The sequence below is a fragment of the Mus caroli genome, unplaced genomic scaffold, assembly GCF_978045245.1.
Source record: "Mus caroli unplaced genomic scaffold, Mus_caroli_1 scaffold_17, whole genome shotgun sequence".
NCBI lineage: Eukaryota > Metazoa > Chordata > Mammalia > Rodentia > Muridae > Mus > Mus caroli.
In genome coordinates this window covers 6,888,747-6,960,835 of record NW_028227272.1, presented here as the reverse complement: position 1 = coordinate 6,960,835, position 72,089 = coordinate 6,888,747, and the positions used below count along the sequence as shown (strand labels likewise).

The 72,089-nt window shown below is 41.5% G+C and overlaps 1 protein-coding gene, 1 non-coding gene and 2 pseudogenes across 2 annotated transcripts; all 4 read right to left on the bottom strand.

Annotated features, from left to right (window-relative positions):
* Positions 1-12,974: 12,974 nt before the first annotated feature.
* Positions 12,975-67,055, bottom strand: Atf7ip2 (activating transcription factor 7 interacting protein 2). Its single transcript, XM_021185482.3, has 11 exons — positions 66,960-67,055; positions 58,525-58,679; positions 55,033-55,151; positions 52,599-52,733; positions 50,565-50,663; positions 48,845-49,005; positions 20,300-20,373; positions 18,742-18,803; positions 17,738-17,804; positions 14,326-14,411; positions 12,975-13,406 (listed from the first exon to the last, which is right to left on the bottom strand). Exons 2-11 carry the CDS (start codon positions 58,667-58,669, stop codon positions 12,996-12,998), a joined length of 1,359 nt encoding a protein of 452 aa, XP_021041141.1. The 5' UTR covers positions 58,670-58,679; positions 66,960-67,055; the 3' UTR covers positions 12,975-12,995.
* Positions 16,957-17,068, bottom strand: LOC115029695 (U6 spliceosomal RNA). Its single transcript, XR_003835242.1, has one exon. It is a non-coding gene; the product is annotated as a U6 spliceosomal RNA (small nuclear RNA).
* LOC110311900 (pre-rRNA-processing protein TSR2 homolog pseudogene) lies at positions 28,263-28,848 on the bottom strand (annotated as a pseudogene).
* LOC110311967 (E3 ubiquitin-protein ligase ZFP91 pseudogene) lies at positions 36,389-39,511 on the bottom strand (annotated as a pseudogene).
* Positions 67,056-72,089: the final 5,034 nt, after the last annotated feature.

Sequence of the window (72,089 nt, the reverse complement as noted above, 5' to 3'; positions counted from 1 at the left end):
AGCTCCTTTGTCAAAGATCAAGTGACCATAGGTGTGTGGGGTCATTTCTGGGTCTTCAATTCTATTCCATTGATCTACCTGTCTGTCGCTGTTCCAATACCATGCAGTTTTTATCACTATTGCTCTGTGGTACAGCTTGAGGCCAGGGATGCTGATTCCCCCCAGAAGTTCTTTTATTGTCGAGAATAGTTTTGGCTATCCTGGGCTTTTTGTTATTTCAGATGAATTTGAGAATTGCTCTAACTCTATGAAGAACTGAGTTGGAATTTTGATGGGGATTGCATTGAATCTGTATATTGCATGGAGGCACGACGGCATGGAGGCATGAGTGCATGGGAGAATAGGGTGATGGGGCCATGGAGGCATGAGGACATGGAGGAATGAGGGCATGAATGTATGGGGTCATAGTGCCATGATGACATGGAAGTATGAAGGCATGGGGGAATAAGGAAATGAAGCCATGTGGGCATGAGGGCATTAGGGCATGGGGGGGATGTGTCATGGAGGCATGTGGGCATGGGTGCATGAGGGCAAGAGGACATTAAACCTTGAGGACATGATTGTATGGGGTCATGGTGGCATGAGGGAATGGAGGCCTGGGGGCATGTGGGCATAAAGGCCCCTCAGGCTTGGGGGGAGGCATGGGGCCATGGAGGCATGAGGGCTTGGAAGAATGAGGGCATGTGCACGAGAGGCCATGGGGGCATGAGGGCATGGAGGCAAGAGTGCATGTAGTGCGATGGTGAAAGATCTGTTTTCTGGTCGAATTTGGTTTAAACCCCAGAGACCCAGCAGGTGTTCCTGCAAGGGATGGATGACCCATTTGCCATGCTCACAGACACAAGGCTCCCAACACGAGGCCCCACCAGTTACCTGGCAACAGCCTGGTATGTTCCTCCCCACAGTTGCCTGGCAACAGCCAGAGAGGCCTGGCCCACTATAAAAGGGGTTGTTTGTCCCCTCCTCCCTTTCTTACTTTCTTGCTTCCTACTTGCTTCTCTCTTGCCCTCTTGCTCCCCCCCTTGCATTCCCTTCCCTTCCCTCTCCATGTGGCCATGGTCAGCCTCTACTTCCCTACTCTCTTCCTCTCTATGCCTTTCTACAATAAACATCTTAAAACCATGGTCTGCCCGTCTCATCGGGATCCACTGTGCTGGAGCAATGGAGCAGGCCTCCCTCTAAAGAATGGAGCCACGTAGGCATGTGTGCATGAATGCATGAGGTCATTGAGGCAAGGGGGCATGTGTGCATGAGGGCATTGAGGCAAGGGGCCATGGAGCCATGGGGTCATGGAGGAATGGGGGCATGGAGGTGTGGAGTCAAGTCCTTACCCTGCAATTAGAGCCCAAATCCAAGAATGTATGCTTTTTAGCATAAGCACCTTCAAAGTGCCCATTTCAACTATCGTTGAGTTTGAAGTCATCACAGTTTTGAGGGGATTCAGATGCTAGTTCATCTGGCTTTGCAGGGTATTTAGCACAGTGATAAACTAGTACACAAGAGGGGGACAGGTGACAACGACAGATGCATATAAGTGAAAGAGTTAGCTGTTTAAACCTAAAAGCAGAAGCACTACTCTAGAACAGAATACAGTAAGAAACCCAAGTCAGCAGACGTGCACTTAGACAAATTCTCCTGGGAACCATCTTTGCTTTCAGATAGTGCTGAATGAAGTGCAAGTGACTTCATCTATTTTTTCTTACCTTTTTTTTTTTTCCTTGATTTTTTTTCTAGACAGGGTTTCTCTGTATGTCCTGGCTGTCCTGGAACTCACTTTGTAGACCAGGCTGGTCTTGAACTCAGAAATCTGCCTGTCTTTGCCTCCCAAGTGCTGGGATTAAAGGCATGTGCCACCACCGCCCGGGTTCATCTATTTTTTCTTGTTGTTGCTACCTTTGGACAGGGTCTCATAGTGTGTAGCCTAGGCTGTCCTCAAACTCATGATTCTCGAGTTTCAGCCTTCTGTGTACTGGAGTACTTCCCTTGTGATTGAACACCCTGGTTAATGGCCTTGTAATCTGGTCTAGATTGTCCCATCTGTGCTTTTCTGATCCTACATTGTAGGCTATGTTGGGAGGGAAGCAGTTGCCAAGGAGTAGTCAGTGCTAATAAACCTTTTGGGAAGGACAGGATTCGAGCAGGTAACTGATGTGAAAAGAATGATCCTTAGGCCTGGCTTCCCTGGGGCCCATTCTCACCATTCATTTTGTTTGCTGTGTAGGTGATGTCCTAGCATCTTAAAAATACTGTTCCCTAGCTGGGGAAACAGCTCAGCGGTTCAGTGCCTTTTCTGTTCCTGCAGAGGACCTGAGTTTGGTTCCAGCATACACATGGTGGCTCACAGCCATCTGTGACTGGAGTCCTATGAGATCTGTCCCCTCCTGCCCCACCTGTAGGCACCAGGTATGCATGCACACTTACACAAAGACTAAACATTCATACATATAAATACAAAATTTTAAATTCTGTTCAGATTACATTTTTTAGGAGGTGCAGTTCTGCAGAATGTCGGCAGACAACAGTCAGGAAGCTTTTCATAAAACACCACGAGAACAGATATTTAAAGAGATAGTTTGAAAAATGCCATTCAAGACAATTTTTCATGAATTTAATTGTAAAACAAGGATCAAAACTTTAGAGGACAAAGACTTCAGACAGTCAGGGCTAGTCTTGCAGAAACCTCAGCAACAGAAAAACCCATTTATTTTCATTGCATTCAGCACTTGAAGAAAGTGATTATGATTGACAGTGCTATGCTAGGTCTCCCAAGTTGTCCTCATTTTCTTCCCAGCCATACATTTACATTCTTGTTTCTGGTTAAAGGAAAACATAACTTGTCAATGACATTTTAATGTTCAAATTGCCAAGTGTAAGGACAGCACAAGCTGCCCAGATTTTATTCTTGATGTCAAGTGTTCCTTAGCTACACAATGAAATGTGCAATGAGTTGATGCCGGTAGACGGCAGCCAGATCTGAACTAGTTGAGCTATCGGGCTGGCTGATGGTGGGTTCCATCAGAATGGTACACAGGCCACAGAAACATCAAAATTTGTACTGGACAATTCACATGTTCAGAGTTATATGTGATGCAAAGTTTAGAAAAGAGAACTCTAATAGGGCATTTGTTTGCTGGGTATAGTAGCATATACCTGTAATCCCAGCACTGAAAAGCTGAGGCAAGAGGATCAGGAGCTCAAGGTTATCTTGAGTCCGCCGTGAGTTAAGGCTAATCTGGGTACACCAGGAACTATCTCAAACAACTAATCATTGAAAGAGCAGTTACTGATCGCTTTGCACATATGCAATTCAGATGCCTTTAGCTGTTCAACTTTTGTATAATATTTCAGTTTAGACACACAACTCTACCCATTTCTAGTCATAGCTATACAGGACATTCATTGTACTAGAATCACTGTAGCATATTTAATTATTAAGTAGTCTCCTTTTAAAGGCTTTGACATGGACATACATAATTAAACAACCCTGGTCAAGGTAAGATCTGCTTCTGACTCTGAAATGTGTTGATGAAACCTTTCTTTCCTGTTGTCACTGCTTGAGGGGCTTGGTCTAGTTCCTGTAAGATCTAACTTCTGAACCCTGCTGGAGCCTGCTTCTCCTCTTCTACGGGTGGTCTCTTTCTCTCTGAAGATTTTCTTTTTCTGGAATTCAAAGCAACTGTTTAGAACAACAATTTATCTCTCTGCTTTCAGTCAATATATAGGAGACAGACAGACAGACAAGATGAAGGCAGAGATGCCGTCCATGCTCCCCAAGGAGAAGTCAATACTTCTTAGCAAACACAGCTTCTGAGATCTGTTTTGACTGTTCTACCACTGAGAGAGAGGATCAACTTTCTCTACTCTGCCTTTGACTAGAGCTGGTGAGAGCCACTGGAGCTGCAGTCACTAATGTTCTCATATACATATGGAAATACATGTGCTGCTTTGAATGAAAATGTCCTTCCCAGGCTAATATATTTGCATGCTTAGTCACCTGGGAGTGGACTGTGAGAACATTTAGGAGGTGCAGTCTTATTGGCATAGGCTTAGCCTTTGTTAATGGAAATGTGTCCATTAACAAAAGACCAAGCCAGGCCCAGTGTCCCTCCCCTCTCTGCCTTCTGCCTGTAGATCAAGCACTCAGCTACAGTGCTGACTGTGCCTGACTTCTTTCTGTCATGATGATCGTGGACTAACCCTTTAAAACTGTAAGCAAGCCCCCAGTTACATGCTTTTTAAAATAAAAATTGTCTTGGTCATAGTGTCTCTCCACAGTGATAGAATAGTAACCAAGACAATCTTAATTAGCTTTTCCTTTTTTTTTTTTTTTTTTTTTTAAGGACAATATGGGTGCAAAACTCCCGATTAAAAAGACATGTATTTGGGGTAGAGGAATTGCCTTAAGGCACAGAAAGAGCCTTTTCTTGTTTGGAAGTATGATAGAGAGAAAATTCTTGGACTGTTGGAAACAATATTGGAATAAAACAATGTCACAGTTCCATAAAGCAGTGAGTTTGTGACTGGTGGAGGCATGAGTTAAAATTTGTGGGAGAGGTGAGGGGAGAGAATGGGCACCTAGTCTAGGCTGGCCTTGAATTTCTGACCTTCCTGCTCCCACCTCCAGTGTGCTGGAATTCCACACTCATTTTATGCAGTGCTGGTGAGAAAACCCTGGGTCTTGGGCATGCTGGGCAAGCACTCTTCCAAGTGAGCTGCCTCTTTAAGCCTGAGACTTGTTGAAGTGAGGGAGGGAACGTCATAATACTGAACCTGGTATTCAAGCTTGGAAGCTGCTAGCGTAATAAAGGAAATGTATTTGGGCCTTGGAAATTGCAAACAGACTAAGTCCTCCCCAAAGGCTTGGGTTGTATGGAACTTTTAAAACAAAGAAAGAGAAGACAGAGGAGACCGACCCTACCAGTTACAAGGAAAGGAAAGTGCCAGGTTCAGGAAAGCCACTTGACACCTGGCTACACCTGATGAACTGCTAAGAAGCCAGGTGCAAAGTTTGTTCTTAGCAGTTACAGGTGTTTGTGTTTGTTTTTTTTATTTTTTTGGTTTTTTGAGACAGGGATTCTCTGTGTAGCCCTGGCTGTCCTGGAACTCACTTTGTAGACCAGGCTGGCCTCAGAAATCCGCCTGCCTCTGCCTCCCGAGTGCTGGAATTAAAGGCGTGCGCCACCACGCCCAGTGCAGTTATAGTTTTAATAAAATGGCTTCATAAACTATGAAATACTTCATGCTGAGAAAAAAGGCTTCCTTGGAATACTTGCAGCTACATCCTCCATTGTTAAATTTGTGGCCTTTGCAAAGTCTCTGGCCAAACTTATCTCTACACCAAACCTCAAGACTTAACCCCCCCCCCCCCCCCGCCCCCCAGACACTGGTCAAGAAGTCACATGGTGACTCAGGCTGTGCATGATTCCTGAATCTTGTGCTTCCCGGATTCCACTCTGAAATGCTCTTAAAATGTTGTTTTTCAACACAATTTCTTTCTAGATGCATCTTTATCCCCAACAATTTAATTCTCCCTCAGAAGAAGATCTCCAGGGCCAACAAGATGGCTCAACAGAAAAAATGCAAGACAAACAGGCAGAGAGCAACCTTAAGAAAACTGACTCCTGACACCAAAGGCTATGCATGCAATGCATGTGGGTCAGCTTTGATCCAGGCCCTTCCTGTTACAGAAAGTCTTCTTGCATGAATTCTCTCCTTTGCTAAGGCCACATTTGGTTTTTGTCAGACATGAAGGATTTTATTATGTTCATCTTTTTCTTTTTGTATTTTCAATAACTCCATGACAAAAGTTAAATACAATTTGATATTTCAGGAAAGTCACTAAAATAAATAAACAAACAAAAATAAGAAAAAAGAAAGTACTGTTAGACCAGCAGAATTCCAGAAGGGAGGAGAAAAATAAGCAAGCAAACAAAAAAGAATAATGCCCAGAGAAAATACCAAATGACATGTTACAGATGAGTCCCTACACTTGATGAATCTATCAGAGTAGAGCAGCATCAGCCAGCTCAGATGCCTCAAAGATCCCAGAATGCTCGATTCTCCCTACACAGGCGCTTTGCAACTTTGGGGGATCTGAACTAAGAGACTTTGGAAGTCTCATTACTGAGGAAACACATTTAGAAAGGTAAAGTCACTTATTCTAGGGTGCATTTTGAATGAAACACAAAGGTCAAGAATAGAGGTGAGTGTTAGAATATTTACCAGGAATATGCAAAGCCCTAGGTTCAATAACCAATACTGCTAAATTCCATCAGCCAACTGATCAATCAATCACCCAATTACTAGGAATACCTAAAACGCCTTCCTACATCATCTAAGATACCGGATTTATTTATTTATTTATTTATTTCTTTTAACAGTACCAATATTAAGATTAGTCTAAGGATCTGGGTGTACTGACAGATTCCTTTAATCCCAGCACTTGGAAGGCAGAAGTAGGTGGATTTTCGAGTTCAAGGCCAGCCAACTATATAATGAGACCCTGTCTCCAGATTAATTAATTAAGTAATCAACAAACTAATAAGCCAATCTAGAGAGTAAATGCTAAAAGTTCTCAATCATATGTGGAAACTAAAACACGTGGATCTCATAGAAGCAGAGAGGATGGTAGAATAGGGAGAGCTGAGTTAAGGGGTAGGAAAACAGGAACAATGTGTTCTAGTGTTGTACACTGTAATAGGGTGAATGGAGTTTGTGACAATTTCTTGTATATTTTCATGAATGTGTAGGGAGATAGTGATGCTGACTAACTACTGTGCTTACTGATGTACACTGCTACCATATATCAAATTATCACACTGTATTACATAAAGACATGCAATTACATGTCAATTAAAATTATGAGGTGATTCAAGATTTCATCAGAATCATTCATCATCTCAGGAATGAGAGACCAGTACTGGGGACAGCATTTGCCATGCTCTGCTGGAGGTGTGGGATTCTATAGGAATAAATGCCATGAGATTCTGAACCTCATGAACTGCTAAAGCAATGTCACTTCCACAGACTGAGTGTGGAGTGGGTGTGTCTGCAGTTCCCACTTTAATCTCAGCACTCAGGAGGCAGAGGCTCTGGCCTACAGGGCAACTTCCAGGATAGCCAAAGCTACACAAAGAAACCGGGTCTTAAACAAACAAACAAACAAAGCTCTTGTGGCCTCCTTGTCCCAGTACACTGTTAATAGGAAACAAGGCATCCCTACCCCCTAAATTCCTGTACCCCGCCTTTGCTTCTAACTACCACTACTAGTAAGGGCTTGCTTCTCCTTGACAGATCACCCCACTGTCACTCTTCTCTAATCCACTCTTGAAGTCTCCCTGGAAAGACTATAAATTCCAGGCCTGGCCTGAAGAGGCCAAGGGGTGACAGTCATAGAACTTTGTGGTGTACCTTTCACAGGAAACTTCTTTCTCTTGGTGGAGGGCTTGGTCCCTATCTGTTGCACTCTGGATCTGGAATAGCCCCCAAAGGCCCCTGTGTTGAAGGCTTGGTCATCAGCTGATGGTGCTATTGGGATATGGTGCAATCTTGATGAGGTAGGGCCTGATAGAAAGAAGGGAAATTATTGGTGCATGCTCTTGAAGGGGATACTAGGACCCTGGTCTCCTTTTCTATCACATTTGATTACAGGTTAAAAAAGCAACCGTACAACGAACTACAGACTGAAACGTCCAAATCAACCCTTTTGAAGGACTGATCTAAGGTGTTGTTATGGCAACTGAAAGATGAACAACAGTGTCCAGATGTCCCTTTAACAGGAAACTTGAGTAGGTGGGCAGATACCCTTGTGGCTTTGTACCTCAACCAGTTTCTTACCAAGGCAGCCATGCTTTGATTAGAACAAATTTGATTCAACTGTGGACCAGAGGAGGCAGAACAGCAAAGTACATGAAACAAACATTTTATCATTCACAGGTCTGTGAGAAGGGGGGTAATCACAGGACTTGATGGGAAGTCAGGAGACAGCAGGGTGCTCAGTCAGTGGGTGGTAAGGGAATGTAAATTCAGAGGGACTAAAGCTTTCACTGGTGTCCAGGATATTACCTAAGCAGGTTCCCTGAAGGGGTTCTGCTAAGTGACTTTCAAGCTCTATAGGTTATACCGAGACTGTGACTGTCACAAGCATCTACACAGTTCATATAGGTGTGTAGGGCCCATCAATCCAGTTGTATCTTGTTATCTCATGTGAACAGAGGTCACAGGAGGCAGTCATATAGAACAGACAAATAGATCATACTGAGGCATATCCTCAATAAGGGTGACTATAGTCTGCTTCTGGTATGAGAAATTCAAACCAAATCTAAAATGGAGGCTGGGACAGCATTAAGTTAGAACTTACTACAGCAACTGTGTCTCCAGTCAATGTTCCAAGTCTCATTTGGTACAACTTGTTAATTTAAGAAAAGAGAAAGAGAGAAGACAAGACAGAAAGGAAGAAAGCTAGGCTCAAAACAAAACAGCACCCCCGGCCCCAACAAAACTCAACCAACCAACCAACCAACCAACTCCCTCCCCTTGCCAAAACAAACAAACAAACAACAAACAACCCAGCAGCAATGCCTTTGGTTTAACCAAGAAAAAGGAGACACAGAAAAGATGACTCAAGTTGTGCAAGCCCAAGATAAGTGTTTGACTGGCTTTAATTAATACTTTCCAAGGGCAGCCTGGCAACCCACTGTCCCAGTCAGTGCCCCATAGTAGTAGTCATCTTATCTTGAGATCCCCTCACTCGGCTGGAGAGATGGCGCAGTGTTAAAGGCTAGGCTCACAACCAAAAATATAAGAGATTCCCTCACTCAGCAGGAGGGAACTAAGGCTATAGAACTAATAAATAGGTTGAGACTCAGCCTTTATAGCCCAAGAACAGAATCCTCTTGTTGCATCTTCCCAAATACTATGATTACAGGAAAACTTACCAGGCACCATAGAACAAGGCTTTTGTACAGAGCTGGTGGAGACTGCACCAGACTCTCCATGGCTGTTGTGGTACCTAGTCTGTGCCATGTAAGGCAATCTAATAAATCCCTTCTGCCACCCACATTCAATTGGTTCTTCTAGAGCAGTGTGGTTCTCAACCTTTCTAATGCTGTGATCCTTTAATATAGTTCCTCATGATGTAGTGACCCTCAACCATAAAATTATTTTTGTTGTTACCTCATAACTATAATCTTGCTACTGTTATGAATCATAATTTAAATGTTCTCTGATGAGTCTTTTTTTATGTCATATTTTTATTTGGGAATTTTACACCACAAACCTTCACTTCCCAGTACTCCCAGGTACCCCTCAACCCTTGTGCAAGAAAACAATGAAGGGAGGAAGATGAAGAGGAGGAGGAGCCCAATTTGTGTTGCCCACATATTCACTGGAGCCTGGTGGGCAGCTCCTTAAAAATGAGTTCTTTCTCACCAACACACCTGCCAGAAGCCATTAATTGTGGAAAGCTATACTTCAGCATCCTTATCACAATTGTTAAGAGTTCTCTTTGATGACTTTCTGTTTAGGCTTTTAATTGTATTTTTTGCAGGGAGGGGGATAGGGGCTGTCACAGAAGCCTTCTATGTCCCTCTTTCTCAGCTGTGAGTCTGCAGACATTGAAACCAATGCAAACGTAGTTTCCTTGTCCTTTACAGCCAGCAGGTACATAGTTCATGGACTTCCACATGGTTTCTGGTGTCACTACATGCCGCAGGATGGTCTTCGATGGCACTACAGACAGACATCAACATGGCTTTCTGTTGCAGCATTGGCCATGAACATGGCCAATTACATGGTATCCAGTAAAAGTACCACCATCATGGCTCTTGGCAGCAGCTGAAACCAAGGACATCAACTTGGCACCTAGTAGCAGCATGGCCCACTGATATCAACATGGCTTTAGGCAGCAGGCAAAGGCCAGAGACATCAACACAGACCCTGGTTACTGTAGGACCATGGACATCCACATGAACCTTGGGCTTGGAGATGGCCTGGGGCCGTGGACAATGGATACCAACATGGCCTCTTGGGGCAGCAGTCCATGGAGGTCTTTCTAAGAGATCCAATCCAGAAAACGAATCATTCTTCATTTTGGACATTCTGTTGTTGCTCAGAACCAGGACAATTGTATGGCTGAGCAGTGTATTCAGGGGCTAAGTCCACACAAGCTCTAGGCTGCTGCACATCAATCTGGTGGCCCAACTCAGCAAGGAGTCCTCCTGTCTTTCTAGTTCTGCCTGTCTTCACTGTACACTTACTGCTCTGTCCCTCAATCTTTCTCACCTCTCTATTGCAGTCATTTGTTGTAGTGGGATTGGAAATTAGTGTGTCACACAGTATTTTTTTTTTTTTTTTTTTTTTTTGCCCAAACAGCTTTACATGCAAATATTCACTGCAAGTCGTTGCTCTGGTTCAAGGTTTCTGAAGCACCATAAATACTATACCATTGTCTCCCATATCCTGCTGTTGCCCAGAGTCAGGGTGATATTGCAGTTAGGGGCAGGTTCAGTGAGAGCTCCTGGCTGCCACACACCTCCCTGCTTCTAGACACTAGGAAGGTTATACATTTGTCATTCTCTGCCATGTTGCAGCTCTGTTCCATCCTCTTTCTGATTTCATGAGACTACTTTTTAAAAGCACCTTCCTCGAAGAGTAGCCTCACCCTGCTTGGCTATTCCAGCACTATCTTGGGCCTGTAGACTCATTTTTCACTTGCTGCATCACCCTTCAGAGATGCCATGGGTTTCTCAGACTCCTTGGAGCTCCATAGCAGGTGCCAGTGGTGGCTACCATCTTTATTTTTCCTCTCAATGGTCTTAGGTGACCCCTGTGAAAGGACTTTTGACCCCCTCCCCAATGGGGTTGCAACCCACAGGTTGAAATGTACTGTCCTACAGAACCCAGCATATACTAGACTTATATTGTTACTTCAGTTTCTGTAGCTGGGCTTTAACATGGAACCCTAAGGCAGGAAAGACGATTTAAATCTTGTTCCATTCATCCATCCCTACCAGTATGGCATACACACTGTGGACCTAGGAACCAAGCCCTTGGCATTGAATCTTGAATTTTTATGGGGTTAGTGACTATGACTTCTAGGAATTCTGGCATAATTTTCTCATCTAAAAAAGATGTGTCAAAACTTAATTTTTATAAACCACCACAAATCTAAAGCTATATAGGATGTTGCAATATGCCATTTTCTTCTATTGGCTATTGTACAGGCCTGGGTCTGGGATTCTGAGCAACCAGCTGCCATTACTCAACATTCTCAGTGTTGGCTTTTTGACAAGTTTGGAGGAAAAAGCATTTTCCTCTAATTTACAAGTTCAGGCCACTTTTATGGGGTATTAGTTTTCTGTGCTGTGTGGCAGAAATGTTCCTGTTCTTAAGTTGGCTCTATTCTGGTGTCACTGAAATATTAACATTTGGAAACTCCACTCTAGGTTCCTTCAAAGGACAAAAAGCAGAAATGTTTAGCTAAAAGGTCAGATGGTAGATCCTCTAGGTGTCCTGTGATCCTGTCAGCTTTCCAGATATACTGATATACACGCTGTTACCTTAAGTCTTGCTATCCACTACAAAATGCCTGAAAACAGGCAGGTGACCATATCTGGAAATAGTTTCCCCCCTTTAGTTCTTTGAGACAGGTACTTAATATGTGGCCTTGGCTGCCCTGGAACTTGCTATGTAGACCACCAGGCTAGCCTCAAACTCATAAAGACCTGGCTCTGCCTCCTGAGTTTTGGGATTAAAGGCATGCACCACCATGCTAATCCCAAACATGCTTCTTTCACAAGCTATACAGACCAGGCTGCCCTTGAATTCACAATCCTTCTGCATCAATCTCCCAAGAACTAAGATTTGTATATGCCACCACACCTGATTCACTCATGTTTCATAAGAGACAGTAAAACCTCAAAAAGTAACAGCTTTATTTGTGAAGATGGAGTCATCTCAAATACCAAGGGAAACTGTTTCTTGATCATATCTCAGAACTTCCACTGTATTCCAGAAGAGTACTCCACTTGAAAACTATGCTGCAGTTTCACTTTTTAACATCCCAGTAACTAGCTACCTAGTTTGTTTCTTTTGGGTAGTGACTTAGGCATCTCAAGTCTCTCCTGAACAGCTTGCACTTCACTTCAGTGCAAAGTATCCATAGGACTCCTCTATTAGAGCCTTTAGTGTTATGTTCTCATAGAAACCAGGAAATTGGCAAAGGGAGGTATTTAGAGAAATTAGGAATCAGCAAATTAAAGCCTCAAGTCTAAGAGATTAACTCCATGGCTAAAATAGCAGGTTGAATAATATTTTTTATATGAAACACTGGGCATTTTCATGTTCATAGTACACAAAGTCTAACAAAACCATTTTTTTAAAAAGTCTGTTATTATGTAGCTCTGGCTGGATTGGAACTTTTTCTGTAGACCAAGCTGGCATTAGAGGCACGTCCCACAATGCCTGATCTAACAAATTGTGCTGTTTAGGCAAAGCCTGCAAGCTATTTCTCTCAAATGATTGCCAGCCAAACAAAAACAAAGACAAAGGATACAAATCAATAGCCTGCTTTAGAATGAAAACAGCAGGAAAGAACTTCTGTATGCTAGATATGACAGAGATGCATCCGAGGTGACCTACCTTTAGCAAATGGTTGGTTTTGCTTATAGCTGATTGTCAAGAATGGGAAAAGTGGCTGCTTGTATCTGAGGGCTTCAGACACAGCAGCAATTCCATAGCCACCACAGGAACACACAGTGGCAACATGGGTCCATGGTAGGGTATATATAAAAATACAGATAACAGAAGTATATACTGAATGCAAATTAGAAACACAGAAAATTCCAAAACGAGTACAATACATGTAAGACTGTCCCCAAAGGGTTCACAAACTGCAACATGGGATATTACAATGTACAGTGTTAGAGAAACACTGTAAACAAAACATTCAAATATGAAAACATGACATGTATAAAACATAAAATTACTGAGGACTTTTAGGTAAGGTTTTCAGAAAACCTAGGAATAGATTTGATATTACAAAATGGTCCATATCTGCCAAAAATGTCTTTTGACTGGACAGCAAAATAATACTTGTTAGAAGCTAAAATCTGAGATAAGGTGCAAGCCATGGGGAGTGGTAAAGCTTTAATTTCTGCAATTTTCTTCCATGTCAAATGATCAGAGTTCTCATAGTACAGGAAGAGGTGGTAACTCTCCACAGGCGCACAGTTGGGGTTGACCTTGGGGATGTTCCATGTCAGGGCAATGCTTGTGGGCCTCAGCACCCACTTCACTTTCAGCTCAGGCTTTTGGGGAGGAAGTGTATCTTTGATTTTGTCTGCCATCTCAGGGAGTGGTGCTGGTGGCTCTGGGAGAGGTGGAAGGTGTTCAAATGAACCAAAACCCTACAAACACATTTGTAAGAAAGTTCATTGAAACCTTCAACAAAGCAATAAAGTTATTTTTAAAAAGTGAGGCTAGACTCAGGTGCTTCTGTGTGTGTGTGTGTGTGTGTGTGTGTGTGTGTGTGTGTATGTGTGTGTGCGTGTGCATGCTGGTTTATCTGTCAGTGTATCCACACATGTAGAGAAATTAGAGGGCAACCTCACATGCTATATTTATTCCTCAGGAGCCATTCGGATTGCTTTCATGAGACAGGAACTCTCACTGGGTTAAGCTAGAGCAAACTCTTGTGATCTGCCTTCCCAGCTCTGGGATTACAAGTGAGCACCACCTAGTTTGGCTTATCTAGTTTTTAAACATGGATTATAGGATCAAACTCAGGTCTTACTGTTTGCAGTGCTCCTTGACTGAGCCATTTCCTGGACTCTAGATCAAGTATTTTCAAAACAGAAGGTTCTTTTGTAGTTGATTTTGTTTTGAGTGATCCTAGGAACTGGACACAGTACCTTGCACATGCTAGGTCAATGTTCTACCTCTGAGCCACAGTCCAAGCTGCTAGAAGAACGATTTCTACACTGTGGAATATTACTAAACCATAATGAAGGATGTCCTAGGCATTCTGGAGAACAAACCATTTCATTGAACCTTGTGTTTCCGAATACTGCAATAATTTCTTCAATAGCCTCATCAACAGTGGTTATTATTCCTAAAATAAATGAAAAACTGTGTTTTCATTTTTGTAGCTTCTGAAAGTTGTAATTGAATTCTTTTTATTATATAAGTAGATTCACAAGAACACTTTATGAAAAGCCATTTTGGTGTTTCCTAAGCTGAAATGTGGCTCAGATGTTTTCCGAGTAAAACTCATAAACCCCACTCTGCTGGAGTGAACATCTGTCACCCAGCACTTCAAGTTAGTACCTCATTTCCATTTTCTGCCACTGGAATTATTTCTTTTGATCTTAAAACAGCTTTCGAAGTTGACTTCAGGGTGAAAGATGGGCTTTCTGTGAACAAGACAGTATAATTTAGAACTGGGGGTGTATCTCAGTGAGGAAGCACTTGTCTACCATTAGTGAGGAAGCCCCAGCACTACAAGAAAATGGAAATAAGTAAAATTTACCTGGAACAAAATCCACAGTAACAAAAATCCCTCTAAGAGTAAATCCTTCATCATGCAACTAGGAATTAGGTATTTACATGTGGGAAAGGGATCCACAGTAAGTGACAAAAGAGATAGACTGTTCTGTTAGATCAATAAGGTCTACAACACGAAGCTACTTACAAACACATATAAATATGTAACATACACAGCATAAGAATTCAAACAAAAATCCCCAAATGAAAATCCCACAAGCTGGGGCAACTCTCTCCTGAGGCATGTGTTTACATGGAGAGAATAAGATATAAGATGTTGATGTGGAAGGGAGGAGAGGAAAGGAAAAACAGATATAACAGGAAAGGAAGAAAAATAGAGGTGGGGAGGATGGAGAAGCTTTAGTGGAACAGAGGGGAAAGATGTAGCAAGGTTTGTTGATGGTTTTAAACAGCTAGATAGAGAACATATGGGGAGGATTAAAATGGGTAGATAACACTATAAAGTACAAGGAAGGGCTCCATCAGTAATCACCCTGTGAGGTCTGTCTAGCTTGATGACTGACCCCCACCCCGATTCCACAATGATTTGCTTGTACTTTACTTTTGATGTATAAAGATTATTAAGATTTTACATTTGTCAGTTATTTTTTTACAGGGGTTGGGGAGAGGGGGAGGGGGAGGAAAAGAGGGAGACAGGGGAGTGTGGGGGTTTTGGGGGGAGAAGGAGAATGTGTGTTGTATTTGAGACAAAGTCTCACTATGTATCTTTGGCTGCCTTAGAACTCAGAGATCCACCTGCTTCTGCCTCCTAAGTGTTGGGATTAAATATGCATGCCACCATGGCTATTTTATAGGTATTAAGAAACTGTCTTAGAAGAGGTAATGACTTTTTTATCTTAATTCTGAGAGTGTGTGTAGGTTTTTAAATGATGCTTTAATTAATCAAAGCTGGGCTTGCCAAGATCAAAGTTTTCAAATAAGTCATCATATAAAGTGATAAAACTGTTAATAGTTTAATAAAAAACCCCAAGAAACACAATTTCACAGGAGAAACACTACTTACTTCAAAATAATTAACAAGCCCCGGACAGAGCAACACAGGCCTGGACAAACTCAACTTTGTGGTGGTAAGAGACAAAGGATATCTGCCAACTAGCGGTATTGTTATCATTAGTGATGACAATGTCTTAAGAAATACTTTCCAGCTCATTTATTCATACACACACACACACATCTTTATTTCTGACAGTGAAGACCTACTGGTAACAAATTTTGCTTATCTGAAAAAGCTTTAATATTGCTTATATTTTTGTTTTTGAGACAGTGGTCTCACATTGCCCACATTGGCCTTAACTCGTAAAGCTCCTGTCTCCAACTCCCAATTGTTAGAATCAAAGGTGAGCATCGTTACTGATTCATTTTTGAAAAATATTAACTAGATAAGGAATTTGAGGTTGATACTTTTTTTTCTTGAAATTTCTATAGGTTACAGTCATATCTGTGACAGGGCACAGGTTCCTCCATTGTCCCAGTTGAAGCCATCTTTGATTTAACCTGAAACTATCCCCTTTCTTTGTCTACAGCCACCATGCAAAGTCCTGTGGGAAAGTGCCCAACCCTGTTCAAGAAACTCAGGACTGAAATACCCCAGTCTGCATGAACTACTGCAGGTTTTTAGCTTCTGTGAAACTGCTTATTTGCTTTACCTCTGCAACTGCCAACCAGGATGTAGTTTATCTATGCTCTTTGCCTCTAAGAGCTCCCTGTGAAATGTATGAGAGGCTGTTTCATGAGAAAAGTTTCTCTCCAGGCAGTCCTGGCTGGCTTAATATAGACTCTCAATTTGGATAGTTGTGCTCAGTGGTCTGTGTGTCTCTACTTGGCAACATTCTCCTGAGATACTGTGTCACCATGACTGATCAGTCACTGAAACATCTTTGCCTGTCTTGCTTTTGGCAGCACCAGTGTTGGCCTTTGTAGCCACAGCCCCTTCCATCCGCCTTTCATTCAGATCTTGTATTTCTTTGCTGTTTGTCTAGAGCCTTTTTGCCCTCATATAGGCCATGTCTTTAAAAATCTATATTTGGGTTTGTTTTTCTTTGCATAATCTAAAGAATCATAAACCATACTGAAGCCAATAGTCTTGTGGCCTCCAAAATGAGTTCTGAATAAAAATAAATACAAAGATAACATCTGGTGTGGCGTTGTACATTTTGGCTACTCTTCTGTTCTCATTCCTGTTGTCTTTCTATAGTAAAGGACATTTGTTTGCTCTGAAGTAGATGGTTGCCATGAACTCCCGGATCCAGATATTCTCATTCATGATGGAGGTGATGCCCCTCCTACTGCCTTTTAATGATACCATTCAATTTTCTATTGGCTTACATGGCTTTAGCTGTCAAATCTGTTCAGCCTTTGTTTCTACTTTGATTGCATTTTTTTTTTTTTCTTCTGAAAGTATGGAAACATCATGCATTTATTTGTATGCTATCCTTGTACAGAGGGCATGCTAATCATCTTTGTATTGATTCAATGCTAGTAGTTTTTTCACTGGTTTTTATGAAAATGAGCATGTGTGTTGATGTGGTATTCTCAGTTCTGATTCTGCTTGAAGTTGACTGAATTTCTTGGCTGTGTGGATTATTCTTCTCAGTACTCAGAATAAGACTTTATGATTGACTTCCCGTCTCAGAAAACTGTATCTTTTGGTTCAAATTGGAGGTACAGGAAACTGTTGTCACAATTCTTCATTTTCATATGATACATGAATAACATTCCTCTATTCCTGATTCTGGGCATATCCTCTCTGGCACTATTGTTGTGGTGGAAAAAAAAATGTGTGACATGGGGAGAAGAGACTCATAGGATTCCAACAACCTAGGTGCTCTTTAAAGGGTGAATAGATAAAAAGATTATTATATATCCATATCTGGGCTATTACTTGACCATAAAAAGGAACACATTATTAATATAGGACAACACAAATAACTTGCCAAAGAACCACAAAGAAGCCAGTCTCATGATAGGTATTGTATAATCATACTGAGATGATCTAATTATAGAGAAGAAAGCAGATCAATGGTCGCCAGCCCTCTGGCAATGGGGTAGATAGTATGTATGCCTTTAAAGAGGTAGCATGAGGTAGCCTTGCAATGACAGAACAACTCTGTAATTTCTGGTACAGTCACATAAACTCATATACATTTACTTAGAAAGATGTAAAAACATCCTTTACCTGTGCTGTAGTTGCACGGGCCTTCTCTTGTCAAGTCAATAATAAAATCAAATTTCTTCTCTACGGGCTGAAAAGATTTTTAAAAAGAATTAAGTTTAACAGCAGAAAATGCTTTTTAAAATATGAAAACATTTTTATTTTTCAGTGCTAAAACTGAACCTTGGCCTTGTTCACATTCATGCTTGTCACTACTGAGTTAACCCCAGCTCCACCTAATAGAATCTGCAGTCTCAAGGTTCTTGTTGGGGTTTATTGTGTGATGACGGGTCTCTGTATATTCAACTGCTAAATACTGACAAGAATCTGCTACTGTTATTTCTATGACCCATCACCAGTCTCTTATTTTGCAAATATTCATTCTTCCTCACCTGCCTAAGGCAATCTAGAAATGTATCTGATTTGCTCTAATAAAGGTCTGAAGGCCAATAGCTGGGGCAAGAAGTAGGTGGTGGAACTTCTGGGTAAAGAGAGGGACAGTAGAAAAGAAACAGTCTCAGGAGACTGAACTGACACAGAGGTGAACTGACAGAGTAGAGTTGGCCATGTGGTGGGACACAGTGCCAGTATTAGTTGGGTTAGAGTAGTTGGGAGAGTGCCCAGTAAAAGGCCTAAGCTTTAAAATATTAAAAAGCTTCTGTGTCATTATTTATATCATCGTCAGGTCCAAGCCAGTTCCACCATGAGAGGCACTAATAAAATACTGAAGTGTCTGAAAATATGGTTAAGAATCTCAATGAATTAGTAAATGTGTACATTTCTAAAATCTATGTAGCTGCTTGTTTTTCAGTGTGCAAGTTGGCCTAGAATCTGGATATGCCAACTACTCTCCTATATTAGTTTCCGTCACTGAAGGGGGACAGTGAAGGTCAACTCACTGGACACTTTCAGTACACCCAGATGAAAGGTGGATAACAAAACTCATTTTGTACAACATGCTGCAACACTACAGTTCCCCTAGCATGAACAATCAGCTGAAATACTCAGAGACAGCAACTCTTACTCACCCCAACTTTAATCACGCTATTAGGTGAGCTGCTCAAATTTCTTGATGTATTTTTTCTAATTTCTGGAAGAGAATAATAATAATAATAAAAAGATACATCCAATTAAATTTATTAAACTATTAAACATGGTCTTTGCAATACAAGATACTAAAACACAAATAATGATATGGATACCAATTCACTATATAATATCTAAATTTATTCCCTAAAACTGATAGTTTAAAAATTTGACATGTAATTAAAACCTATTTTCTTTCTGCAGGTTTACAACTACACCAATAGCTCTTATTTTTCAAAGGCTGCAACTATTTTAGCATTTGCAATTATGACACTCTGCTATTCATAGTATCTTTAAGTAGAGTGCTTGAGTAGCGCCTTCCTGGAATGTGCATTTCCCCATTCTTTTGGAGCTCTTAATTTACAAGCTGTTGAGATAAATAGTTTTATATGTGGGGTGGGGGAGCACTCTGATATTAAGATATAAACATTCCGGGCTGGAGAGATGACTCAGTGGTTAAGAGCACTGACTGCTCTTCCGAAGATCCTGAGTTCAAATCCCAACAACTACATGGTGGCTCACAACCATCTGTAATGAAATCTGATGCCCTCCTCTGGGGTGTCTGAAGACAGCTACTTATATATAATAAATAAATAAATCTTAAAAAAAAAGATATAAGCATTCCAATACAACAAAACATGACATGAATATAGGGAATTCTGAGTAAGAAATGGTGGGCAAACAATATGGCCATTTTAAAGTTAGGAAAGCTAAAAAGTTTTCTATAAAACGTGGTGTGATGGCACATGCTTGTAACCCCAGCACCTGGAAAGTGGAAGCAGGAAGACCAGAAATTCAGTGCCTCCTTACCTACAGAGTTTTTATATCTTGTGAATGAAATGTTACTTACACATACAACATGCGGACACATTTTAACACAGTAATGAAGCAAAAGGCCTTAAACTAATGAATACAAGAATAAAAAAAGGTCAATTTTATTCATGTGTCATTGATTTTTAATTAGGTATTAAAGTCTGTAATGACAGATATAAACTAAACAATTTTTGAGTTGACAATTTTATACCTTACTAAAAGATAATGGTCTAGAGAGATGACTCAGAGGTTAAGGGCACTTCTGCTCCTTCTAGGGGATCAGAGTTCAGTTCCTAGCACCCACATATGGTGGCTCATAACTGCCTACAACTCTAGCTCTAGAGGAATCAAAGTCCTCTCTGGCCTCTCAGGGCATCCACATACATGAGGTATACACTCAGATAAACACACATACACAGAAATGAAAATAAAAATCTTTGAAAAAGCCATTGTTCATTCTTTATTTTTATTTTATTTATTTATTTATTTATTTTTTTTTTCCGAGACAGGGTTTCTCTGTATAGCCCAGGCTGTCCTGGCTAGACCAGGCTAGCCTCGAACTCAGAAATCCGCCTGCCTCTGCCTCCTGAGTGCTGGGATTAAAGGCGTGTGCCACCAAGCCCGGCTTCATTCTTTATTTTTAAGCTTTCTAATTTGATAGGTCATATTCTAATTATATTAAGATACCTGTTTGATCTGATGTAATTGAAGTTGTCAAATTAGGATTTTTCACAGAAATCAACATAACGTCATCAGTGTTACTAAAATGGTTAAAAAGGAAAAAAAAAGCATGCATTATCAGGCTTAAATCTGTAGTTAATGGTCACAACTCCTCTAATTCCTGATTTAATAATGCTATTTGCCAAATGTATTAATTAATTTATCTTTGAGTTCAGGACAACATGTGAGAATCAATTCTCTCTGAGGAAATCATTTGGGTCTCAGGTGATTAGCCTTGGCAATAAGCCAGCCCTACCTGACTTACCTGAACAGGACATAACATTAAATATTTAACAAAGCCCATGTACTATCAATTATTTATATGATCCAAAAAACACAGGGAGAGCTGGCAAGATGGCTCTACAGGTTAAGGCACTTGATGTCAAACTTGATGGCCTGAATTTAGTCTCTGCAACCCATATAGTAGAAAGAGAACTCCCATGTGCTGTCCTCTGACACCCACAGTGACATTGCACACACCAATACCCATAAGTTTTATTGAAGTACAAGAAAATTCAGTAATAGATAAGTAAAACGTAGTAGGAATATAGTTACAATACTTACAATATAATATACTAATATACCAGACACAAAAGCATATGAAATATCACTTTAATGCATATAGCTCTGTTTAAAAAATACTTATAACTGAAAAAAAATGAAGACTCATAAAGACACAGACTCTCAAAGGACAGATGACTGAGGCTGGGCATCCCATATACCTGTGATCCCAGCATTCAGGAAGCCAGACTGGAATAAACAAAAATTACTAGAAGATAGCTGGCACTACTTTACCACTAGTTCTAAGCCTAAGGACCATATTTTTCTGCCATTTCAACCCATACTTTTATGACTTAGGCTTTTTATTAAGAACTTTGTTAAAATATAGAAACTATATTAAGTTTGTTAAAATGCTGGATTAATTTTCCATTATTCAAAAAAGCATTTTATGAGATGTCATATTTTTAATATTTATATTCAGGATTCACTTTGATTCAAATTTTATACATAAAGAGCCGTGGGCCGGACATGGTGGTGCAGGAGGCAGAGACAGTTGGATAGCTGAGGTCAAGGCCAGCATAGTCTACAGTTCCAGGACAGTCAGGGAGATACAGAAAAAAACCTTGTCTCAAACAAAACAAAACAACACAACAATAACAACAACAACAACAACAACAAAACCCAAAACCAAAATGAGCTGAAGTTTACCTTTTTATAAGTATTATTAATTTTACTCTTTTGAGCCAGCACCTTACATAATCAAACTGGTCTTATTATGTAGTTAAGAATGACACTTTTCTCTTCTAGTTATTCCAAGAAACATTAAAAAGAGAAAGAAAGAAAGAAAGAAAGAGAGAGAGAGAGAGAGAGAGAGAGAGAGAGAGAGAGAGAGAGAGAAAGAGAGAAAGAGAGAAAGAGAGAAAGAGAGAAAGAGAGAAAGAAAGAAAGAAAGAAAGAAAGAAAGAAAGAAAGAAAGAAAGAAAGAAAGAAAGAAAGAAAGAAAACATTCTCCTTATAAATCATGTATCTTCCTTACAAATTAAGGGACTCCATGGGTCATGGTTTTTTTTTGTTTGTTTGTTTTGTTTTTTGTTTTTCGAGACACGGTTTCTCTGTATAGCCCTGGCTGTCCTGGAACTCACTTTGTAGACCAGGCTGGCCTCAAACTCAGAAATCCGCCTGCCTCTGCCTCCCAAGTGCTGGGATTAAAGGTGTGTGCCACCACGCCCGGCTTATCCATGGGTCATGTTAAGTTGCACATGGATCTACATGTTTCTCCATGCAACCACTGTCTTTTGAAAGTATAGAGTAGAGTTCATTCAGGGCATGTGGAGGGGAGTTAAGAGGGTAGCAGAGGCAGAGAAAGGAAGAGAGAGGGAGAGAGTACAGAAGTAGAGGCCCGCCATGACATGGAGAGAGGGGGGAAGGGGAGAGTCCAAGAGGGCAAGAGAGAAGCAAGAGGGAAGCAAGAATAAGAGGCAACCACTGTCTTAATTACTACTGCTCCAGTAGGTTCTGAATGAAGTGAGTCTACAAACCTTGCTTCTATTTTAGAGCATTATCATTTATGTCTTTTTATTTCCATGAGTTTTAATCAGTTTGCTACATTCTACAAAATATCTGCCATGGCTTCTTGAGATTACATTAAACATATATAGCAATTAGTGTAAAGCAACATCTTAACAATAATTAGCTTTCTAAATCACAAATGTGACATATTCCATCATTTATTTAGGTCTCCTATAATTTGGCAATACTTTGTGGTCTAATTAGGGTTTACATATATTTTGGTTCACTGATAGTACTGCAAATTGTACTGTTTCAAATTCCAATAGGCTTTTTCAGGCCAGACATGGTGGTGCAGTAGATAACTTCTGAGGCCAGCATGATATATATAACAAGTTCCAGCCCAATCAGCTATATGGTGGAACCTTGTCTAAAAAAAGTTTCCAATGTGCATTAGATATAAAACCAAAGAAATACTTTATATTTACCCACACTAGTCTAACTCTGTAAGTCTTATTCTTCATATATCCAAAAATTTTCTCAAACATACAACCAACCCACATTACTGTGGACTAAATATATTTATCATGGTCTATTGATACAAAGACATAATACAGCAACAATGGATAAAACCACTGCAGTTAAGCAACATCCTCCATGGATTTTGCATCACAATGTTGAGTAAAAGAATCAAGAGAGGGGTGGAGAGATGGCTCAGCAGTTAAGAGCACAGACTGCTCTTCCAGAGATCCTGAGTTCAATTCCCAGCAAACACAATGGGATCTGATGCCCTCTTCTGGTGTGTTTGAAGAGAGCAATGGTATACTCATATACATAAAATGAATACATCTTTAAAACATTATAAAAAAAATCAAGAGATAAATTATTCATGAGTATGATCCCACGTGTATGAATTCAAGAAACAAGCAAATGCAATTCATGGTGCTGGAATACTACCAGTGGTTAGGTAACAGTGGCAATAGTCAGATTAGTGACTGGTAAACAAGGCATAAGGTAGGTAAGATACCAATGATGTTTCCATCTCTGACAGATGAAGTAGCCTGGGCTGGCTTGGGACTTCCTATGTAGCTGTGATTCCCCTTTTCTGCCTCTGTTTCCTCACTACTAGCATTGCAGGTGTGTATGTAGTCCTATGCTCAACAACCCCAGGTATTTCTCAATGGTTTATTTTGTGAAAGTTCAATTAATGATATGTAGCTTGGGTCAGTGGGATGATCAGAAGGTAAAAGGTACTTGTCACAGGCTTGATGACCTAAGTAAGCTATATCCCAAGAAGCATATGATTAAAGGTTTTGTAAAAGTCCTAAAAGTTTTCCTCTTAGTTCCATACATGTGTGAGCATGCATGCTGTTGTGGTCTGAATGACAATGATCCCCATAAACTCATAAGGAATGGCATTATTGAGGATGTGGCCTTGTTGGAGGAAGTATGCCACAAAGGGATAGGTTTTGAGGTTTCAGAAGCTCAAGCCAGACCTAGTGGCTCACTCTCTCTTCATGCTGCCTTCTCATCTGGACTTAGAACTCTCAGCTACTTCTCCAGCACATGTCTACCTGCATGCCACTAAGTTTTCCATCGTTATAATAATGTGTATAAAATTAATATTTTCTCCAGGAAACATTATTATATGGTAAATAAGAACATTGGTTCCAGAGACTAAATCTCTGGATTTTAATTTTGACTTGCCAATTATTAATGTGCTTTTGTTTCCTTGTCTGTAAAACATGTATAAACTGTAGAGGGCTAGAGATGTAGCTAAGTGGTAGATTGTAGTGGGTTTGGCCTAATGTTGCTTGTATTCTCATGTTAATTGGGTCCTCAAGTTTGTTTGCATTAGAGAGTCCACACATAAGACACTGAAGGAACCCTGCTCTCAATTAATTCTGATTGGTAAATAATGATACTAGTAGCCAGTAGCTGGGGAGAAGGGACATAGGTGGGGTTTAGTATTAACAGGCTTGAGACAGATTGAAGGAGATCTGACATGCTGAAAGAGTGTGTAGGAAAGGAGATATATGATGACTGAGAAGAGTACAGGACAGCGAGGCATGGCTACCATATGAAGGAGCCAGGAAAACATGACCCAGTTGGGAAGTCCTCTGGGTCCAGAGCAGCCAAGATAGAACAAAGAATAATAACTGGGGATTAGCCATATGGTTATGCAGTGGCCCACCTACTGAGTTGCTTAAGACATATTAAAATATAAAGGCTGAGTATGTGTGTTTCATTCAGGAACCTAAACCATTGAGGTGGGTAGCAAACCTGTCGCTGGGATTTATTTTTTAAATATTTAATTCAACAGATGGTGTCTAACATGTCTAGTAAGAACACAATTTCGGAGATTCCTAAATGAAATACACTTGCCTTTCCTTTAAGAGTAAGAGGCAGGGAGAATTGGGTTTCTCAGACAAGCTGAGCCAAGCCATGTGGTTCTTCCTCAAGCCATGCAGGTTCAGAACTAGGATAGAAGTTCATGCTAGTTTGGCATGCATGGTTGTGGGGTTTGTGGCTTAAAGCTAGGACACATCCAGGCTGACCTAGAGACATGGGCAGCAGGCTAGTGATTCAATAGGATGCTCTCTCAGGTTCTGGGCTGCTGTGAGAGCTTAAGTCAGGGATGCTAACAGCTCCTGCTGGGAGAAGACAGGCCACAGAGGGATTGAACAAGATGTGAATGGAGGTGTTGATGGAAAATTAAGTCAAGATTTCACAAGCAATTGGGTTCTTGGGAATTCTGGGATAGCTTAACATGGCATTCATTCATAGATTAGACTGAAAATAGGCTCATACAGAAAATAGATGGGAATTTAATTGAAGTTAAATACATAGGAAAGGCTGTTAATTCAAGTCATTTAGAGAGAAAGGAGATATAATTATATACCCACAGATACCAATCTCCTTACAAGGGAGAAGTAAAGTAAAATGACATTGTTTTAAGAATAGAAGTGATAATTGCTTTAAGTATTTTAAGTATTTTTAAAAATAAAGAAATTCAGGCCTTTGTTTTCAAATGTAGGGAAAAACAGGCATGGAGATAGAAAGGAACCCTTTCTCAACAAATATCAATAAAAAGATATTAATCTTCATAGATGGGAGAAATAAAGGAAAATTACATTGTCTTAAGAATAGAAGGGAGAAATAGTAGTAATTGTTTAAGTTATATAAAGAGGAAAGAAATATAATTATATATCTACAGATACTAATCTCCTTAGTAGGGAGGAATAAAGGAAAATTTTGTCTTAAGGATAGAAAGGAGAAATAGTAGTAATTGTTTATACACGGAAAAAAAAAGAAAGCCAGGCATTTGATCACAAATGTAGGAAACAAAGGTACAGAGATAGAGAGAAACCCTATTTCAACAGATAATAATTGTTTAAAATTAATTGCTTTGAGTTGTTTTAATTATCAAAATGAAGGTGGTTATAAGTTTTGTGGTATTAATGACATTACTAATCCTCTGGGAGAGAGGTCAGAGTAGAGCAGGCCCTAAGAAGAGGGAGGCTACGAAACTGAAGCAATCAGTCTCAGGGAGAGATGTTCTGTATTGTGTTAACAGGAAAGGAGAAAAGGCTTTGGGTCCCTTCCAAAGTAATATGTTTCAGATAGAATAGGGGAAGATCCCCTGAAGATCTTGGCTACAGATAGGAAAGAAAAATTCAGGAAGACTAAATAGGATAGGTAACATAAATTGCTCCACAGGGGAGCAGTCCTGAAATTGGATCAGACATAAAAATGTCTCTAGTCGAAACTTCAGCTAAATTTGCCAATGACTCTTGTTGGTTATGAAATCCTTAAAATTCATCATGCCATTCTTCACATGGCATGAAGATTTATTACAATTGGTTATTGATTAAACTAACATAAAAAAATCCAGTTGTGTTTCACCTGTTCAAACAAGGAGCAAAAATTCATCTTAAGCTGATTTGTGCACCTTGTACATTCCATACAAAAATCTTTATAGAACTAAAAATTTGGTTGTAAGATTCATATATTACAGAATGAAACACCAAGGTGCAGCTCTGACAAGATTCACCCTCAGGGATGCTGAGATGACATGCTCTTCCAGCTCCCTGCCTCACCTGATGCTGTTTCCAGAGACTGGCTACCAAAACAGGTTCAAGAATGGTTACTAATTCCTAATGACCAGCCTTTCAGACATATCTAGTCAGGATCTCAGTTAAGCCCTGAATGTTATAGCCATACAGAGACTGAATAAAAAATGCTAAAACTAGCTTTCTTAAATCTAACCAATTTTTCTAATTTCCCTACCCTCCCTACTTCTTAAAAATGTAGTACCCCAATTCAGCAGGAAGAAGCTATGGAGAGTTGCCATCTCTATTCCGTGGGTTAGGGTGTTTATGGTTATTTAAAAAATTATCGATAGGTTGTCATTTTAAGGGATAATTTGGAAATGGTCATAATGTTGGACAGGGAGGAAACTAAATAGAGAGCTTAGACTTGGGGATTTCTGTCTTTCCTTTCTTCTTCTCCTCTATGCTTTCTTTCCTAGGTAAAGGGAAGGGGGTTAAAAAGAAAAAGGATAGAGTAATACTATAGAAACTAGAAAACAGTGATGAATTATTAGTTTTACTCTTGAACAAAACATTTTATAGCCATTATCTTACATTGATAGAATACATGGCTTAGACCCAGTTCTGCCCCCCCCTCGAAATTGAATTGTGAAGAATTTGTATTCATAAATGAATAACATGTACTTGTGCAGTTATTTAACTTTTATATTTATTTATTTTTATTGATATTTTCTTTATTTACATTTCAAGTGTTAGCCCCTTTCCTGGTTTCTCCTCCTTCCGGAAACCCTCTAGCCCATACCCCCTCCCCCTATTTCTATGGGGGTGTTCCTCCACTCACCCATCCACCTACTCCCGCCTCCCTGCCCTCAATTCTCCTACACTGGGGCATCTATCAAGCCTTCATAGGACCAAGGACCTCTCCTCCCACTGATGCCTGACAAGGCCATCCTCTGCTACATATGCAGCTGGAGCCAAATGTATTCCTTCCTTGGTTGGTGGCTTAGTCCCTGGGAGATCTGGGGGGTCTGGTTGGTTTATACTGTTATTCTTCTTATGGGGTTGCAAACCCCTTCAGCTCCCAGTCCTTTAAATAGCTGCTAACAAACTGTTTAGGACTATTAAGTAATACAAGTTAAAGATCAGATAGTAAACTCATGGTAATATTAGATTCTTTTTTTTTTTTTTTTAAAGAAAAATACAGTTTATTTCAGGCATATAGTAACTTTCAGAGCACTGCTATGGTCCTTCCATTTGTCCAAAGTCCCAGGCTACTAAGGGAGATGGGAGGGTACAGAAACTACTCTCTTGCCAAATTTTGAAGCTCAGCTTGCAGAAAGCTGATTCCAAGGTTAAATCATGGATTAAACAAGAAAATGTTATATGTTATTAAGGTCTTAAGCCTCATCCCTGGACTTAAAACAGCCCAACTTTCTCAAGTTCACCAATTTTAGTCAAGTCCTTCAAACTCTCAAGGGTATTCAAACAGGGAGCATTCCCAGGAGGATGCAAATTCTGGGCTGGATTGGCAATCCAGCCAGCCTACCACTGTGGAATTCTGGTCCTTTCCACAAATGTACCTGCCAGTTTTCCACAAGTCGGGTCTACAACCACATCCAAACTTATCAGCCATCTTCATATTCACTGCACCTAGGAGGTACTATGCTGGGAAACCTGCTCTTAGCTCTCATATGGTACCCTAAGATTCAAGGGGCTGGAATAGGTCCCATCAACCCCACAACTAGGGCTTTCCTTCTCCTGAAGGGAAGGACAGGGGAACAAAGAAGGGTTATGGTTTCCAGAACAGAGGTGTATAGCCCCCCGCTCCCCAAACAGCTCCTATAAGACTCATATTTAACAAACGAGGGCCCAAAACATGTACTGCCCTGCTCATTTCTTTCTCCGGACAATGGTCCAACCGTCTTCAACTATATCCTCTTCCTTAATAGTCTGGGTGTCTGGATCAGAGGGTTGAGGCTGTGGGCAGACCTCTTCAGTTGTGGCCCCATCATTAGTAGCTGTCACCTCCATTTCTTCCACGCTGTCCACATCATCTTCAGCCACATCAGTTTCTTTGGCTGTTGTAAGTGGGGTAGCTGTGACTTTGTACTTTTTTTGGTTGATCTGAGAGGTCATCTCCTGAAGAGCAGCCCCATCACCCTTCTGGAAGTGGTGGAACATGGTCTGTAGCTGCTGGCTCACCTGGGGCAGACTCCCATCTTCCACAACTGTATCAAACTCAGTGGTCATCAGCTCCCCAAGAAAATCTTCTATCTCTTCCAGCTCCAAGTCAGCCTTGGCGATGAAGTAATCCTCCACTGCACCCACTAGCCACTCGGCCTTTTCCTGGCTGTGCACGCCCCCGAAGCCATTCTCCATAGGGATCTGTAAAGCAGGCCAAGCCTCCAGTGCAGCTCTGAAGAGCCCCCGCACGTCTTCAGTGGTGCCCGCCATCATCCATTTAGATCACGTGGCTCCCAGGCAGCCCATAGATTCTTATTTAATTACAATAAAGTGTTGTAGTAGGTTTGGCCTAATGCTGCTTGTATTCTGTTAATTTGAGTCCCCAACAATGTTTGCAAAGAGTCCATATGTCAGACACTGAGGGACCATGCCCCTAGTTGGTTCTGGTTGGTAAATAAAAATGCTGGCAGCCAATGGCTGGGCAGGGCAGATAGAAGTGGGACCCTAGGATTTTCCTGGGTTTGGGACCAACACAGAGAAGGACTCCATGGTGTTGGGAGAGTGTAGAGGAGAGGAGAGATACCATGCTGAAAAGGTGAAGGAGCAGGGAGAGTACAGTCCAGAGCTCAGCCCAGTTGGGCAGCACTCTGGGGCCACAGCAGTCAAGGGAGAATATAGAATTTAGTAAGTGATAACCCGGGATTATCAGCAGGAGGTGGATTAACCACATGAAAGTTAGGCAATGGCCCAGCTACTGTCCTGCTTAAGGTATATAAAATTATAAAGGCTGTGCATGTGTCTTTAATTCAGGAATGTAAAGCATTGAGGTGGGCAGCAGGAATCTGCTGCCAGGATTTATTTAATAAATTCTACAAAGTATTTTCAATGTTATTCAAACAGCATATAGCTAAAAGTAGTGAAGGTTTAAAAGTTCAGATATACTATATATAGATGGACAGTCTTCAAAAGCATTGGAGATCCACAGAATATGGCATCTGAAATCATCTCATTATCAATAGATCTTTTGACTAGGAGACATGTCTTCTCCTGACAGTAACCCCATTCCATTTCAAAGAAGATATTGAGCATCATTACCCACAACTGGAATTGTTTCAATTGTAGCAAGCTAGCCACTGGGTTAGAAACATCCTACTTTCATTCTGCAGACAATTACTCTCCAAAAAAGGACACCTGGATGCCGGATAGTCAATTGCTAAGCTCTGCCAAGACAGTCCTTCATAATTCCTGCTTCACTCAAGGTATGTCAGATGGTTCGGGGCCAGAAGGCTGAAGAAAGATTCTTCAATGTTATAGGAATATTGGGGAATGTCTAGGCAGTCAGCTGTCTCTACAATTTTTTAAAGATACATTTCTTAAAGATTTTATTTATTTTACGTATGAGTATATTGTCACTGTCTTCAGACACACCAGAAGAGAGCATCTGATTCCATTACAGATGGTTGTGAATCACCTGGGAATTGAACTCAGGACCTCCTTAATAGTAGTCAGTGCTCTTAACCACTGAGCCATCTCTCCAGTCTCTCTCTCCAAATTTTTTAAGTGTTGGAAACTATGTTGTAACTCCCTCCCCACGCCCCTCCAAGCCTGAAGCAGGCTGATCCAAGCCCTTGACCTTGCTGCCACTAAGGAGATTACCTAGGGTGAAGCCTTCCTCCCTAGATCACTCTATTGTTCAGCCACTGCAGCTGTTCTCCTTCAAGACACAGCTACCAGCTGAGAGGCCCATGAGCTACTCCAGAGACTACACCCTATCCTACAAGTGGTTCCATGCTCCAAGAATGGATTGGCAGGAATGGGCCTCCCTCCCTGCCCTTTATAAGCACTTTTGCTATTAAACATTTGAGCTTTGATCAGGAACCTTGACTTAGCTCCATTTTTTCTCTCAACTGCCTAGCTCCCCTCTCTTTTCATCCCTGGCTTGCCTCCCAGGTGAAGCCCAGTCCATGTGAGCCGTGGGTCAGTTTCCAACAGTCTGAACAGGGACCTGAGGAATGGCAGAAAAACGCTGGAGGAACGCTGCTTGGTATGGAGCTCCACAGGAAGAAAAAGAAAAGGATCGTACCAGGCACTGAAGCAACAGGTACACATGCTAGCGCTAGCTTAAAACTTCATTTTTTAAAGTGTTGCTAGAGGTGTGGGAGGATATGGGCTAAGTTTGGAATCAGTGCTAACCCAATGCTGGTTTCCACTTAAGTTAGCAGCGAATTATTCGGAACTAGGAACTGATCAGGCGATTGTCCGCAGTTTTCAAAAACTGCTTTAGGCTAGAGAAAAAAGGGTTTAAATTAAATAATCAGGCAGATGTCCGCAGTCAGTAGCTGCATCAGGCGGCAGGAATAGGGTTTGTAATAATAAAATAATATAGAGGAAAATGGATTTTGAAACTCTCCCAGAGCAGAGAAAAATTCAGGGGACGCCCTGCCTTTTTCTCTCTGGCCCCTACAGCAGAAGTTCTCTGCCCGCTTTGTGTTGTCTAATGTCTAGTCTAATGTCTGGTGTACCGGTCCGTTCACGTGTCAATCCATGTGTGTCTAGTTGTCTGAATGACTGAATGTTCTGTGTTTTGTGTTGGAAAATAAAGATGACTAAAACTTTATCTGATGGCTCAGCAAAGCTGAGAGTGGCCACATGCATTAGCCAAGGATCAGGCACAGCAGGGGAGCCACTGCTGGAAAAGCTGCTCTCAAAGAAAGGGAGTCTGCAGCCTCTTAGTTTTGGGGCAAAAAAGCTGATAGATGTTTTTTTTTTTCCTGGAGGGTTCTCTGCAATTGTGATTAATGTGTTGGGCAAATGACAAGGTGCTTTTTTTTTATCTTATAATTATAGCTAGAAAAATTGAAATTCTTTGATTGGTCTAAATTTATAAGACTCATGTAGCTGCTTCATTTGGTTTTTTACTGGTCTTAGAGGTGTAACATGCTCTGTGTGTCTTCATTGTAGAGTATTAGCTTATAAGTTATTGGGTCTGATCAAATGGGTGTAACACTGGTTACTAGAAAGTTAGCTTTAACCTGGTAACTCAGGGTTGGAGTCTTTCCAACACGTGGCATAAGGCAGGCCAAGAGGATGGGTCTCTAAGGATACTTCTAGTTGAGATAATATTTAATGTGATTCTTATCCTAGAGAGTAGAATTAAAGATAAGATTTAAAGCAATGTCTCTTTAATGAAGCATTAAAATTTGCACTATCATGCATTCATAGGTATAAATTGTCAGCCAAACTTCATAACATGATAGTAATGCCTCTAACATTTATTCTAAGGTGATAAATTGTTTTGAAATTGGGTTTTGCTTTCCCAAAGTTGTAGCTATAGTCTAATATTGCAAAAGAAACTTAAAAATTCTAAAACCTGTCCTCCCCGCAAGAGGCTCAGAGCAGCCTCTGCAGGGCTTGTGTGACTTTCCTTTGTCTTGCAAACGGTGCCTAAGAAAGCTCTTGAAACTTGCCTCTCCTTGCCTTCAGGGAAAATTCCTTTTAGCTAAAAGAACTCTGTTGTAGATCTATCCAGATGTTCTAAATAAGTTTAAATTCAAAGTTTATAAAAGGTCAATCAGTCTGTAGGATTTATCAGGACATTGCGATTTGACTTGCTGTGCCTGATCCTTGGCTAATGCATGTGGCCACTCTCGGCTTTGCTGAGCCATCAGATAAAGTTTTAGCCATCTTTATTTTCCAACACGAAACACAGAACATTCAGTCATTCAGACAACTAGACACAAACACACATGGATTGACACGTGAACGGACCGGTGCACCAGACATGTAAAGTCATTATAGGTTTAAGAGTTTGTTTTTTCCTTTGCATCCGGAAAATTGTAAAGAGTTTGCTTGTAGTGAGCTTGGAATCACTGGAAAATTTTGCCTCTAGGTACGGCTAATATAGCTTTACCTCATGTAAGAGAAATTCTTATTGTCTTTGCTTCAATACAAGAAGCTAAGAGTTTGAATCTTTTAGTGTATATTGTTTCCTAAGTGAAAAGTATTTTATTAATTAATGTCTCTCAAGGAAGTTCACTTTAAATCCTTGCTCTCACACAAGGAGCTTTTAAGTTCTGGGGAATAGCTGTTGCTCCAGAAAAGATTCAGAGGCAATATCTTTTTAATACTTAGGGTTTTAGTTATACTATAAAATTGTGGTACAGAAAATCTAAGAACGAAAAATTGATTTGCTTCAAAATTTTATTTTCAAAAGGTTCCAGGAGATGCTAACTGGCTAAGACCTCACCTTAAACTCACCACAGGAGAACTTAAGCCCTTGTCAGGTGCTATTAAGACACAAATTAACTGGCAAAGAACAAAAGGCTTTGCAGAAAATAAAGCTTTTGTAATTGTTATCAAACATAATCAATGGTAATTAAATATTAGCTGTGTCCACAGCAATTCTTTGGCAAGAGAAAACATCATTGTAAAGTCACTTTTCTTCTCCTCCTGACCGACCGGTTGTCCTATGTGGAGCTGGCCAGCTGCTGGCTGCTGCAGGGAGGGGCCATGGGGTACGCAGTTTTCCCTGAGCAGTGGTGGCACGGGAGGCTGCCAGAAAGCGGGCGCCTTTGTAGCGAACTCAGGGGAGGGCCTGAAGTGCTGGTCGCGCACACCATTGCCCCCATGAGCATCCGCCTGTCCTTGCCGGGGGTGGCCGTATTTTTCCAGCTAGGACTTGGGGTGCTCTACTGCCCTTGCTCGGCCTTCCTAGCCTACAACAGATTCGGCTGCTTCAGCCTCTATGGCCTGGGAGGAGGGCCGGAGGTGGGCGAGGCCGAGGTGGCATTCACCTCAAAACACAGTTTTAACATCCTATTAAGACTGCTGTGGTACTAATAAAGAATTATAAGATAAATTCGTATATTTTAGAAAACCTATAACAAAAATTGTGTCTTAAAAACCTGACCAAGTGTCTGTTCCTTGTTCCGATCAGCAATTAATTTGGTTATTACAGAATATTAATATTTGATCTGCTAATACTAATATTTGCATACCATCATTTTAAATAAAATTCACAATCATTATCCCAAAGATAGGTTAAAAATTGTTTTTATGCATGCATGCATCCCAATTACTGTGTTTAAAAACAGCCCATCTATGGGAGAAAAGTATATGTGAATTGGATCACACGCTTATTCTTTTGAGTTTTCTCCTGCTTCAGCACAGATAATTAAATTGTGTGCTGTAGATGGTGTTTTAAAATGTTGAATAATCAAGCTTTAATTTGTATATTTATCAATATATATACATATATATATATCAGAGCTTACAATTGCTTAAAATTGTTCATCCCTCAGATCCTATCTATTAATTCTCAAGTTTGCAATTGCTTATGAAATTCATAAGAAAAAATACTGTTCCTTTAAGAAGACTGTTTTTGGACAGTTAAGAATTTGTCCTGGGTTGCCTGGAAAAGACCCCCAGGATTTGCTTTTGTGTTATGGAGATTTACAAAAAGCTTTAGCTGATAAAGGATTACAGATAACTCCTGAAAAGATACAAACTCAGGATTATAATTATTTGGGTTTTAGGCTTACTAATCAAGCTGTTTTCCCCCAGAAGATAGTTATTCACAGAGACAACTTAAGGACTTTGAATGATTTTCAAAAATTGTTAGGTGATATTATGACTCTGTATGACTCTGACCTTGATTATAGCTAAAAATACTTTTTAGCTGAAAAGTTTATTTGGAGCACACAGCCTCCTCTCCCAGAAAAGTTACAGCCTTTTTGTGATTCTCAAAGTCACCTCCCCCACACTAGGAGCTCTAAGTCTAAGCTTGATTGTTGCTAATTTACAATTGAATGGAGTACCTGGACTTCCCCAAAGAAGCTTTTATACTGCTGGTTTTCACAGTCTCAACTTTGTTTTTCAAGCAGGTTAGTCGACAACCTTCAGTCTGACTGCAGCAGGTGTACAGTCTCGACTCCAACAGCACAGGTGGCAGTTATTAATCTTCATGAAGAAGTATTCTAAGTACATATTGTGGCTTTGGTCTGAATTGGGAATAAGGTGCGCTAATGAGGGCCGGACAGTCAAAGACAGGCACCCAGATCTCGGAACCATACCAATCTAAGACAGAGGTACATGCTAAAAGGCCGTGGCTGTTGATAACACACTACAGAGCCATGTTTTGTGTGAAATAAACACAAACAAGCTGCATGTAGCCTTCAAGATGAAATTTGGATGGTTTGGGAAGATCTAAGATTTCCTAAGGCAGGCTCAGCCGCCAGCCACCATAACACCCAGGCAGGACTATAGAGCATAAATAAATTTTATGCCTCGGTTCAGCTTTTTTTAAAATATGAATAACAGGAGGGAAATTGTAACCTCCCCCAGCCTGAAGCAGGCTGAGCCAAGACCTTGACCTTGCTGCCACTAAGGAGATTACCTAGGGTGGAGCCTTCCTCCCTAGATCACTCTATTGTTCAGCCACTGCAGCTGTTCTCCTTCAAGACACTGCTACCAGCTGAGAGGCCCATGAGCTACTCCAGAGACTACACCCTATCCTGCATGGTTCCAGGCTCCAAGAATGGATTGGCAGGAATGGGCCTCCCCGCCTGCCCCTTTATAAGCACTTTTGCTATTAAACATCTGAGCTTTGATCAGAAATCTTGACTTAGCTCTATTTTTCTCTCAACCACCCAGTTCCCCTCTCTTTTCATCCCTGGCTTACCTCCCAGGTGAAACCCAGTCCGTGTGAGCCAACACTTACAACACTATGTCTTTGTGCTTCCTACATATTCAAATAATATTTAATTCCTTCTCAGATCTCTGACAGGGTTGAAGACTAGTTATAGTCTCATAATTGAACTTAAATTGTTTAGCATTAAAGAAAATGTTCTAGATTTGAAAGAATAGTTTTCAGGTGGTAATGCAAATTCAAATCAGACATAATTCAAGTATAGAATTATAAAATCCTTGAATTAGGATAGATAATAGCGTACTTTATCTAAATTGACAAATATGATGGAGTGAACATTACAAATGTCTTATATATATATATATATATATATATATATATATATATACCTTATAATTTGCATAACTGTTATAATTGTGTTCGATTTTTATCTGAGAGAAAAGATCCTTTTTAACTGGACAAAATGGGGGAAATATAGTGGGTTTGGCCTAATGTTGCTTATATTCTAATATTAATTGGGTCCCCAAAATTGTTTGCATGAGAGAGTCCACACGTAAAGACACTGAGGGATCCTGCCCCAGTTAATTCTGCTTGGTAAATAGCTGGGAAGAAGAGACATAGGCAGGGTTTAGTATTTCCAGGTTTGGAACTGCAAGGAAGAAGAGAGAGATCCACCATGCCAGGAGAGTGTAGAGAAAAGAACACCATGCCTGGAAAGAGTACAGGACAGAGAGGCATGGCAAGGAGGAGTTAGGAGAGCACGGCCTAGTTAGACAGCCCTCTGGGTCCACAGCAGCCAAGAAAGAACATGGAATTAGAAAGTAATAACTCAGGATTAATCAAGTGAAGGTTAAGCAGTGGCACAGCTATTGAGCTTGTGGCATATTAATATTAAAATATAAAGTCTGAGTGTGTGTCTTTCATTCAGAACCTAAACAACTGAGGTGGGAAGCAAACCCTTACCAGGATTTATTTTGTAAATTTTTTTAATTCAACTGTAGAACACTTGGCTAGCTTGGTTCCACCCCTAGCAAGATGTGAGGAAGGGATGAAAGGAAAGAGAACTGAATTTTTTTTTTTTTTTTGGCCCTTCAGTTATTTTACTAGATTTTTAAATGCTTTAATTTTTTTTTTTTTTTTTTTTTTTTGTCCTTTTTATCCTTTAAATACAAAGTCTGCACTGTCCCAGTGCCCAAAGTCTTCCTTTGCACTAGGGTCCAGTAGAGTCTGTATCTTCAATCAGAACCTCTGTTGTAGCACCGAGTATATCCGAGTTCATGACCAGCCCTTCAGTGCCCCCACTGCTGCCACTTCCCACAAAGATCTTCCCGTCAGTCATAAGGCTCACCCGTTCTGTCCCACTGCAGTATGACTTTGACATCCCTTCAGCTTCTAGCAGTAGGCACTCTCCAGCTGTTGAGTTTCCCAAGGGCTCAGGAAGAAGAGGAAGCCCCTGACCATCTGCAGGCTGTGTCAGGGGCTCTGGGTTAGTGCCCAAGATATTTGTGCTGATGATGAGGTTACCGGAATTGGCTGCCAGAGCTTCTTCTCAATTTTTTGCCACAGATATTGCAAGAAAACTGGTAGAAGGAGTCTGCATCATGTTTCTTCATATGCCAATTAAGAGATGCTTTTTGTCAATAAGTAAATCCACATATCTCGCATTGTAATGGCTTCTCACCCATCCGGTGTACTGCCAGAATATGGGAACTCTTGAAGGCCCGAGCACAATGTTCACAGGTATAATCCCTCTGGTCTGTACTATGCTTTGCATGCCGCAAAAGTTGTTTCTGTAGCCTGAAGAGTAGTTCACAGGAGGGATGGGGACATACATATTTTTTTTTTCAGCAAATGCTGGTATTTACTGTGGTACTGCAAATAGCGAGGTTGAACAAGAACAGTTCCACATCCTTCCATCTCATAACGGACATATTAGATTAGAAGCTTTTTTCTCTTTTTGGGAAACCGCGGACTTTTGTCATATTTTTTGCCTTCTCCCTCTCTTCCTGGGAGGCTCTTCATCTTCCCTAATTTTATTCTCTTCTTCTTTTACCTCTACTTCCACTTTAATTTCTTTCTTTTCTTTCTCTTCTTTCACCTTCCCTGATTTTCTCCGTGGCTTTGGGGTTTCCCTTTCAAGGTGGGGCTTGTAAGTCTCATCTCTTGGGTCATCTTTGAATGGTATTTCCTCTTCACCAATTAACATTTCTTCTTCCTCCTCCTCTTCCTCATCACTACTAAAGCCACTGGGAGACTGATGTTCTTCTGGAACATCATAATTAAGTTGATCAGTAATTGGTTCTGTCTTACAGACGAGTTGCAATGAGCCAGGCTTGGACCTTGAGCTCGGAGTATTCTCGCTGTCTTGAAGACAAGAGATAGAGGTCCTGCTACTACTGCACCAGCTCTGGCTAGCTCTAGTTGTAGTAATGGAAACTTCCTGAGGGAGGACAGAATCACCGTCTTCTCTTCCTTGGGATCTTTATCAGTTGTTATTTTTTCTATACACTGGAGTCTCGGACTCTTCTTGCCCGGAGCAGGAGATGGAGGGGGGGGGGGGAGCTTTGTGGCTGCGGGATGATACCTGGGGCATTCGGGAGGCCTGTTGCTGGGGCTGCTCCTCCACCCGGGATACTCAGCCTTTTTGTGGTGGGACACAGCAGCAGCGGGCAAACTGAATTTTAAAATAGTAGTTTTTAAGCTTTATTATTTAAAAAAAATTAAATATATGTTCTACCTGTGAAGAATAAAAAATAAAATAATGACTGCCCTGAGAACATGGGCCTCAGCCCCCAGCCAGATGGCCTAATTCCCCAGAACTTTTGGGAAAAACAACCACAAAATGTTTCAATGTCCCAGGTGCCTTGAAGTAAATATCCGCCCCTAGACTTCCCCTATTTCCTCTCTGATCCTCCCCCTAGGTTCTGGTTTTTGCCTTTATAAGCCTGCTGGAAAATAGGGTTGGGGTCAGACTCCTCTACCCCTGCGTGGTGTATGGGTCTCAACCTCAGCATGCTGGTTTGTGTGCCATTAAAACCTCGTGTGTTTGCAACAAGCTTGACTGTTGTGGCTTTCTGGGCTCGCGATCCCTGAGGCTTGAGTAAGGGTCTCCCTTGGTGGGGGGGGGGGGGTCCTACATGTAGGGGCTCGTCCGGGATTTGACGACCACCCAGGAGTCATAAAGTCACTTGGAGGTAAGGTGTTATGTCTGTCTTATCTATATTTCCGTCTGTCTGAATTCTGGCAATCGCAGTTTCGGTTTTGCGGACGTTTGTTTGAATCGGCACTCCGGGAGGGAGTGAGGAGTGGCTAAAAATAGTCGTATTCAGGTGTCCACTGTCCGTTCGCCCTGGGAGACTTCCTGGGAAGACAGGGGGAGGGCCAGGGATGCCTAGCGGACCCCATCTGGAGACCAGGGGTACCGACTCCCCCCCCCCCCCCCGCAATCTGAGGCGGCAAGGGCCGCGGCTGGTCGACAGTGTCTCGGTTCTTTTCCGATCGACTCGGAACAGGAGACAGATTTTCTCTATTTCAGTAATTGTCATTTGTCTTGTATTATAGATTTAGAAATGGGACAGACTGTGACGACCCCCCTAACGCTAACCCTTGACCACTGGACAGACGTTAAGACTAGGGGTCATAATATTTCTGTTGAAATTAGAAAAAGACCTTTGCGGATGTTCTGTTCTTCAGAGTTGGTTGGCCGAGAGACGGATGGAGCCAGCCCAGAGCTGTCCACGGTGACCACTCTGCCACTCTGGGCATACGTCGGCGGGCTGCTCCCGGGCCCTAACGAACTTGCCCCTCTCTTCAGTACTGGCTGTTCTCCTTGGCCGACCTCTACAACTGGAAAACTAATCACCCTTCCTTTTCAGAAAATCCGTCTGGGCTCAGTGGCCTCCTTGAGTCCCTAATGTTCTCCCACCAACCTACGTGGGATGACTGTCAGCAGCTCTTGCAGGTCCTCTTTACCACAGAAGAGAGAGAGCGCATCCTTTTGGAAGCCAGAAAGAATGTTCCCGGGCCAGACGGAACCCCCACTTCCCTCCCTAATCTCATTGATGCTGCTTTCCCCTTAAACCACCCTGACTGGGACTTCAATACTGCTGAAGGTAGGGAGAGTCTTTTGGTCTACCGCCAGGCTCTAGTGGCGTCCTACCAATTTGGCTAAGAAGTTATTCAGGGTCAGATGGAGCCCCCCTCAGTTTTCCTAGAACGACTGATGGAGGCTTATAGAAGGTATACCCCTTTTGACCCCACTTCAGAGGCGCACCAAGCTGCTGTAGCCATGGCCTTCATCGGTCAGTCTGCCTCTGACATTAAAAAGAAACTGCAGAGGCTAGAGAGGCTCCAAGATTACACTTTGCAGGATCTTGTGAAGGAAGCTGAGAAAGTATACCACAAAAGGGAGACAGAGGAGGAGAAACAGAAAAGAGAAAAGAAAGAGGCAGAGGAAAGAGAAAATAGGCGTGATCGCCGCCAGGAAAGGAATTTAACTAAGATTTTGGCTGCAGTAGTAGGTGAAGAAAAGCCAGAGAAAAGGCAGTCAGGGTACCTGGGCGACAGGGCTAGAAGACCTCTGGGAGGACAGAGACTCCAGCTTGAAAAGGATCAGTGTGCCTATTGCAAGGAAATGGGACATTGGGCCAGAAAGTGCCCCAGGAAGAGGCAGAGGGGACCTAGAGTGTTGACCCTAGAGGAAGACTAGGGAAGTCAGGGCTCGGCTCCCCTCCCCGAGCCTAGGGTAACACTCTCTGTGGAGGGGACCCCCATCGACTTCCTGGTAGATACAGGAGCAGAACACTCAGTCTTGACCAAACTGTTGGGACAATTGGGATCAAAAAGGATCATGGTAATGGGAGCCACTGGCAGCAAATTTTACCCCTGGACAATGAAACAGACTCTAGAAATAGAAAAAAAACCAAGTAACTCATTCCTTTCTTGTAATTCCCGAATGTCTTGCATCTCTGCTGGGAAGGGATTTGTTGACTAAACTAAAAGCACAGGTTCAATTTACTCCTCAGGGACCTGAGGTCAGTTGGAGAAAGGATTCAATAGTATGTTTGGTTTTGGGTACTGAGGAGGAATACCGTCTCCACGATCAGGGACCCAAAAAGTTGCCCTCAGATGAATGGCTGACGGCTTTTCCTGAAGTCTGGACAGAACAAGCAGGTATGGAGGCTAAAAGGGTGCCTCCAGTAGTGGTCGAACTGAAGGCTGCCTCCACCCCTATATGGGTAAAGCAGTACCCCATAAAGAGAGAAGCCAAAGAAGGAATTAGATCACATATCCAAAGACTGTTACAGCAGGGTATTCTGGTTCCCTGCCAGTCCCCATGGAATACTCCCCTTCTGCCTGTCCACAAGCCAGGAACCAATGACTATAGGCCAGTGCAGGACCTGAGAGAGGTCAATAAGCGGGTGCAGGACATCCACCCAATGGTGCCAAACCCTTATAACTTGCTGAGTCCCCTTCCACCAGAACGCCGTTGGTACACTGTGCTAGATTTGAAAGATGCGTTCTTTTGCCTTCGGCTGCATCCTACTAGTCAGCTCTTGTTTGCTTTTGAATGGCGTGACCCTGAAGGGGGACACTCGGGCCAGCTGACTTGGACCCAATTACCGCAGGGATTCAAAAACTCCCCCACTCTTTTTGATGAAGCGCTCCACCGCAATCTTGTGCCCTTCAGGGCACAGAACCCTCAGATTTCTCTCTTGCAGTATGTAGATAACTTACTGCTTGCAGCCTCAACCCAAGAACTGTGCCTCGACGGGACCAAGAGACTCCTGAGTGAACTGGGTAAGTTGGGGTACCGGGTATCCGCTAAGAAAGCTCAGCTATGTCGCACCGAGGTGACCTACCTAGGATACACCCTCCGAAAAGGAAAGCGATGGCTCACCGAAGCTCGAAAGAAGACTGTGATGCAGATCCCAACCCCCACCACTCCATGACAAGTACGTGAGTTCTTGGGGACAGCGGGCTTTTGCAGACTTTGGATACCCGGGTTCGCGACCCTGGCAGCCCCTTTGTACCCCCTCACAAAAGAAAAGGTCCCGTTCAGCTGGACTGAGGAACATCAGCAGGCTTTTGAAAAAATAAAGACCGCCCTGCTCACTGCCCATGCCCTGGCCTTGCCTGACCTGACTAAGCCATTTACTCTGTATATAGATGAACAGGCCGGAGTGGCTCGTGGAGTATTGACCCAAGCACTAGGGCCATGGAAAAGGCCTGTGGCCTACCTGTCAAAGAAACTGGATCATGTGGCCAGCAGGTGGCCTTCTTGCCTGAAGGCCATTGCAGCCATGGTCTTGCTTGTCAAAGATGCAGATAAACTTACTTTGGGACAGCATGTCACTATAGTTGCCCCTCATGCCCTTGAGAGCATAATACGCCAGCCCCCTGACCGTTGGATGACCAACACTCGGATGACCCACTACCAGAGCTTGTTGTTGACGGAAAGAATCACCTTCGCCCCACCGGCCATCCTCAACCCGGCCACCCTGCTCCCAGAAGAAGAGGCCTCCACTCCAATACACCGCTGTGCTGACATCTTGGCGGAAGAGACCGGAGTCACAAGGGACTTGACCGACCAACCGTGGCCGGGAGCTCCCAACTGGTATACGGACGGAAGCAGTTTTCTGGTGGAGGGAAAAAGGAGAGCAGAAGCAGCAGTGGTGGATGGAACATGGGTGGTCTGGGCCAGCAGTTTGCCGGAAGGAACCTCTGCTCAAAAGGTGGAACTCATAGCACTAACACAAGCGCTCCGGATGGCGGAAGGCAAGCCCATCAACATTTACACTGACAGTCGCTATGCTTTTGCCACTGCACACATCCACGGGGCCAAATACAGGCAAAGGGGCTTGCTCACTTCAGCAGGAAAGGACATTAAAAAACAAGGAAGAAATACTGGCCCTTTTAGAGGCCGTACATCTACCAAAAAAGGTGGCCATCGTCCACTGTCTTGGGCACCAGAAGGTGGGGGACTCAATCTCAAGGGGAAATCAGATGGCTGATCAGGCGGCAAAGCAGGCAGCCCAAGGGACAGTAACCTTGGTAACTGAAACCGTGCCGGATCCTCCAGTCGCGGATCCTAGTTTCAACTACCCTTTTAAGGACTGTGATAAGATTGAAGATATGACAGAGGCGGGAAAAGCCCAAATGTTTAGTCATCATGGACTGGCAAAGACTAAAGATGGGCGGATTATTCTACCCTCCAAAGAAGGACAGGACTATGTGAGGCATATTCACCAACTAACCCATCTTGGAAGTGATAAACTCAAGGCCTTAATTAAAGGATCTAAGTATTATGTGTTAAGGTTAAATTCAGTAGCTGAAGAGGTACTGAAGTCACGCAAAGCTTGCACCTTGACCAATGCCACTCAAGGAGCCTGGAAAGAGGCTAAGAGGAGATAGGTCGGGGTTCTATTGGGAAGTGGACTTCACTGAAATTAAACCAGGAAAGTATGGTAACGAGTATCTCCTAGTTTTCATAGACACCTTCTCAGGATGGGTAGAAGCTTTTCCTACCAAATCAGAAACCACTCAGGTAGTGGCCAAGAAGATCCTTGAAGAAATCCTGCCTCGGTTTGGGATCCCCAAGGTAATCGGCTCGGACAACGGGCCTGCATTGCCCAGGTAAGTCGGAATTGGCCACACAACTGGGGACTAATTGGAATTTACATTGTGCTTACAGTCCCCAGAGCTCAGAACAGGTAGAAAGAATGAATAGGACCCTAAAAGAAACCCTTACTAAATTAGCCATTGAGACCGGCGGTTGGGACTGGGTGACTCTCCTTCCCTTTGAGCTTCTCAGGGTCCGAAACACTCCCAGACGTTTCGGCCTCACCCCCTATGAGATTCTGTATGGGGGACCGCCCCCCTTAACTGAGTCAGGTGGGATATTGGATCCCAACACTGACCTTTCTTCACCCTCTGCTCTGTTTACCCACTTAAAGGCCTTAGAAGTTGTCAGAACACAGATCTGGAACCAGATCAAAGAAGCCTACACACTGGGGACCACAGCAGTGCCTCACGGGTTCCAGGTCGGAGACTTGGTCTTGCTTGAGCCCTGGTGGAAAGGACCTTATCTGGTGCTGTTGACTACCCCCACGGCAGTGAAGGTAGACGGAATTGCCACCTGGATACATGTGTCCCATGTAAAAAAAGCACCAAACCAAGATGAGGGTGACTGGACGGTGGCAGCCACTGACAATTCTCTTAAGCTGCGCCTTCGCTGTAGCCCCAACCTTGGGTAGTAATCCTCATGCTCCCATGACCCTGACATGGGAAGTCATCTCTCAAGCCGGAGATACCGTATGGAGTACTTCAAAGGTAGCCCCCTTATACATGGTGGCCCCCTCTGTTCCCTGAAATCTGTGCCTTGATGGCTGGATTAGACGCTTGGGACATCCCTGAAGAGTCACATGAAACGGTGCCCCAGGGCGAGGTAATCTACCAGAAGCAGTCATATAACCAGGGGGTAAGTTCCCAGGGGCAGTACATTGCAGATATACCAGGCTGTAGTAGTGAGTCTAAACAAAGGGGGCATTGTCAGGGGCCCTTTTATGTATGTCCCAGGGATAGAAATAGTAAAAAAGAGGCTCGCTGGTGCAGGGGAGCAGAGGGCTTCTTCTGTAGTCAGTGGGGATGTGAAACCACTGGTACCACTTATTGGCACCCTTCCTCTAGCTGGGATCTTATTGTAGTGTCCAGACGAAATAAGGGCCATGATTCTTTAAACATCACTTTTACTCAGAAAGGAAAAGAGGCAAAGGAAGATTGGATAAAGGGGAGGCAGTGGGGCCTAAGATTTTATGTGACAGGGATGGACCCTGGATTCACTTTTAAGGTTTGGCTGAAGATTAAAAGTCCTCCAGCCCAGTCAGTGGGGCCTAATTCCGTCTTTGTTAAAAGGCCTCAGAGACCCCCTCCAAGACCTACCCTCCCTGGGCCTACTTTAGGTGGCCCTACTGTCACTCCTTCCCATGATCTAGCCCCAACCACTCCCTCGCTCCCAGACACTGAGAATCGCCTGTTTAGCTTGGTACAAGAGGCATTCCTGGTCCTCAACCGTACTAATCCCAATATTACTCAGTCTTGCTGGCTGTGCTATGCCTCTAGTCCCCCCTATTATGAGGGAATTGCCCAAGTCAGGACCTATAATAAGACTGCAGACCATTCTCAATGCCCTTGGGGGGAAAACAGAAAACTGACTCTGGCAGCTGTCTCAGGGAGCGGACTTTGCTTGGGTCAAGTACCACAATGCAGACGGCACCTCTGTAATCAGACCCAACATATCCAGTTTTCCGACAGTGGTCAGTACCTAGTGCCCCCCTTAGACACAGTGTGGGCTTGCAACACTGGTCTCACTCCCTGCATATCTACTTCTGTTTTTAACACTTCTAAAGATTACTGTATTCTAGTTCAGCTTGTCCCTAGGCTCCTGTACCATGATGACAGCTCTTTTGTCCATGAATTCGACCATCGGGTCCGCCATAAGCGAGAGCCCATTACCATGACTTTGGCGGTCCTCCTGAGTCTAGGATGGCGGCTGGGGTTAGCACAGGTACAACCGCCTTAATTCAGACCCCTCGATACTTTGATGAATTGTGAACTGCCATGGACACTGATCTGAGGGCCATAGAGCAGTCCATAACTAAACTAGAAGAATCCTTGAACTCCCTGTCAGAGGTAGTACTGCAAAATAGGAGAGGGTTAGACCTCCTTTTCCTCAAAGAAGGAGGACTTTGTGCAGTCCTAAAGGAAGAGTGTTGCTTCTATGTAGACCATTCTGGAATAATTAAAGATTCTATGTCTAAACTCAGGGACCGGTTAGACAGGCGCAGAAGGGAAAGAGAAGATAAAGCTGGTTTGAAAATTGGATTAATAAGTCTCCTTGGTTTACCACCCTTGTTTCTACCCTTGCCGGTCCCCTAATCATCCTTTTGCTTTTGCTCACTTTTGGACCTTGCATTCTTAATAAGTTAGTGGCTTTTGTAAAAGACAGGGTTAGTGCTGTACAGGTGCTCCGACAACAGTACCTGACTTTGCCGAAAGAAGAAGAGGGGTCGCTCTAAGATTAGAGCTACTCACAAGAAGAAGTAGGGAAATGAAGATTAAAAAATAAAATAATGACTGCCCTGAGAACATGGGCCCCGGCCCCTGGCCAGATGGTCTAATTTCCCGGAACTTTTGGGAAAAACAACCACAAAATGTTTCAATGTCCCAGGTGCCTTGAAGTAAATATCCGCCCCTAGACTTCCCCTATTTCCTCTCTGATCCTCCCCCTAGGTTCTGGTTTTTGCCTTTATAAGCCTGCTGGAAAATAGGGTTGGGGTCAGACTCCTCTACCCCTGCGTGGTGTATGGGTCTCGACCTCAGCATGCTGGTTTGTGTGCCATTAAAACCTCGTGTGTTTGCAGCAAGCTTGACTGCTGTGGCTTTCTGGGCTCGCGATCCCTGAGACTTGAGTGAGGGTCTCCCTTCGGGGGTCCTACACCTGCATGTACTATGTATGTCTGGTACTTTGAATGCCAGAAGAGGGTGCTGCATCCCCTTAAATTAGAGTTGCAGATAGTTCTAAGATGCAATGTGGGTGCTGAGAATTGAACTCAGATTCTCTGAAAGAATAACAAATGTTCTGGGGCTGGAGAGATGGCTCAGTGGTTAGGAGCATTGGCTGCTCTTTCGGAGGTCCTGAGCTCGATTCCTAGCAAGCACATGGTGGCTCACAGCCATCTGTAATGGGATCTGATGTCTTCTTCTGGCATGTCTGAAGACAGCTAGTGTGTGTGTGTATGTGTGTATGTTCTTTAAAAAAATAACAAATGTTCTTACTGGTTGAGCCATATTTCTAGCCCTAAACCTTATTATCATCATGTAAGTACATGTGAGTATGTGCATTTGTGTGCTGTGGTGTGTGTGTGTATGTATATGTGTGTATATATATATATATATATATATATATATATATATATATATATAGAGAGAGAGAGAGAGAGAGAGCGCCAGAGTGAGCACGAGTGAGCCATCAGAGAGTCAACTCTAAAATGATCTCTTCTTCTGAAACCTTTATGTGGGCTCCAGAAATTGAACAAAGATCATCAGGCTTTAAGGCAAGTTTGTTTTTACTTACTGGGCCACTGGGCCATTTCACTGGCCCCTAAATGAGCAGCATTAGGTTTTAGTTAGAGACAGTGCTACATAGCCTCAAGCTCACAGAATTCTGCCTGCCTCTATTTCTTGAGTGTTTCCTCTTAGCAGAAGAAGCTTAGAAATCATAGTGGACTGGCATGAAGACCAAAAACAACAATAAAACATCTTACAGGATACACTTGAGAGTCTATTTGAGGCTGGAGCTGTGTCACAAGTATAGGGGGAAATAAAATCAAAGATTATACAGATAAGGTTCTGCTCAGCTCCTGATGCCTGAGTGTTGTACTACTTATCTAAGGCCGTATAACAGTTTATCTAAGACCACAATTGACCTTTAAACAAAACAAAACAATAACCAAATCCTTATTAGGAAATCTTGGCTTAGGTCTCCTCTTATGAGAAGGTTAATGCAGGCTGCACTAATCTAACAGTTTGACCAGTACTACTATGATCCAATCAACTTTTATAGATTGTTCTATTCTTTAGGATACATGAATCTATTGTGGGTAAGTCTTCATATATACAATATTTTTAACACTGATTTTAGTGTCAAGGTTCATGTCTCATAAAATGAATTGAACAAGTACCTTTTCATATTTTTTGGCAAGAGTTTACTTAATATTTGCATTTTTTCTTAAATGTTTTATAAAACTCACCTTCTGAGGCAAAGTATTAAAGGCCTTTAATCTCAGTACTCGAGGGGCAGAGGTAAGATGATTTCTGAGTTTGAAGCCATAGCTAGTTTTAAGCTAGCCAGTCAATAAAGCCATCTCAAAACAAACACAAAAACAAAACAAAACAAAAAACCAAAGACAAAACACGAAAGTCATCATCGCTAAGTTACACGTTTGTCACACTTTGTAAAGGATGCTTAACTGCCTGAAACAGTTACATAAACTTCAGATTGTTTCCACATACAACATAAAGTGAGTATCTGTGTTAGACAGGATCCACTGTAATAAGAACATGTCTGCTATGAAGTGCCAGTACTGTGGATCTTCGGCTTCTTCACTTGTATCAGCAGCACTGACTTTCCTTTTTTGTTACACTTCAGTGACAAAACACTTCAGTGTCACACTTCAGAACATGCTGTCAACAAGTGATAGCAACAGACTCATTGACTGATGACTCCTGCTTTTATCAATTTAATGCTTTCTTAATCATTTCCTCGTTTAACACCAAAATACAGGACTCAACACATAATTAAAAACATTAAAAATGTATCTTAAAAAGAGGGGCTGACATCATTGCATACACTAGCAAGCGTTTGCTGAAAGGACCCTGATATAGCTGTCTCTTGTGAGACTAGGCCAGGGCCTAGCAAACACATAAGTGGATGCTCACAGTCAGCTATTGGATGGATCACAGGGCCCCCAATGGAGGAGCTAGAGAAAATACCCAAGGAGCTAAAGGGATCTGCAACCCTATAGTTGGAACAACATTATGAACTAACCAGTACCCCGGAGCTCTTGTCTCTAGCTGCATATGTACCAAAAGATGGCCTAGTCGGCCATCACTGGAAAGAGAGACCCATTGGACACGTAAACTTTATATGCCCCATTACAGGGGAACGCCAGGGCCAAAAAATGGGAATGGGTTTTGTAGGGAAGTGGGGGGAGGGTATGGGGTACTTTTGGGATAGCATTGGAAATGTAATTGAGGAAAATATGTAATAAAAAAAATATTAAAAAAAAAAAAAGAAAGAAAGAGGGGCTGGAGAGATAGCTCAGAGGTTATGACACCCATGTTGGGTGGTGCACAACTACCTGGAATTCCAGCTCCAAGGAGATTTGACATTCTCCACTGAACTGCATTTATGTGCACATATTACACACAAATACATACACATAAAATGAAAAAATAATAAAAATAAATGAAAATGCAGGACAAAGTAACATGGGATTACTAGGGCAGCTCTAGAAAAGTCAAAATTATATGTTAAGTTCCAAATTCCAGACGAGCCAGGGTAACATAGACCCTGTCTCAAAGAAACTAAAAAAAAAAAAAGACTTTATCAATATGTTCTACTACACCCCTTAGAACAGCATTGATCTAAGCCCAAACCACTAAGCATGCTTCTTTGCTTCTAAGAACACTCTTCTTGACCAGTCCCAAGCCCTCATCAGTGCTAGATCAGTGCTTTATGATATAATTAAGATAGTATGCTTTGTAATATAATTAGATAATTAAGTGTACCCCATTTGGATGTTATCATAATAATTCTTTCAAAATGGAGGGAACCAAACGTGACCCATTAATCACTGTGACAAAAGGCAGCACAATGACCCATCACCTGACCAGTTCAAGACTCAAGTGTGATTAAAACAAAACAGAAGGTCAGAGAATCAACTGAATTCCTTCAGATTGTTGATGTGAAGGTGACATTTTAAGCTATTTTATATTTAACTAATATAACTATAAGCATACATTTAGATAAATAACTTTATGTATTTTTATAGAAATGCCTACCTTTCAGAAGCAAACTCAACACAAGTTGATGGCAAATTAGTCTTTCTACCTGCTTTTTCTGAAGAGTTTAAAGGGGTATGGTTCACAGAAGATATTCTTTTACTTCGACTTTTAACTGACTTTTGGGTCACATTCAAATTCATAGCCTCTGAATCTGTAACCTGTTAAATGGATGAGGGAAAAGCAGGTGAATGGAAGGTAAAATTTCACATGGAAGAGTCTTGAAAAAAAAAAGAGTCTTGAATATATGTGTTAAAATATTAAATAGTATGTAATTCAATGGCTGATGACCATAAAAGTGATTTCTCTGCCAAAAATGAGTCAAGTAATTAACAATGACATTACAAATCTAGACTTTGAAAACAGGGCAAACAGATACTAAGATACTTATACAATATCTTATTTTTAGTAGTCTAAGTTTTAAAAACTACAATAAAAAGAGTGATTTTAAACTTCCAATTGTTATATTCAAGCCTTGAAGTTCAAGTTGGCTCCATGCCTCAGCTGAGAATGAACATGGCCCTTTCTAAGTGGTGGAATGAACACTATACTATGGTAGACACATTTAGGCAGAACCCTGAAGTGCTATTATACTAAGCAAACTGATGCTATATATGAATATGCTCAAGCAGCATTGGGAGGCAAAGCAGATCACTGATGTCCTTTCACTTCCAGGACAAGGTAACACAGATCCATTTTCTTCCTCTTCTCTACTCTAACTACAACTTTACAGCCTTGTAAATAATTCAATGGATAAGCATAAAGTAGCTGAAAAGTTTAATGAAAAAGGAAAACTAGATATGATCCTCATGACCACAGTGAGTACTCTCTATACACCCATACTAGATTATAAGGATGGCAGACATCTATCCATCCATCCCCTCATTTCTAATACCTAGTAGTGGTGCTAACCAAACCCAATACCAGAAGAATCAAATGTTCCAGCTGTACATTTGTACAAATAGTGGAAGCTGGGTCAACACTTGGGGCAGAGGCAATGTAACTGGTTTCAGCAACAATAGCAAACATAGTCCAATGGAGCAACCCCCAGAACTCCACCCAAGATAAGCAGCCAACCCACTCTACTTCAATGGCAATATTGCCATCTTCCCACACATCCAGTAGCAGGATATAGACTACTAAAGCCACAGCAGCACTCAGCACCACACCAGAGAGCCAGCAGGCCAATCCACTCTGTGATGGTGAACACAGGCTAACAGCAGTGACAATTGAGATAGCACTTGCATGATGATCACAGGTGACTGTATGGAGCCCACAGAATGAAGTCAAGCAGAAGAGCACACAAGGCCATTAAAGAAGTTGTTATTGAAACTACAGCTCAGAGGAAGCCAGGATGCACATACTAACCTAAACAGAGTGACTATAAAAGGAATAAGTGGCAAATACCATGACCTTGGTTCTTCCAAGGACTACCAAAAGGTAGTGGCTGTACATATCCTTGTTCCCCAGAGCTGTTTTTCTGTCCACAAACCTCATTTTAGAATTGTGCTCTGGATATGCTGGGAATTTCCCAGATCATCAAGTCTTGGCTCCTTTTTGTTACACAGTCCCTCCCTTCAGTACTACTTCTGTAATTTTTTTCACATTTACATTTAAAAAACAAGAAGCCAACACTATACCCAAGCTTTCTGGCCTCATTTGGAAGTATATTTATATCTTATGGTCCAACAATCCAAGCAGACTATGTGTTTATACGAACCTTACAGACTGTATTACTGGGTAATGTGTTTGGTTCCAAACAATTTCTTTGAGATGATAATACTGTTTTGATGCGTTTTTGAAGTCTTCTTATTTTTACCTATAAGAGAGAAAACTAAATGAATACCAAATCAGAGTACCAAATACTACAAAAGAATGAAAACAACTACTTGACCAAGTAATCTTATGAAATGCAGGCATCTACACAAATAAATGAAAAGGTTTTTCTTTTACTTCATTACCTTTTTTTGTTGTTGTTGTTTTCAATGTTTTTCGAGACAGGGTATCTCTGTGTAGTCCTGGCTGTCCTGGAACTCACTCTGTAGACCAGGCTGGCCTCGAACTCAGAAATCTGCCTGCCTCTGCCTCGTAAGTGCTGGGATTGAAGACGTGTCACCACTGCCTGGCAACTTTTCATAATTCTAGACTCCAATGACCCCCTAGCAGGGAATGTCTTCTATTCTTCCATTCTCTTAGCTAGCATCTTTACTTTTTAAATGCATTTATTTATTTATTTATTTTATTTAATTTATTATTTGTAGGTATGGTCTTATGTATTTCAGGGTGGCCTTGATAGGGTATGTAGCCAAAGATATCTTTGAATTCCTAGTTTTCCTGCCTCTATCTCTGGGTAATCGAGTTGTACAACAGCATACCCTCTTTATATTTGTTGGGGATCAAACTCAGGACTTACTACTAGCTATGCTAGCACTATAACTTAGCTATATCACCAGCCCCAGTGATAAATTCCTACATAGTCATCATCATTTGCTATCCATGGAGGAATAGTTCCAGGTTCTATAGATACAAAAATCTGCAGATGTTAAAACCATACACACATCCTCTTGTGAACTTTAAATTATCTTTACTTACAGTGTCTAACACAACAGGAATGTTACTATAGAGTTGTTACACCATACTGTTCAGAGAATAATGACCAGACAAAAAGATGGTATATGTTTAATACAAACACTTTTTCCCTGAATATTTTCAGTCTGTCTATATTGGTACATGCCTTTAATCTCTGCATTAAGGAGGCAGTGACAGGCAAGTCTCTGTGAATTAGAAGCCAGTCTAATCTACATAGTGAATTCCAGGATGGTGAGGTAGTTGGAGCTATGTAATGAGACTACATCACATTAAAAGGATACAGCCTGCAGTTAGTAAGTATAGACACAGAACCCAAAATGTAGAAAACTGATAAGTGACAATCGGTTACATAAGATAGTTAAGAAGGGAAGGGGGTGAGCCGGGCGTGGTGGCGCACGCCTTTAATCCCAGCACTCGGGAGGCAGAGGCAGGCGGATTTCTGAGTTCGAGGCCAGCCTGGTCTACAAAGTGAGTGCCAGGACAGCCAGGGCTACACAGAGAAACCCTGTCTCGAAAAACCAAAAAAAAAAAAAAAAAAAAAAAAAAAAAGAAGGGAAGGGGCTTGTTCTGGTGGTACATGATTGCAATTCCAAAATTAAGGGAACTAAAGCAGAATGATATAGAGTTCAATGTTATCCTAGACTGCATATAGCCAGATCCAACCTCAAAAAACAAAACTGGAAACTTAATTTGTCTGTAATAAAATCGATATTGGTCAAAAATGTCATAAATCCTAGAAATCATTTTATTTTTTTTTTCAAAAAAAAGGCAAAGTTTGAAAAATCTTAAAATAAATTATGTAGGTTCTAATAAGGCACATATCAGAATGGAAAGAAAATGCTTTCATACCACAGATAACCCTCAATGAATACAGCATGCCTATTAGAACTATTTCTCGAATCTTAAACTAATTGGGTCTTCTTTTATTGCAGTGATTCTCAATCTGTGGGTCATGACATTATGACAGAAAAAAAAAATACAATTATGAAGTAGCAACAAAAGTAATTTCATGGTTGGGGGTCACCACACTATGAGGGACTATACTGAAGGGCTTCAGCATTAGGGAGGTTGAGAACTACTATTTTATTGCCTCCCTTTCCCAACATGCAGCATATAACCACATTCTACACATATTAAAAGGAAGAAAATGAAATTAGAAACTTACAAAGAGTTCACCAGCTATTGCTTCATGCCTACTCTTGCACTGGGTCTTCCCAATGCGTTCGTTCAGTTCATTCAGTTTTTTATCAAATAAATTACAGTTTATCATGCAGATCTCCTGTCGAATCCAATGCTTAACCTAGAATTTAAATAAAGCCAAAACATACAAGTTTCAGATTTTAAAACAATTTCACTTACTACTTTTTATTTTTATGTTTTGTGCATATATGCATGTGCTACATTTCAGAGGCCAGAGGAGGGCATCAGATTCCCCTGGAGCAGGAGCTAACAGATAATCATGAGGTGGCATGTGGGTGCTGGAACTTGAGGGTCTTCTAGAAGAAAAGTCATTGTTTTAACCTCTGAGCCATCTCTCCAGTTCACTCCTACTTTTTTGAGACAAGACTTTTTCACTATGTAGACCCAGTTAGTCTGTAGTAGACCAGACTAGCCTCAACCTCAAAGAGATCCCTCTGCCTTTGCATCACAGGTGCTAGACTAAAGGTGTGTACCATACCCAGCTTATTTTCTACTGCTTAAAAGCTGCTTTACTCTTTCCTGATGTTTTATAATGAAAAATTACTACACACTACTATACCAGTTAAGTTTTATAAAAATTGGCATTAAATTTTGCACAACAATCTAATATTTGGCACATAAACATGTTTAAAATTAAATTCATCTTCAAAATGTTGACTTCAATTCATATAGTTCCAGTTGACTACTGTTTCCAATAATATACATTAATCACACAAATAACAATCAGACTCATCAAAACAGAACCAGAATACAGTTATTCCACTAGAATTGAAGATTATACCCACCCACCCACACCAGGCCTTTGTTTGTTTTTGTTTTGTTTTATTTCTATGAGACAGTGTTTCTCTGTATAGCCCTGTCTGTCTGTTCTGGAAGTCACTCTAGAGATGTGTCTGGCCTCAAACTCAGAGAGCTGTCTACCTCTGCCTTTCTTGAGCACTGAGCATTAAAGGAATGGACCACTATGCCTAGTCTGAAGTTATATTTCATCTCATAATTGATCAGACAGACAGGCCACATAGAAATACATAATTGAGCAAAAATGAAGACAAGAAGTATACTTAACAGTGTTAAAAATCAGTTTACCTAGGTTAGTTTGGAAGAGGAGGTATGTAACTTGCATATATCAAGATTCCAAAATGAACTACAAGGTTGTCTGAATCTATGAAATAGTAAACAATTGTAAGGCAATCAATAAACAGCTATTGCTGCTGATCAAAAAAAAAAAAAAAAAAAAAAACCCATGACCAATACAAAATGTGGAACTGTAAGTAAAGCTCAATGTTTGTCTTACACATTTGGCAGCCTACTAAATATAAATTCTACCTCCTTCTACAAGACATTTACAGACATGTAATTGAGTAGATTACTTAGACTAGAATCATTCCTGAAAATAGAAATATATTGGTAATAAAAATCATTTTTCTCTTATTGGTTGTGATGGTTTGTATATCCTTGGACCAGGGAGTGGCACCATTTGGAGGTATGGCCTTATTGGAATAGGTGTGACCTGGTAGAAGTAGGTGTGTCACTGTGGGTGTGGGCATAAGATCCTCACCCTAGTTGCCTGGAAGTCAGTCTTCCACTAGCAGCCTTTGGATGAAGACATAGAACTCTCAGCTCTGCCTGTGCCATACCTGCCTGGATATTGCCATGCTCCCACCTTGATGATAATGGACTGAACCTCTGAACCAGTAAGCCAGCCCCAATTAAATGTTGTTTTTTTTATAAGACTTGCCTTGGTTATGGTGTCTGTTCACAGCAGTAAAACCCTAACTGAGACATTGGTTTTATCTGAATTATGTCCTAGCTAGTTTTATGTCAACTTGACATAGCTAACTAGAATCATCTGAGGAGGAAACCACAATTGAGAAAGTGCCTCCATGAGATTGGACTGTAGAAGCCAGTATGGGATCTTCTTAATTAGTGATTGATGGGGGAGGGCCTAATCCTTTATGTGTGGTGCCACTCCTGGGCTGGTAGTTTTAGGTTCTAAATAAAAGAAAGCAGGCTGAGCAAGCTATAGGAAGCAAGCCAGTAAGCAGCATTTCTCCATAGCCTCTGCATCAGCTCCTGGTCCCTGCCCTGACTACTTTCCCCAGTGACTTACTGTTATACTGAAGTAGAAGCAAAATAAATTCTTTACTCCTCATGCTGCTTTTGGTCATGGTGTTTCATCACAACAACAATAACCCTAAGACATTCCATGAGAGAGGGTGGGTGGGTGGTGGTGGTGGTGGTGGGAGGTACACATGAACCATCAGACATGGATGCTGGGAACTGATCTCAGTCCTCTGCAAAAACAGCAAGTGCTCTTAACTTCTGCTATCTCTCTAGCCCTTTCAACATTTTTTACTAATCCTAAGTTCCTAAGGCGAATATTTTAAGCCACACATTACCTGTTCTAGCAGTGCTGTATGCCTTTCCAGAGCCTCACAAGCATTTTCATTAATTTGCTCTGAAGCTTTCATGACCTTAACATTTTCTTTGTTTTTTGAAAACATCTTCTGATTATGGCCTTGAAGAGAGAAAAACATTATAGATAAAAATATTCCTTCCTAAGAAGGAAATAAATACTTTAGGGAGTATAATCAAGTGAAAAAACCATAATGTGACAACAGCAGTACTTTTTTTTTTTTTTAATTAACTTTAGCTGGGCATTGTGGTGCATGACTTTAACCCCAGTAATCAAGAGGTAGTGGCAGGTAGATCTCTGTGGGTTCAGGGTCAGACAGTGCTACATAGTAAGACTCTTATCTTAAAAAAAAAAAAAAAAAGGTAACTGCATAAAATTTTTTCCATAAAAATGTTCTTTAACAAAAAAATCTTTGGTAGGATTCTGGTCTCACATATAAACCTTTTCAGTCTTGTTTTACCAGATATCTACTGGACGAGGTGTCACACAGTTCGAATTACAACATTTGGGAGATAGTAAGAGGATCAAGAATCAAGGCCAGACTGAGCTGTATAATGAGGCCTTGTCTCACCAAAACAAAACACATGAGAAAAAAAAAAAAAAGAACCCTGCCAAATATATAACCAAAATATAAAAAACAAAACAAACAAAAAACCCCCAAACAAAACCCTAAATAAATTGTATAATTTAAACCTTTCTATATATAGGCACTTAAGGAATCCACTACTTTAGTGTATGCATGTGTACACAGTACATAATACATGTTTGTGAGCATGCCATTACATTAAGTGTGGAGGTCGAAGGATATCTTTGTGACGTCAGGTCTCTCCTTCCATCTTTATGTGCATTTCTGGAATTAAAATCAGGTCACCAGGCTTTGAATATGCACCTTTATCTGCTAATCCATCTTGCTGGCCCTAATCAGCATTTTAGTCAACCAACATAAATATCCTACTTCTAATAACATTTATTTTGATATTTTATAACTATAGAACTTCCTTTAATTACTTTGTTTCTCTTCTGGTAGTTGGTCATATACATAGACAGACACATGGATTAACTGCATCTATCATCTCTTATTTGGCATATGATCTATAAATCAATTCTATGGAAAGAAAAAGATTTATGAACAACTTAATATACCTGTTCTCTAGGGGGACCTACAAAGCTCCCAAGGAGCTATTGGCAGTTAATGTTTGCAGAAAGAGGGGAATCATTTAATTTAGTAGTATATCCACTAGTAATATACTCATGTTCCTGTAAGCAACACTATTTAAACTCATTGGATCACAACAAACACCCATGAAGGTATTAGAAAGATTATTTAGTTTCAACCCTCTTCCTCTTTTGCTGTGTTACAAATCAAAGTCAGGGTAGATAAGAGATCTACCACTGAGCTATATACTCAGTCTAAAGAGGAAGGGGATCATCAAAACAAGGAGTAGAGATGGCAATAAGGTTGGGAACAAATATGATCAAAATACTTTATGTATATATAAAAATGTCAGTGAAACCTGTTATGTACAATTAATAAATACTAATAAAAACCTATAATCTAATAAACGAAATCTTAAAATAACAAAAGACAAAGTTAAAATGAACCAGCTGCCATAAACTATCTTTTGAGACTTCCTATACTTTCATGGAAAACGTGATTAATCCTTTTTTGGGGGTAACATTTCACTTTCCTTTAGATAGAGTGGATATCATTGAATTGAGTCAAGTTTGCCCGAGAGTTGCCTGCATAGGTACTTGTAGTTTGGTTTTGGTGTCTTTCTCTATGTGGTAAATCATAATTTAACTTGATGTGTAAACAGACTGTAGCTGACTTTTTTGGGGAGGGGGTGCTGAATGTATGCATCATCAGTGTATCATGTGTGTGCCTGAAAAGCACCTACAAGGGGCATTAGGTCCCCTGGAAGTAGAGTTATTACAAATGGTTGTGAGCCATCATCAGAGTGCTGGGGATCCAACCTGCATCCTCCACAAGAGCAGCCAGTGCTTTTAATCACTAAGTCAGTTCTCTAGCTTGTATAACCGACTTATATGGAAATAAGCTGTTTTTAAACTCAAAAGTGATTCAATGATTAAGTACAACAGACATACACTAACCAATCAAGCTGCTTCTCCTCTGTATCTCACTTCCTTTTCTTTGGCAATAATTTTAACCTGCCCACAGGATAGGAAGGTTTGTCGTTGTTTCATGTAGACCAGTCTGGCCTCAAATTTGCTGTGTAGCTGAGGATAACCTTAAAACTTCTGATCCAGCCAGGCGTGGTGGCGCACACCTTTAATCCCAGCACTTGGGAGGCAGAGGCAGGTGGATTTCTGAGTTCGAGGCCAGCCTGGTCTACAGAGTGACTTCCAGGACAGCCAGAGCTATACAGAGAAACCCTGTCTCGAAAAACCAAAAAAAAACCCAAAACCTTCTGATCCTTCTGTGTCTCCCTCTTTAGTGCTCTGGATTACAGGCATGCACTACAATGTCCAATGTGTGTGGTGCTGGGGATTGAACCCAGAGCTTCATATACAACAAGCAAGCACTCTGTCAACTGAGAACCCCAGACTCCAAAAAGAGCTCTTTTCAACAGTATTTGGTTCTGCCTGTTGCCCACTCTAGCAATAGGAATAAAGTCAATAATTATAGTGAATAGCCATAACTTTTTCCTTTAACAACATATCTTTCCATCTCAGAATCAAGAACAGTTCACAAGCAAAACAATTTGAGAACACAGCCATCATTACTTTTTGTCCTATCTATATGTAGCCTTTTTGTAAGTTTGAGACATTAAAATTCCCCTAAACAAAGTGACTATTTGAATTTCTCCAAAGGATACAGAGGCATACACTTACTGTTACTCCTATCAAAGCCAAGTAAGAACTGCCACTTTGGGTATTCATATGTTCACAATTTAAAATGCCACAGTAACAGATCATGCTATATTCTTCAGTTTTCAAAACGGCACCAGCACAATTACTAGAGCAGACTGATTTCGCCAGGTTAGGTGCGAGTCTCAAGAGTCTCAACTTACAATATAACTTTTACTTTCATCATGAAACTCTGAAGTAGCATTTGCTTCTAAACGGGAAACTATTTTGTGGATCCTCTTGTTATCCAAAGTACTCTGAGTTACAGCACTCAACCTAACAGAGGGCCACTAACGTTTTAGTATAAATTCTCTTCATGTCCAGAAAAAGATCTTGATACATTCAACTCCTGTTTAAAATGAGTTTCAGATATGTTTTGCAACTCTGCTGCCTCTTGTGTGGAGTATTTGCTGGAGGAGTCAATAGATGTCCTTGGCTTTGTGTTTCCTGATTTTGTTTCTGAAACAACTTCTATTTAATTAAATTCTGGGAAAATGTTATACTTTTCTGTGAAAATATTGAATTCTCAAAGAGTTAAGTGAGGAGTCAATATGTCCAGAAGGAGTACACTTGCTAGCTATAAATCCAGGATTTAACCTCTGATTACCATTTGGAATATTAGTTCCAACTGTTGTTTTTGGAGCTTCAACATTCGTTGACTTGTTCAGGATCTCCAACTGCTTCTGGTAACTTGTAGGCATTGTTTTCTTGGCCTTTAAAACCTTCTGTCTTTTTCTGTCTGGACTTTCCATATTTCATATCCTAGAATTTAAGGTATATATAATATGATACTTTGTTTAAAAAAAAGAAAAACAAGATTTAAGTGCATTTTCCCAGTGAAACAGTTATTATAATATTAAAGTAATACTTAGGCTATCTTTCCATATTTATTTCTATTTGGAAGTTATATTCTAGACAGAAATAACTAGATCTAAGATTTTAAATAGGTCATACTATAATGAAGACAGTGGTACCAATAGGACAGGATCAAAACCAGAAAGAAACCTCACATACAAAACAACATTAGATTGATCACATGATAAAATTTTTGGAAGAAAACCAGACTACATAGTCTTCTCTTTGAAATGGGAAAATCTTATTCCAGTAGAAAGCTCTAAGACATAAATAAATGTAACAATAAAAGTGTGCCCATTGGGGTTAGAAAGATGGCTTAGCAGTTAAGATCACTGACTGCTCTTCCAGAGGTCCTGAGTTCAATTCCCAGCAACCATATTGTGGCTTACAACCATCTGTAATGGAATCCAATGCCCTCTTCTGGTGTGTCTGAAGACAGCAACAGTTTACTCACGTACATAAAATAAGTATTTTTATTCACTAAAAATCAAGTACATGGAGTAAGTTGATAAAGAAGAAAGTAGGAAACAGTTTACCTGTCTAAATAGCTCCCCAGTAGGTAAGAAACCTCAGGCACAGAACAGGTAGACATGGTGACACCAGATTTGTGGGACAGTGGACCATGCCAGGAAACTTGGTAAGGTTGAGCTGGCTCAGAGTCTCAAGAACCCAGGCACCCACCTGATATCCAGGAGTTTGGGAGCCCCTGGCCCAGGCTCTTCATTGCAGGCCCAGGCACCCCTGACCCTCCGTTTCTGACTCCTCTGTGTGATTTTCCAGAGGCAACTGGATTCCCAGGAGTCAGGAAACCCCAGCTTCAGCCTTCCACATCTTAGGCTGTGTTTTCCCACCCCCCTGAGCAGTGTATCAGCACTTCCCTAAAGCCTACCAACCTATTTCTGTGGCAGGGAAAACACAGGCTGGTGTCTCTGCATTTTTGTCTGCCCAGTGGTGTTTTCACACTCTAGCAGCAGGGTGAAATGAAGAACCACACATACTGACAGGCATCTTAGCTACAGGAGAAACTAACAGGCTAGACTAGCTGAGAGAATTTTGGGATCCTCCTATCTCCTTTCTCTAGTACTGGGGTTACAAACATGAACCACCAGCAAAAACACCAATGTGGTTTGAATAAGAATGGCTCCCATACGCTCATGTTTGAATACTTGGTCCCCAGTTGAGGGAAAGTTTTGGATAGATTGAATAGCCTCATTGGAGGAGGAGTATCACTGGAGATGGGCTTTGAGATTTCAAAAGTCCAAGACATTCCAAATTAATTCTCTCTGCCTCTTCCAGTGCAATGGCTGCTTACATGTTCCCATGCTCCATAGTGATCATTGACTTAAGTCTCTGTAACTATAAGGTCCAAAATAAACAAATTTATAAATTGCTCTGGTTATGGTGACTTTTCATAGCAAGAGAAATCTAAGAAAAGCTGTTACCAGGAGTGGGGTATTGATGATTTAGGCCTGATCATGCTGCTCTTTGGAGGACTTTGGACTAGGAATTCAAGTAAATGCTATAAATGTGGCTTGTAGGAACTTGGAAGACAGTAGTGCTGACAGCAATGTGGACTACTGGAGGTTCATATGATGAGGTTTATGAGGGGAATAATACTAACAACTGGGCCAGAAACTATGCTTATGATACTTTGGCAAAGAATGTAGCTGCTTTTTGTCCATGTCCCAAGAATCTTCCTGAGGCCAAATTAAAAGGCTCTGAATTACTTTCCTTGGCAGAGGAAATTTCAAGACAGCCTAATAACTATTGAGTGGTTATGAATCATCACTCTTAGGCAGGTTTACAAGGTACAAGCCAGGCAAGAAGAAATTTTAAAATGTACTGTTTGTATAAAAAAAAAAAAAAAAAAAGGAAATACAAAATGTAGCATGTGAATCAAAAAGAGTGCCAGGGAATTCAATTTTGGAGCCAAGATTTATATTGAAAGAGATTAAGACCTGTTGTGAAATGGAATAAAGGGAGTGTGCCTCTTCAAGGCAAGACCCCATAAAGCTAATCCTGCAACTTGTAAAAGGAACATTTCTGAGGGTTTTTTTTTTTTTTCTCCTAAAAAAGAAACAACATATGAAAAGATTGTGTACAGTAATGGAGCAATGATTCATCTCAAGCAGGCAGCTGAACTTGGTTGGCAGTTTTGGCCATGTGGTTCTGTATTTAGAATCATGAAGGAAACAGGAGGTAAGGTGGGGTGTGAGGTTGGGAATATTCCTTTGCTGTTAAAGAGAATCACTGAGGCCAGACATTTGGCAAAGGAGTCCCTACATGGAAGCCTTAAGGGGCCATTTCGTGAAGCTATGAAAGGGAGCCATGAATTGTACTGGAGACTCCAGGATATTACAATGTCAAAGCCATTAGCTATCTGCCAAGGAAAGCTTCACAAAAGGAGTAGAACCTGCCCAAGAGAGAGAAATTTGTGTGTAACTGAGACACCTTGCAAATAAATAAGTATATCACATACCAAACTGATCCAAAGTTTATACAACTTAATGGTCTCATATACAATCAGTCCTCTTTAGAAAAAGAAAAGGATACAGTAAAAATTTTCAATGAAATAATCTCAATTGAGGCTTTCCTAACTGGGGGCTCTTATCTATTGTTAGAGTCCTATGCAAGTTTTCTTTTTTCAGTCAGTTTTAGTAATTCATGTCTTTTTGGGAATTTTTCTATTTCTTGTAACAGCATATCACACAATTGTAGTTATTTCTTTGGAATAGTTTTTTAAAAATTTAACTTTTATGCATATGAGTGTTTTGCCTAAATAAATGTATGCTTGTGCACCATTTGTGTGCATCCCTTCATTCTTGCCTTACTTAGTAATGAGTCTGAATTAGTTACTTTTTTGTTGCTGCAGTCAAGACCTGACAAGAAACAATTTAAAAGAGGAAAGAGCTATTTTGGCTTACAGTTTCAGAGAATGCAGCAGATTGTGATGAAGAGGGCATGGAGATAGGAGGATAAAATAGCTGGTCACACTGACCCACATTTAGAAAACACAGAGCAGACAGAAGTTGAGTTGATCTATAAACGTCAAGGTTCATTCCCAGAGACTCTGGTTAATCCTACAAGACTCTATTGGCTAAAAGATTCACAACCCTCCAAAACAGAGCCATTGGTTGGAGACCAAGTATTTAAATACATAAGTTTATAAGTCAAATGGTTCTCAATCTGTGGGTGGAGACAGGGGTTACATAAACCACAGACTCATTACTATGCAATTACAATTATGAAGTAATGAGGAAAATAATCTTATGAGGATCACTACAATTATTGGTATTAAAGGGTCACAGCATTGTGAAGGTTGATAATCACTGCTATAAGGGACATTTCACATGTCAAACAACAACATCCATTCCCTGATCCATAGATATATGGTCATTTCATAATGCAGAATGTAGTTAAAACTCCCAAAATCTTTAACAGTCCAAACACTGTTCAAAAGTCTCAATTTCTTCTGAGACTAGAGCCAATCCAGTTTTTGTTTGTTTGTTTGAGCCAGAGTCTTACTATGTAGCCCTGACCAGCATGGAACTCACTATATAGACCAGACTGGTCTTGAACTCAGAGATCTACTTGCCTCTGCTATACTTCCATACCCAGCTCAAGGAAATCTCTTAATTGTGAGTTACTGTAAAACAAAACAATAAAACCAAACAAGTTACTTTCAGTAACCTTGCCACAAGACTTCATGAACCCTGCAGTCTTACATCGTCCATACCTGCAAAACCCCAGTGTCATGTGGGCAACACTGTCACATTCTGCTGCCACTCTGGAATGTAACCTCACCCTTTTGTACCAAATCTATAGTGGTCTATTACTATTCTTTGGTGTCACAATCTGAGGAAATATTTTCCTAGTAGGTTGTTTTCAAGCATGGAGCCTCTTCAACAGCATTCAAATTAAACTCTCTCCTTTTAAAGGCAATTGGTAAACCAGGTGGGGTGGCAGTGCATGACTTTAATTCCAGCACTCAGGACGCAGAGGCAGTTGGATCTCTGTGAGTCAATTCAAGGTTAGCCTGGTCTTCAGAGAGAGAGTTCCAAGACAGCCAGGGCATCACAGTGAAATCCTGTCTCAAAACAACACACACACACACACACACATTGCACTTTTAGACCCATTGGGCTGCTTACAGGATGTGCAGTGTGTTCCAGGTTCCCAGCTGTGTGAGCTGTCACCCATGTTGGAGTGGGCTTTGGTGATACAGCCATCTTTGAGTCATTTCTACTAATATAAGGCCCCGAACCCATATTTCTTTAAGTAACCCCAATAAAACTTATTAGTTCCCAATAAAACAAATTGGACTTTGGTGGTATCTACTCTCTGGTCTGTCATGGGTTCTCTATCTGGGTTGAGCAGACCTGGGTGTTTTGTCTCCCCAGGAAAGGTTTTGTCATATATTATGTCGTAAATGTACATATATGGCTCAATGAGATTAATTTTCTTAACAGTGCTATTCATGAACTTCTATCTATTAATAAAGTGAAACGTGTACCTATTTTAATTTTTATATTACAATATTTAAATTGTAAATATGTAAATTATGTGTGTATATCTGAGTGTATATATGTACACTGTGAGGTCGTAAAGCTGTGTGACTTGGGGAGCCAGTTGGGAGCAAGAGTGAGGTCAAGACATGTCTAAACCCTGAAAATCTCATCCTGAGATTGGCAGGGGTAGGGCTGTTTCCTTCTTGCTCTGGGCCTGCAGGTCCCAGCACATGTAAGCCTCTACCTCTGCCACCCTTGAGATAGTCACATAGCCTAAAGGCCAAATTACAGGTTAAACTTCCTATTCCTATAAGGAAGCACTCAGAATTCCTCTTCATGCAAATGAAGCATTCCCAGTACCTCAGTCTCAGCCAATGATGTACACTCACCCTCAATACCCCTACCCACTCCTCAAGGTTTATATAGCCCTTATGTACCCTCAATAAAGAGAGCTGTTTCACTGAAAACTGTCTCTGGGGATGGCTATATCTCCCCTACTCAGGACTGAGATTCTGCTATCCCATCCTCCTGGCTAAGCTCCATTCCTTCCAGTCCAGCCCAGTGCAAAAACTGCCTAGATACCCTGAGGGCAGAAGCAACCCAGTACATAGTGCCAATGAAGATGAGAAGAGACCAGATAGATCATGAGATTCACTGAACTGGAGTTGATCCCTTGGGACAACAGGTAGTTATAAAATAACATGTAAGTACTGGGAACCAAATCCAGATCTACAAGAGTACTCTTAACCACTGAGCCACCTCTTCAGCATCTAAAACTGCATTTACTTATTTATTGATTTAGTGTGTGTGGCAATGCCAGGAATAGAAGTCATAGGACAACTTGTGGTAGTTGGTTTCCTCCTGTTACAGGATATTTGATCACTGCACATAGAAAACCTAATTGTTAGCAAAATATATGAGTTTAAATAGATATTGTATTTTTCAGATGGCTCTAACTTTTTGCTCTGCTTGGCTCAAACTAATGCTGGCAATCTGCTCCAACCTTCTGGCTCCTCATTCTCTGGTTCATTCTGTCATTACCTATGTCTAGCTTGTTCTTTCTTCAATCTGCCTCTGTAAAACTATTATATATTATATATTTTTCCTACCTTTGGATGATTAGAGCAAAAAGGAATGGAGTACTAGAACAGTCCTCAGCAACGTTTCCCATGGCTGTCAAGCTTTTTCACAACAATATTAAACACAGTACTGCCTCAGAGGTTTATTAATGGAAATTACATTTAGAAGTGAGTGCTCTATTTAGCTGGTGACTAGATTTGAACCACAAACCTCACTTACACCTGTAATTACTCACAGTCAAAACTTAAAATCGTATCTGATCATCTCCTCCCCACCCCCATCCCCCTCATTTGGTGGGAGTGTTTGTGTAGTGAGGATTGACTACACAGCCTCATTTATGCTAGGCATTACCCTACCACTAAGCTATATTCTCTTTTTTTTTTTTTTTTTTTTTTTTTTTTTGGTTTTTTCGAGACAGGGTTTCTCTGTATAGCCCTGGCTGTCCTGGAACTCACTTTGTAGACCAGGCTGGCCTCGAACTCAGAAATCCACCTGCCTCTGCCTCCCAAGTGCTGGGATTAAAGGCGTGCGCCACCACGCCCGGCCCACTAAGCTATATTCTCAGCTTTTACTATGTTGACACAATGATGCCCAAGTTGACCTTAAACAAGCTCTGTAGTGTTCAGGTAGACCGTCCAATTATGATCCTACTGATTTACCTTCCTGAGTAGATGGATCTACAACCCTTAGCTCCTTTAAACTCATGGTTTTCTCTTTAGATACTGCATAAGTACAGAATGATTTACCTATACTTATAAAGATGAGAAAAAAAAAACTATCCAATTCTACTGCTATGTGTATTATAGGATAAGTCCTGGTTTAATTCTCAGAAAGTAAGATAGCTCTGAAGGTAAAAGACCTTGCTATGCAAGCCTGATTCCTATATTCAGAAGCAACAAATCCCAAAAGTTGTACTTTGACCTCCACACATGAACAGGGACATATACATGCCCACACAAACACAATACTTTTATTATTGTGTATATATCAGAGAACTATGGAATAATGCATGCAGAGATGAAGGAACTATTAACTTTACCAAAATTCAAAACATTAAGTAGCAAGGAAATATAATGAAATTGAAGACTAACATCAAGTACAAGGTCAATAAAGTAAGCCAAAATATCCAAGAGTTACCTAAATTGTATTAGTTGTTAAATATATTTTTAAAATGTACATATTTCTGCTGAGGTAAGAGCTAATCTTAGAACTTTAGGGAGGCTAACTTAACGTTAGATTCATCTTTTCTAAAAATATTGAGGGATAAACAAAGATAAAAGGCAACCGTCACAAGACTTACAACTCAGTATATGCAATTAATCTTTCATCTCATGGCATTTCACGTTTGATTGATTGCCTCTGCTTTCGAAGTGCTGGGATTTAAATCGTGCCTGATGGAAGTCAGTTTTTTTTAAAAGCAGAAACCATTGTTGTTTCCTTTGTTGAGACATATTATTTAATTTGTTTGACAAAATTGGAAAAAGATGAGAATAAGAAATTGCTATTGCTATTTTTTTTTTCTTTTCTGTTTTTAGGCACCATAAAAAAAAATCAACCTCTACCTGAAAGAAGTTCAGCATCAATTCACTATGACCTATTGTAGTGGGCTACTGAACTATGATTACAACACCTAGTGAATGCATTCTTAAGAAAAACGTTAGTGGTCATGTAAACCAGCCATATATATATATATTTTTAGACATTTATTGTAGAAAGGCAGGCAGAGAGGGAGAGTTTAGGGAAGTAGAGGCTGGCCATGGCCACATGGAGAGAGGCGGAAAGGGAAGATGGAGAGAGGGGGCGTAAGGGGGCCAGAGTAAGAGCTAAGAGAGCAGCCATAAATTTCTATACTATGTGTCAGTGACCAGAAAGCTATGCGAACTGCCAGACAGCATGACTGCTGTCTGTCTGCTTCTGTAAACAAGGCTTGCTTGCTCCCTGTCAACGCCCACGGCTGCCTTTAGGAGTTCCTCTTTGCCTTCAAATGTTAAAGCAAATTGCAGGTCCTGCTGCTCTTCTGCCAGGGGCAGCCCTGCGGGTGGTGACTATAAGTTCCACAGAATTTGACTTATTCAGGCTTGACAGGGTGGGGTGTCTTTCCTCAGGTACTCCAAACCACCGCCTAGCGAGCTCCAGATGCCGGTTGGTCTTTATTAGCAAATTGGTCCAAACTTGCAACTCTCCCTCTGCTGTCGGTCTGCCTAACACAATCCCAAACGGCAAGCTGCATTTTTTTTTCCCCCAGAGTAAAACGACCCGATCCATCACTGTACCTGATGTACAGACCCTGGGAATGGGCTGCATCTCATCAGTTCACCTGCGGTACCTGGAAGAGCGCGCCGCAAACAGCCAATGCCAGTTCCCCACCCCGCCGGGTCGCTCTGCCTCAGGCGGCGGCCTCCTGACGCTTCCGGCTTCCCCCACCTCCCCAGCTACTCCGGCTCCACGGGGCCAGGTCCCTCCGAGTCCGGCCAGGAACCTGGGTGCACACTTCATCCGGCCTCCGAGGGCCGAGCGCCGCCATGAAGCCGGCCCGAAGGCTCCGCCAACGGCCTCCGTCTCGGAGCCGTCGCCCGCCCGTCGGCCGGCCGCAACGTACCTGGAGCGGCGTCGCTCCTCAGCCGTCCTCAGCCGTCTTCAGCCGGCCTCAGCCAGAGCCGAGACCCCAGACAAAATGACCCGCGGTTGGGCTGGAGCTAGACTAAATCTCCCTCCCTCGGCCCCCGGGCCTCGTGCCAGCCAATGACAGAGCGAAGGTCAGAGAGCCCAGCCAATCACAGTGGCAGTGGGCGGGGAGCGGTGCGGCTCAGGGAAAAGTAAACTGACTGAAGGCCGGTCTCAGTCGCCTGGCCCTGAGCTTCAGGCCAGGCGCTCAGCTCAGCCAGAGAGGCTGGCGAGCGAGCGAAGATTTTGATGGTGTTTGGGAAGTTACTACTAATGAAACCTCCACAGGAACAAGCTCCCGAGGATTGCAGATTCCAACTGTGACAATTCGGTTGACCTGGAACCGGGATGGCGATTGGCCAGTGAATTCCAGATACCACAGTGGACTCAAAACTCTGCCACTTCAGGGAGCCTTCACTGACTTCTGTGGAGCCTTTATTTCCATAGCTCAGTTCAGAGAAGGGACTGGGGAACCATGAAGAATAGTGTTTCTCGTCACTATAACCAGATGTGCTCTGGAGACAGAGAGTCTCACAGCCCAATGGGGGCTGTTTGCAAAATGTCCTTGACTGGCAAAGCTGAATTGCTGAGGTGCTAGAGGAATCAACTTGCAGGTTGTCACAGTCTTCTTTTACACATAGGGCAACATGGGAAAGTTCGTTATTTGCATGCTATGGTCCACTTCAATCTCAGCAAGCAGGTTGCAGGGAATGGCTGATCTGAGTGGATTAAAGGCCAGCCTAGGTGAACACTAGGCCCACCAATCTGAAAATAAATAAAGCCGGGTAGTGGTGGTGCACGCTTTTAATCCCAGCACTTGGGAGGCAGAGGCAGGCAGATTTCTAAGTTCGAGGCCAGCCTGGTCTACAGAGTGAGTTCCAGGACAGCCAGGGCTACACAGAGAAACCCTGTCTCGAAAAACAAAAAACAAAAAAACAAAAATAAAAATAAATAAATAAAAATCACATTACAGTAACATGTAGCCTTGGGATGGCTTGTATATGCTCAGCCAGGGGAGTGGCACTATAAAAAGGTGTGGCCCTGTTGGAGAGGGTCTTAAGACCCTCATTCTAGCTGCCTAGAAGCCAATATTCTGCTAGCAGCCTTCAGATGAAGATGTAGAACTCTTAGCTCATGCCTGCTTGGATACTGACATGTTCCTGCCTTGATGATAATGGACTGAACCTCTGAACCTGTACACTAGCCCCAATTAAATGTTGTCCTTTATAAGACTTGACTTGGTCATAGTGTCTGTTCACAGCAGTAAAACCCTAAAACAGATGGTGGTGCCAGGGACTGAGGTATTGCTGTGATAGGCTGGACCATGCTTTTGTTTGGAAGAATGTGGATTTGGGTACTTTAGATTTGGAAAGCAGTGGGATGCTTTAAGTTGGGCTAATTGGGGTATCCTAGTAGGAATATGGAAGACTTTGTTGCTGAGATTGATTTGAACTGTGAAGACCTGGCCCAAGAGCGTTCAGTGGAGAATTTCAATATGTGGCCTAAAGATTGTTTTTGTGATATTTTGGTGAAGAATGTGGCTGCTTTTTGCCCTTGTATGAAGAATCTAGCTGAGGTTAGGGTAAAAAGATTTATATTAATTATACTGATAAAGGAAATCTCAAAAAAGCCCAGCAGAGACTTTGTTTTCTGGTTAGGTCTCATGAAGAATATTTTGAACAAGTGTAGCAAGCTTAGAAAGGCAAAATATAAAATATATGGTATTAAAGGGGCACCGGGAAGTAAATGGAGCTGAATCCTTTGTTCAAGGATATTTAAATTGAATTAAGGGAGTAGTGGTCTTGGGGCAAGTCCCATCCAGCTAAATTTAGGTCCAGGCATGGTAGTACAAGCCTTTAATCCCAGGAGACAAAGTCAAGCATATCTCTGAGTTCAAGGTTAGCCTAGAACACAGCAAGTTCTAGGTAAAGAAAAGCTTAAGTCTAGGTTTGGTGTACCACACCTTTAATCTCAGTGTTTAGGAGATAGGCATGCAGATCTCTGAGTTCAAAGTCAGTCTACAAAGCAAGTTCCAGGACAGCCAAGCTTAGGCAGTGAAGGAGTTGGAAAACAGAAAGCTGGTGATAATGTAATAGAAGAAGGGGCGGGGTGGGGTGGGGTGGTGTGGGGGCATGCCCCCAGCAAGCAGCAGAACTTGGCAGCTTTGGCCACATGGTTCTAGATTTAAGAGTCCAGAATAGAAGGGACTACTGAAGCAATTCATGCTAGTTAGCTGGAGCTAAGAAATTAATGGCAATTAAGAAGAGACTAGTATCACTGAGGTGAAGTATCACTTCTTCTGGGAAGTGTCTTCTGAGAACAAAAAGAAGCTGTGTTCCAGAGATGGCCAAGATGCTGCAGCTGTACTTGGTAATAAGTAAGAGTCACCCAGGTGGTACAGGTTTTGAAGGCATGAAGGGGTCATGAAGAGCATATGAGTCTTGACACTGTGAAAGGCCAGGGAAGGCTGTTGGCGAAAGTGCAGCCTCAGTTGCAGTTGATGGTCCAGAACTGAAGAAGCCATCCAAAGGATTTGAGGCTTGGCACTATAAAGAAAGACTATGAGAGGTATTGGTGAAGCCTAGTTGCAATAGAAGACCCAAGTGTATTAGAGATGCCAGTACCATGAGGGCAGAGCTGGAGATATGACCCAAGCCCTTTGGATAAGCCCAGAAGATCATGTGTGGATTCCAGACATTGAAACAAGAAGCTGTAACATTGGACACCCCAAGATGTTAGAGATGTCAGATCCATGGGCTATCTGCTGAGGAAATCTGCTAACAGGGAGTGGAACCAGCCCAGGAGAAAGATGTTTGTTGCAGTCAACAAAAATGAAAAAGGAGTCAGAGATCTGAAGACCTCCTTGACATCAGACATGGAGATGCAGAATTTGGAGTTTGCCTAGCTTGTTTCCTGTTTTGCTTTGGGGATTACAGTTAAGTGTTCAGATGCATCTCAGAAGAGACATTGAACTTTCGACTTTTAACATTGTTGAGACTGCTATAGACTACGGGGACCTTTGAAGTTGGACTAAGTGGATTTTGCATTATGCTATGTTTAGATATGGCCTCCATAGACTCATATATTTAGACAAGCCTATGGGGGCCAGGGAGTGGAATGTGATGGGTTGTAAATACTTGACCCAGGGAGTGGCACTATTAGAAGGTGTGGCCCTATTGGAGTAGGTGTGTCACTGTGGGTGTGGGCTTTAAGACCCTCCTCCTAGCTGCCTGAAAGCCTTCAGATGAAGATGTAGAACTCTCAGCTCTGCCTGGATGCTGCCATACTCCTGTCTTGATGATAATGGACTGAACCTCTGAGCTTGTAAACCAGCCCTAATTAAATGTTGTCCTTTATAAGACTTGCATTGGTCATTGTGTCTGTTCACTGCAGTAAAACCCTAAGACTATCCTTATTACTAAATTGTTGGGTACTAGCCGCTTAAAGTTTTCTATGTTGAGTGGTCCTGTGGGCAGAAGAGATGGTCCAGCTGTTTAGAACACTTGTCCTAATGCAGAGAATTCAGTTCCCAGCACTTCACATCAGGCAGTTCACAACTGCCTATAATTCTAATTCCAGGGGATCCAAAACCCTCTGGCTTCTAAGGAAACTTGCATACATTTGATAAAAATAAATCATGGAGGGACACTCACACATTTATAAAAATATTTTTTTAAAACATGGTCTTGTTCTCTAGGACTTAAGGATCATGCTGTGTGTGTGCTACATGCCGAATTTGCTATTCATCCTCAATAAGACAACTAAGGGAGCCAAATACATATAGAGAAGTAGAAAAAGAATTATTTAATATGACCACAGTGGAAAGAGGAACAAAGAGATCCCAAGACTTCCCTAAGTCAGTCTTCAGGGTATAATGGGGATGTGGCTGTGTTAGCTCAGTTTGTTCTGTGAAACAGGTAAGAAATTGACTGGGAGAAACAATCAACCCATATATGAAAAAGCCATAAGGCTGCAAGTCAGAAAGCTGCAGGAGACAGGCTCCTAGGCTGAGTCAGATTTGGTGAAGCCTGGTGCTTAATAATGTCCTCTTGTCAAAGAATATGCCCTTAAGGCCTGCTGCCCTGTGGTTATGTAACAGTTTCTTCCAAGCCTGAAATATTCCATTCTGTTGAGAAGCTTATCAAAGAGAAGTTGAGCAAATCAAAATAGTTTCAGGAAGTCCCTGAAACTGACTAGATTTACTAGGTCCCTCCCTGCCAAAATAAACATTAAAAGGTGAGGGTTCCTCAGAGACTAGCTGAACAGACCTTCAAAGAAGACTCAAAAGAAGCTGTTTCCAATATTCCCCATATAACTGATTCCCAATAAAAGTTCTATTGCCTTTCCAGAGGACCTAAGAACAATTCCTAACATATGTTACTGGCTTACAGTCTACGATGAATTCCACATTAAATGATATAACATGAATAAAGTACAGTGGTTTAAATAGGAATGGCCCTAGTGGGCTCATTTAATTGAATGCTTAGTCACCAGGGAGTGGAACTCTTTGATAGCATTAAAAAGATTAGGAGGTAAGATCTTGATGAAGGAAGTGTGTCACTGGAGGTACACTTTGGGGTTTCAAAAGCCCATGCCAGACTCAAATTCTCTGTCTGCCTATGGATCAGGATGTAAAGCTCTCAGCTACTGCTCTAGCAATATGCTTGTCTTCTTTCTGCCATCATGCTCATAGATTAACTCTCTAAAACTATCAACAAGGACCCAATTAAATGGTTCCATGCTGGGTGTGGTGATGAAGACCTTTAGTCTCAGCACTTGGGAGGCAGAGGCAGGCAGATCTTTGAGAGATCAAGGCCAGCCTGGTCTCCAAAGTGGGCCCAGGGCAGCCAGGGCTATTACACAGAGAAACCCTGTCTCAAGAAACAAAACAAAAAGCTTCCTTTTTGGAAGAGTTGTCTTAGTGACACATGTTCCACTATGTTCATAGCAGCCTTATTTATAATAGCCAGAATCTGGAAAGAAACCAGATGTCCTTCAACAGAGGAATGGATACAGAAAATGTGGTACATTTACACAATGGAGTACTACACAGCTATTAAAAACA

Coding starts and splice junctions, on each gene's coding strand:
- Atf7ip2 (XM_021185482.3), bottom strand. CDS start 58,669: ATGGAAAGTCCAGACAGAAAAAGACAGAAGGTTTTAAAGGCCAAGAAA. Junction 52,734..55,032: donor ATACAGCACTGCTAGAACAG/GTAATGTGTGGC, acceptor TTTAAATTCTAG/GTTAAGCATTGGATTCGACA. Junction 49,006..50,564: donor CCAGTAATACAGTCTGTAAG/GTTCGTATAAAC, acceptor TCCATTTAACAG/GTTACAGATTCAGAGGCTAT.